This window comes from Thamnophis sirtalis, unplaced genomic scaffold (assembly GCF_051295495.1).
Source record: "Thamnophis sirtalis isolate CommonGarterSnake01/CBP01778 unplaced genomic scaffold, rThaSir2_p1.2 scaffold_1, whole genome shotgun sequence".
NCBI lineage: Eukaryota > Metazoa > Chordata > Lepidosauria > Squamata > Natricidae > Thamnophis > Thamnophis sirtalis.
The window spans coordinates 65,957,345-66,028,987 of NW_028261381.1; the positions used below are offsets into that span (position 1 = coordinate 65,957,345).

At 37.9% G+C, this 71,643-nt stretch overlaps 5 protein-coding genes and 1 long non-coding RNA gene across 11 annotated transcripts; 2 read left to right on the plus strand and 4 right to left on the minus strand.

Annotated features, from left to right (window-relative positions):
- Window positions 1–2,001: 2,001 nt before the first annotated feature.
- LOC148049482 (olfactory receptor 10Q1-like) lies at window positions 2,002–2,961 on the minus strand. Its single transcript, XM_087716876.1, has one exon. The coding sequence runs from the start codon at window positions 2,959–2,961 to the stop codon at window positions 2,002–2,004; it is 960 nt and encodes a 319-aa protein (XP_087573002.1).
- A 5,198-nt stretch (window positions 2,962–8,159) lies between these two features.
- LOC148049483 (olfactory receptor 10Q1-like) lies at window positions 8,160–9,062 on the minus strand. The gene has a single exon (XM_087717667.1). It carries the CDS (start codon window positions 9,060–9,062, stop codon window positions 8,160–8,162), a length of 903 nt encoding a protein of 300 aa, XP_087573793.1.
- Window positions 9,063–10,930: 1,868 nt separating this feature from the next.
- On the minus strand, window positions 10,931–27,587 carry LPXN (leupaxin). Its single transcript, XM_087716968.1, has 9 exons — window positions 27,508–27,587; window positions 24,021–24,187; window positions 23,583–23,638; window positions 22,140–22,242; window positions 20,800–20,967; window positions 20,235–20,408; window positions 19,982–20,063; window positions 12,835–12,983; window positions 10,931–12,148 (listed from the first exon to the last, which is right to left on the minus strand). The coding sequence occupies exons 1-9, from the start codon at window positions 27,518–27,520 to the stop codon at window positions 11,882–11,884; spliced, it is 1,179 nt and encodes a 392-aa protein (XP_087573094.1). The 5' UTR covers window positions 27,521–27,587; the 3' UTR covers window positions 10,931–11,881.
- Window positions 27,588–33,948: 6,361 nt separating this feature from the next.
- ZFP91 (ZFP91 zinc finger protein, atypical E3 ubiquitin ligase) lies at window positions 33,949–55,001 on the plus strand. Of its 2 annotated transcripts, XM_087714393.1 has the most exons (12): window positions 33,949–35,026; window positions 36,089–36,114; window positions 40,209–40,424; window positions 40,807–40,843; window positions 42,614–42,700; window positions 43,040–43,174; window positions 43,595–43,645; window positions 44,714–44,792; window positions 48,295–48,396; window positions 48,579–48,693; window positions 50,066–50,165; window positions 50,305–55,001. In XM_087714393.1, the coding sequence occupies exons 1-12, from the start codon at window positions 34,653–34,655 to the stop codon at window positions 50,813–50,815; spliced, it is 1,833 nt and encodes a 610-aa protein (XP_087570519.1). In that variant the 5' UTR covers window positions 33,949–34,652; the 3' UTR covers window positions 50,816–55,001. The 2 variants fall into 2 exon arrangements, with proteins under 2 accessions (XP_087570519.1, XP_087570524.1); XM_087714398.1 differs by lacking the exon at window positions 48,295–48,396 and having other exon boundaries at window positions 33,955–35,026.
- A 3,528-nt stretch (window positions 55,002–58,529) lies between these two features.
- On the plus strand, window positions 58,530–68,959 carry CNTF (ciliary neurotrophic factor). 5 transcript variants are annotated; one of them, XM_087714414.1, is made up of 4 exons: window positions 58,530–59,062; window positions 63,299–66,194; window positions 67,369–67,550; window positions 68,012–68,959. In XM_087714414.1, exons 1-2 carry the CDS (start codon window positions 58,949–58,951, stop codon window positions 63,797–63,799), a joined length of 615 nt encoding a protein of 204 aa, XP_087570540.1. In that variant the 5' UTR covers window positions 58,530–58,948; the 3' UTR covers window positions 63,800–66,194; window positions 67,369–67,550; window positions 68,012–68,959. The 5 variants fall into 5 exon arrangements, with proteins under 5 accessions (XP_087570540.1, XP_087570546.1, XP_013921354.1 ...); XM_087714420.1 differs by having other exon boundaries at window positions 68,117–68,959; XM_014065879.2 differs by having other exon boundaries at window positions 63,299–65,387; window positions 66,071–66,194; window positions 67,369–68,959.
- On the minus strand, window positions 67,256–69,046 carry LOC148049484 (uncharacterized). The gene is made up of 2 exons (XR_015696522.1): window positions 68,919–69,046; window positions 67,256–67,360 (listed from the first exon to the last, which is right to left on the minus strand). It is a non-coding gene; the product is annotated as an uncharacterized LOC148049484 (long non-coding RNA).
- Window positions 69,047–71,643: the final 2,597 nt, after the last annotated feature.

A 71,643-nucleotide genomic window follows, 5' to 3' on the forward strand; every position in this document is an offset into this window, starting at 1 on the left:
CTACACTATTTTTATTAGTATATGTAGTGACTGATACTGTTTTTATCTTTATTTTTGCATTTCTTCTGTGATTACACCAATCATTGCATCTCTTTTTTGATCTTTTTATTTCTAGTTTTCTTGTCTGGTTCAATGTTTGCTTTTAAGGCCAACCCTAGTAAGAACTTATGTAAGACCAATGCAATCTATTATTTAGGAAATTCTCGTGGCAAGTAAGATATGTGTTGGCAGAGGAGGCATGCTGAGAATCCTGTCAACCCAATTATTCCAGCTGGAGGGGTCCAGGAGGAGGGTCTTCTCTGCTGCTGATCCTGCCCTTCAGAACAGCTTGGCCCTCCAATGTCAGGTTGCCCCAACTTTCCTATCCTTTTGTAAGGGGCTAAAGACCTGGCTCTGCCAGTTGGCTTGGGGCCCCAGTGATGGAACAGCACAGTGACGGTGGTTGATCAAGTAACAACAGATCCCGCCTCTTCCCACACTGCCCCCACCCTCCCCACATTTCCTTTGGTATTAATGTTTGATTTTAATTTATTTATGCTTTAATTGTAGATGCATAAATATATTTTATGACTGTAAGCCATTGAAAGTTACCTTATACTGAGATGAATGGCCAGTACATTTTATAAATAAATAAATATGACAAGGCTGTCATCAGTTCATGGCCACCAGAGATCCAGCCCAGAAGTTCAACCCTCCTTGAATTCTTTTGATTCTTATCTACTGCCAAGTTGTCTCGATCCTTGTAGTGATCTAGCATGGATTTAACTTGTACTCATTTGAACAACCTTGGTTCCTGATTTCTTGCATCTGATATGGCAATGTGGAAAGAAGTGGCACAACTTTGCAATTCATGTCCTTAAGAGACTTAAATTTTATTTTTAAAGTTACCGGTTTGCCCAAACTGGTCCAAGCCAGTAGAATCCCACCCCGGCTTCATCTTTATATGCAGTAATCTGCTCTGCCAGATTTGGTGGAATGTAGTTTCCTCCTTGGTGTTCTATAATTAGAGTATTGTTTTTAGCCTGATTGTTTGCAATGGATGGAACTAATCAAGGAGAGAAATAATCTAGAACTAAAGAGAAATTTCCTGACAGAATAATTAACCAGTGGAACAAACTGTCTCTGAAAGTTGTGGGTGCTCTGCTCCAACACCATAGGTTTTAAAGAAGAGATTGGACAACCATTTGTCTGAACTATTATAGGTTTACTACTTGAGCAGGGGGTTGGACTAGAAGACCTCCAAGGTCCCTTCCAACTCTGTTATTATCTTTGGTGCTGATCCTTGCATATCTGAATGTGGATTGTTGTAGTCTTTTTTTTTTTAATTGCCTCTTTTGAATGGTATGAAATCTAATCAGGGATCCACCAAAGAGAAACATACATTCCCACCAAAACTGGTGGGAGAAAGTAGTACATAGAAACAATGAGTAAACTTCACATTTGTTCATAATGATGATGATACCTTCTTGGGTAAGGAAATGCCTGCAAGCAAACAATCAAGCTCACAGAGTACCAGAACTACAGAGATCAACTGCAAGATATGGATATTGATTTCTATTGGAGATTTTTTTTTAAAAAATTTTAAATTCTCACTTAACTAGGCACCAAAGGTGATTGCCTGATTTGCCTATATAAACATACCACTGTATGATACAGATATGGACATTCATTTCTGCCAGGTACCAAATTAAATTAAATGCTGGAATAAGGCTTTTGTTTTGGTCTTCTCTGAAAGTTCATCCCACAATGTGAAGTGCATTATTAAAAGATCACAGGTTGACTGAGGTCAATTATAGAATCCCACCACACTTTGTTAAGCAAATAAGGAGTTGATAAACTGTGACAAAATGCAACTCAGAACCCCAGGTAACATGGGCAACATTAAAAGATGCTGAGAGTTGTTCAGCAATTACCTGAAGGATTCAAAATTACTTCCTTCTGTGATAATGCTAATCCAAAAGTGGTTTTGAGGGTATAATAATGTTATAGATAAATTAAGATTCAAGTCTGAGATGCAACCATTTTCTTTATGACCTTCCTTAAAGCCTGCTTGATATCCTTGTTCCTCAGGGTGTAGATCAAGGGGTTCAGGAAGGGAGTGACAAAGGTATATATAAGAGCAAGTTTCTTATCCTCATCCTCCAAAGTGCTGGACTTGGGACGTAGATACACAAGGCTGCAGACACCATACTGTAGGAATACAACTGTCAGGTGAGAGGAACAGGTGGAGAAGGCTTTGTGCCTCCCAGATGAGGACTTAATTCGAAGAATGGCAGCCACAATGTAGACATAGGAGATGCATATTAGAACAAATGGAATCATTAAAACAATGAAGACAACACCATACAGTGCAGTTTGGTGGAGATGGGTGTCGGCACATGCCACCTGTAGAACAGGTGGTACATCACAAAAGAAATGATTGATCTTGGGTTTGTTACCACAGAAAGGCAAGCTGAAAACCAAGGCAGTTAGCTGCAGACACAGCACTATGGCAAGGATCAGGGAGCCAATCACTAGCCACATGCAAACCTGCCAGGTCATGATGAGGGTGTAGCGAAGTGGGTGGCAGATGGCTACGTAGCGATCATACGCCATGACAGCCAACATAAAACAGTCAGTGCTCCCTAGGGTTGTAAAAAAGAACATCTGGATGGCACAGTTCACCAGTGGGATTGTTCTGTGGAAATCAGAAATGCTAGCAAGCATTTGAGGCACTATTACAGTGATATAACAGATCTCCAAAAGAGAGAGGCTAGCCAGGAAGAAATACATGGGGGTGTGCAAGGAATTGACCATGCAGACAATTGAAAGGATGGAGATATTACCAGAAAGAATTATGAGGTAGAGCGAAAGAAAGAAAGTGAAAATAAGATGTTGTATCTCAGGAACAGTGGAGAATGCCTGGAAGATGAACTCATAGGCCATGGACTGATTATCCCAGATTGATCCTGCCAGATACATCTCATCTATCACTGTAGAAAAAAGGCAAGAAGAAAAGCCAATTAAACAGTAATGTGTATTTCTATACATTTCAAAGTAAAATCTTGTGGATTGTATGATACTGAGGTCAGTCATTCGTGAAATCTCAGTGTTTAATCCTAAACTCTTCATTCCCCTTCATCTCCTAAATTAAACTGTACCCAAGCAAATCCCAACACTTCCAGCATCTTTAGATGCATTACAATATCAATTATCCAAAACGGTCCAAATAGATATAAAAGCTGGTATTTACAGAACTTGTATTATCAATAGGATACAAGCATCTCACCTGTGTTTTTCCTCCTGAAAAGAAGTTCCTACTATTATCAGGAAGGTGAAATCTTTGAATGTAAAAGAATCACTTAAAAGCAGAAATGAGTCCTGGTCCTACAGATGAATGAGACCAGATATTCATTTAAGTTCAGTTGTGTGAGTTCCCAAGAGAGCATGGACATGGGTATATTTTCAGCTGCTTTGGTATAAGAAGGTTTAAGACCCAAGAAAACAAAGAGTCGCTGAGTTGAAGGGAAGGCTGAAAATACCCGAACTTTGTCTGAGATGAGTGAAACAGCTGGCATTTCGGTGCTGAATAACATTACATTTCACAGCACTTGATAGTTCCAATGATGAGCCGTAGTGGTGCAGTGGTTAGAGTGCAGTACTGCAGGCTACTTCTGCTGAGGACCAGCTGCCTGCAACTTGGCAATTTGAATCTCACCAGGCTCAAGGTTGACTCAACCTTCCATCCTTCCAAGGTGGGTAGAAAGAGGACCCAGATTGTTGGAGGCAATATGCTGACCCTGTAAACTGCTTACAGAGGGCTGTAAAGCCCTCTAAAATGGTATATAAGTCTAAGTGTTATTGCTATTGCTATTCAGGTCTGGTCAGACCTCTTAGTTCTACTGATAGTTTTAATATAATATTGCTTGTCTTGCCAAGGAAGCGCCTTTCTCACTTCCTGCTTTGGCCCCTTGTATTGTTGCCCACTTTGAGCCTGTGACAAGGAAGCAAGTTGAGGAGCAACTACTGGCTTTCCTTCCTAGGCAATTCAGCTGTCCAGGCTGCAGTACTGATTATTTTTACTATCACTGATGCCATAGTAGAAACCTGCAAGGGATTGGCTAATGTTTTTTTTTTAGATAAATATAACAGGGGCACATAAGAGGAGACCAGGGAAAATGTATTTACACTTAGAAAACTTTAGGTTTAAAATAAGAATGACTATGGATAAAGTGTACTATGGTTAGTCTTTCTCTATCATTAAACTGACAAGTTGCCCTAAGTCATAATATGCTTTACCAGTTATTTGTAGAATCAGCCTTAAGGGCTGCTTTCATATTTAGAAGTGCTCATATAGCACAAAAATAGTCTACTTTGAATGGAGCGCAGGTCCAGGTAATTTCATAGAAACAACCAGGTCATTTTCTCAGCAAGAGAAGAAAAGTGGTTTGCCACTGCCTTCTGGATGTTTATAACTTCCTTGATTCTATTTAGTGAAATCCCATACAAATACTGATCATGCTTAGCCCTGCTTACCTTCCCACAGTAGATAGGCTCATACATGCCAAAAAAAACCACCCAAAACATGATTATAGAAACAAATCTAGCTCGTGTGTTACATATTGTTTTAGGAGATTTTAAATTAAATTTCTCAACATCTGTACTGCCAATTTTTGTCCTTAGGCTCAAAATCATTTTAAGATGTGTGTGAAATCCAAAACATTTATCTACTTCTTTAAAAGATGATAGTTTTGATCTACGATTCTACTATTTTGTTTCAGGGAAAAATAAAAAAAAATCTGGTAGAAGAAAAAAGTGATTGGATGTGAAGCTTAAAAATATTTCCACCCCATCATTCTGAAAGATTAAAGAATACCCATAGTCATATTATCAGCTAAACTTTGTAGCTTTGTCTTTTTAAAGATAAATTATTTATATAAACATAATATTGCTTCCAAATAAATATAACTGCAGACTCAATGCTGGGGAAAGAACAAAAAGGAATTGAAAATGAGCGAAAAGTTATACTCTTGCATCTCTGAATGAAGCTGGAAAATCTCTGGCTGAGATCCTGGGGACTCCTAGACATTCAGAATCCACTCAACTCTCCCAGAAAGAAAGGATCTAGCAAAGCTAAATAACTTCCTCTTCTTACCTTGTAAGATGCCTTTGATCCTGGACTAGAAAACAAAGAGGAATTCTCTTCTTCTTGACAATGTTTTCTGGCTTAAAAGATGAAAGAGGAATGAAATTTCATCAAATTATATGAACAGGTGAGTGATTTCTGGCACAGCTTTCTAGGTGAGTTATCTGTGAATAACTCATCCTTTTCTAGGATGAGTCTAGCTTACTTACTAGATTGAGTATAGTTGTCAGGTTCCTCCCAATTCACTGAATCAGAAATGGAAGGCAAGCAAAGGTAGCCATCTATTCATAGCCACTATCTTTTCTCCAGCCAATCAGGGTAGTCTTTGTCTTGTTGCAAGATATTATCCCCAGTAGACATACTAAGTGTTTGTTATTTTAAAAAAAAACAGTTTTCCTGTGGAATCCCAGTGTAGCAAAATTTTAAAGAAGCAATAAAAACTTCAGAGGTCAAAAGCTTGTAAGAAATTCATTTCAATGTTCTGTGTAGAAAGTTTTCGACCATCTGTGATCCAGAGGTAGAAGAACAATAGGATGCAGTTAATGTAGCTGCTTTACATCATTTCTTTGTTGTCCATCCTGTCCCCAATATTTTAAGTGTAATAATTTTGATAGTGAAAAGCCTATTCTGTCTTTTCTCTGTCTCAAAGAGTCAATAGCCAGGGTCCATATAACTGGTTGAGATGCCTTGAGTACTTTAAAAGTTAGTAGTGCAACATGTTCAGAATTAGCTTTGCAAAGCATTATAATGAAGAAACTATCAATGTAAACAATATTTCTGAACTATCTTTTTGTGCTGAGAACCACCAGGTGATATTGCTAAAGAATGAGAAAACAAAAAAATATTTGAACCATTGAATTGCACTACCATTGACATCTAAGTAACCTTGACAGCAGTCATCTGTGAAAACACCACTGTCATGTCCAAAAGGATGCAAGGCATTGGTACGTGGCCACCAAAATATTCAGAATTCGTGGAAATGCTTTTGAATGGCTTGTACCAAATTCTGATTGATATGGGCATTATCATGCTGAATATCAGTACTGAATTAATTACTCTTACATTCAGTGGCTAGGCCAGCTCAATTCTATTACAAGTAGGGACCTATGAGTAGGTTATTCTACCTGGTTTTTTTTCTTTTTACATCTTTCCCCAGTTGAGGAAGGGAGAAATGGGGAGATGTAAATAATGGGTTTTAATGAAGAAATTATTCTAGGTGAGAGGAATTATATTGATTAAACAAAATTCAGAGAAGTATATGGCCAATAGATCAGAGCAAGAGAGGAAGCAATGGTATCTAAGCAGCAGGTTCTAAAATTGGGAGAATGTATACATATCCCAACCTCATCTTGTCCAGGGGAGGTTACTCCTGGTCTACCTGACCTACATGATTTGTGGCAACACAAGCTGGGAAACATAGACCACTCTTTGCAGTTTGGGGAATTGACTGCCTTGTGAGGCCAACCCTAGTAAGAACTTATGTAAAGGCAAGTGCAATCCATTATCTAGGAAATTCCTCATGATGATTGTAGAAAAAGATGGCGTATCTTTGCAATTCAATGCTGTTAGAAACTTAAATTTTATTGTTTAAATGTAAGTATTTGAATAACCATCAACATACTGTGAATTAATTGAAGAAATTAATCAAATACTTTTTTCTTCTGGGTAAAGCAGAAATTGAAATTAGTCTTACTACAATCAGGGTATGAATATGACAAAGTCAGAAGTACAGATTGCTTCATTTCAAACTCCAGGAAAATTCTACTGCAAGACATCCCAACATTCCTCTAAGGCGTACATTTACGTATTATTCTTGCCAAAAGCAAAAAAGCACACTCACACAATACAGACCTAGCCTATCTGTACAAAATAGTGTTCAGACGTTTAGGTGTAGTACAGATTTCAATCACTCAGCATCTGTGGTGGCAGCTTTTGTGTTTTGGGTAGAATTCATGTCAACATGTGTGAGACCTCTAAAATGTAACCATTCTTTAAAAGACGATAGCTTTATTATAGGTTTCTAACGTTCTTGTCTCAGAAAAAAATGAAAAATCTGGTAGAAGAAAAATGAATGGTTGAACAGAAATGCAATGCTGAAAAAAAATTAAAAAGAAAAGGATAGTATTCCATTTACTGAAAAGGGAATAATTCCTGAATTAAAACAGATTCCACCCTTATCACTCTGAAAGATTAGACAGCAATTACTATCATATCGTCAGTTAATCTTTGTAGCTTTCTCCTTTTAAAGGTAAATTTGTTCTCATAAATGTATAGTTACAGAAACTGGTTATATTAACCATTTCAATTCTCCCTTTCTCAGAGTCATAACTGAATTTTGCAGGACTCAGAATGTCTTCAGTAATCACAACTAATTACTTGTGACTCGCTACCCTTTCCAGCCAAAACAAAGGATGACGCATTAATCACGCAGTCTTGCACATCCCATTACAGTCTTATCTTAGCTTCTGTGGTCATTTTGTGTATTTTTGCACCTTTTTTCATCAGTACAGGTAAAGTGAAGATTTTTATTTAATTTTATTTAAGTAAGTATTAATTTTTAGATTAATTTCTAATGTAAAGTAATCTATCTTTTTACATATCGCCTTAAAAATGTGGATTGTCTTTGGAACACATGAAATAGCAATAGCAATAGCAGTAGACTTATATACCGCTTCATAGGGCTTTCAGCCCTCTCTAAGCGGTTTACAGAGAGTCAGCATATTGCCCCCAACAATCTGGGTCCTCATTTTACCCACCTCGGAAGGATGGAAGGCTGAGTCAACCCTGAGCCGGTGAGATTTGAACCGCTGAACTGCTGATCTAGCAGTAGCCTGCAGTGCTGCATTTAACCACTACCCACCTATTTATACACCTTCTGTATAAATACAGAAATGTATTTATATTATTCCTTATGGGGAAAAATAGTTTGGTACTTGTCATTTTTGGTACTCATCATGCAATTAATGACGAGTACTGAGGTACCACTATAATAATGTGACTGATGGATTGAGACTCAAATCTGAGATGCAACCATTTAGTTTATGACCTTCCTTAAAGCCTGCTTGATATCCTTGTTCCTCAGGGTGTAGATCAAGGGGTTCAGGAAGGGAGTGACAAAGGTATATATAAGAGCAAGTTTCTTATCCTCATCCTCCAAAGTGCTGGACTTGGGACGTAGATACACAAGGCTGCAGACACCATACTGTAGGAATACAACTGTCAGGTGGGAGGAACAGGTGGAGAAGGCTTTGTGCCTCCCAGATGAGGACTTAATTCGAAGAATGGCAGCCACAATGTAGACATAGGAGATGTATATAAGAACAAATGGAACTGTTAAAATAATAGTGACAACACTGTACAGCACAGTTTGATGGAGATGGGTTTTGGCACATGCCACCTGTAGAACAGGTGGTACATCACAAAAGAAATGATTGATCTTGGGTTTGTTACCACAGAAAGGCAAGCTGAAAACCAAGGCAGTTAGCTGCAGACACAGCACTATGGCAAGGATCAGGGAGCCAATCACTAGCCACATGCAAACCTGCCAGGTCATGACGAGGGTGTAGTGAAGTGGGTGGCAAATTGCTATGTAGCGATCATATTCCATGACAGCCAACATAAAACAGTCAGTGCTCCCTAGGGTTGTAAAAAAGAACATCTGGATGGCACAGTTCACCAGTGGGATTGTTCTGTGGAAATCAGAAATGCTAGCAAGCATTTGAGGCACTATTACAGTGATATAACAGATCTCCAAAAGAGAGAGGCTAGCCAGGAATAAATACATGGGGGTGTGCAAGGAATTGACAATGCAGACAATTGAAAGGATGGAGATATTAGCAGAAAAAATTATGAGGTAGAGCAAAAGAAAGAAAGTGAAAATAAGATGTTGTATCTCAGGAACAGTGGAGAATGCCTGGAAGATGAACTCATGGGCCATGGACTGATTATCCCAGATTGATCCTGCCAGATGCATCTCATCTATCACTGTAGAAAAAAGGCAAGAAGAAAAGCCAATTAAATAGTAATGTGTATTTCTATACATTTCAAAGTAAAATCCTGTGGACTGTATGATACTGAGGTCAGTCGTTCATGAAATCTCAGTGTTTAATCCTAAACTCTTCATTCCCCTTCATCTCCTAAATTAAACTGTACCCAAGCAAATCCCAACACTTCCAGCATCTTTAGATGCATTACAATATCAATTATCCAAAATGGTCCAAATAGATATAAAAGCTGGTATTTACAGAACATGTATTATCAATAGGATACAAGCATCTCACCTGTGTTTTTCCTCCTGAAAAGAAGTTCCTACTATTATCAGGAAGGTGAAAATGAGTCCTGGCCCCACAGATGAATGAGACCAGATATTCATTTAAGTTCAGTTGTGTGAGTTCCCAAGAGAGCATGGACATGGGTATATTTTCAGCTGCTTTGGTATAAGAAGGTTTAAGACCCAAGAAAACAAAGGGTCACAAAGTTTAAGGGAAGGCTGAAAATACCCGAACTTTGTTTGAGATGAGTGAAACAGCTGGCATTTCTGTGCTGAAATCACAGCACTTTACAATTCCAATGATTCAGTTCTGGCCAGACGTCTTGGTTCTACTGATAGTTTTAATATAATATTGCTTGTCTTGCCAAGTATTTGTTCTGTGGAATCCCAGTGTAGCAAAAGAAGCAATAAAAACCTCAGAAGCCAAAAGCTTGCAAGAAATTCATTTCAGTATGCTGTGTAGAAAGTTTTAGACCATCTGTGATCAAGGTGCAGAAGAACAATAAGATGCAGTTAATGTAGCTCCTTCACATCATTTCTTTGTTGTTGATCCTGTCCCCAATATTTTGAGAGCAATAATTTTGGAAGTCTAAAGTATATTCTAGCTGCCCTTTCTCTGTCTCAAAAAGTCAATTGCCAGGGTCTATATAACTAATAATGGTAACTAATTCAAAAGCCTACTCTAGTCTAGAAGATAATGCAACATGTTCAGAATTAGCTTTGCAACTTACAAGTAGGAATATGTAAGTGGCTTCAGCCAGACGTGGGTTCCTACCGGTTCGGACAGGTTTGGCCGAACCGGTAGTGGTTTGGCGGCCTGGGTCATTGGAACCGGCAGTGACCTAGGCCTGCCACCCACTGAACCAGTTTTCCAGGTGGCGGCATAGGTGTTGCCATCTTGTTTTTTGCTTCTGCGCACACGCAGACCAATTTTTATTGCACTGCGGATGCGCATGCAGCATACATGCACATGTAGCCTGCATCATGCAGGTGCACTGCATGTCAAGTGCGCGTAGGTGGCATGGCCTCAAGCAAACCAGCAGTATTAGCTGCCGGAACCCACCCCAAACTTCAGCCCAGGTCAAACGTGGGAGATTGAGGCTCCACTATGAGAATATGCCCATGGCAAACAGGAAATGGAACATCTTTATATCATATTAAGCAAGCTAGGTGAATTGACTTTGGTTTTATTTTATTCATAATTTATATGAAACAAATAGAAGTTGTGTGAATTTAATATTTCAACAACTTCCTGAAAATGCCATCATGCACTTTGTGACTGCTCTGATTTTATTAGAATATCTAGTGATTTATTCTGCTTTTATATTTAATTTTTACATTTGTTCTCTTATTAATACTAAATTATTGCATTTTTCTTTATCTTTCATTCCTATGTTTATTTTTTAGATAAATTTGTCCTGTTAAAGCCAACCTTAATAGTAACATAGTAGAAATCTTAACTTATTTTTATGCTAATCAACATCAACCAGATTTACATGTAAAATACTGTAGTTTAAAAAATCAAACACACATTTCATGACCAACGAGAAAATAAAATTTATTCTTCTTTATATATTGTTTAATTGTTTACAAGCAAGATAATGAAAACAAAGACATTTTTCATCATAGTGTGTATGAAACCTAAGAAGATAAAAATTCAAATAATCTGGCAAGGGATTTCAAAACATTTATATAAAAGATACCTTAATGGAACACTGCTGCCAGAGCCATTCAGAATGAGCAGGATTGGATGGCAAGATGTAAGTGGTGTAGCACAGGGAGAAGTACACCAATTCAATATCATTTACTTCACAGACTATATTTGCATCGAGGGTGCAATTTTGCACAAGTCTAACATTAAAAAGCCACTGATTTCAAGATGCATTGGCATATCTTTCCCTTGTCAACTAAGTAAAATTTTAAATGAGATTATCCTACTCAGAACAGTTTTATCCACCCTGACCAGGAAGTAAGCTCAAGTGGCTTTTGAAAAGAAAATTCTGCAATTTGCAGCATATTTACTTCAAGACATCATAGATCTCTGTTATTCATTACAAAAATTATTGAAATAATGAAAGATATTTCTGCAGATGAATATGTGTTAGTTAAAAAACTAACTTGTTCTTATCAGCTGAAAAAAACACCTCAAAAACATTTACATATATATGCGCTTAATACCGGTATTTGTAAAAAAAACAACCAGATCTCCACATAATGAATTCTAGTAAAGTATTTAAATTCAACACAAAAGCTACATACATAACAGTTGGTTAATTTGAAAACATTAAAGTATAATAGTGTGTTACAATATTGGCCAAATTACCATATTTGTTATTATATTTAATGTTGCTTAATTTTGTGGGTTTTTTTACTCAAGAGAAAATCTCAGGAAGCTCTATACACCAAGGAAGTGTCCTGGATTGCAGTCTTATTTTTTGTTTTGCAATAACGTTCTTGGGGAAAGTAATGTTTCTCATACTTTTAAGTTAAACGAAGAGTTTTTTAAAGCAAGAGTGACAGTAGGTTTTACCATTTTGCTCCTGAAAAATACCATTGTGCAACTGAGTAAGGCAAAAGGCACAAACAAAGTGCTCTGGGTGAAATTTGTGCCCCATGGCACTGACACACCGTCCAACAATAGGTTTTCCACAACCATGGCACACTGTTCCCTGATGATGATGGTAGTGAAGCTCACAGTATGGCTGACCGTTCAGTTCAAAGAAAGAACCATCAGTAAAACTGCAGAAACAATCCTGAAAATAGAGGAAAGGCACCTGTGTCATGATACAAAAATATTTCTGAGATTGGCATATGGTTAGATTTTTCCCAGTGCTGCATTGGGCAAAAGTACCCTGGTCTAGTCCATTACTATTTAAAATAAATAACTTTGGCTGATTTTTTCCTAATTCTTTATTTTCTTCTTGGGATTATGTTTGAAACATAAACCCATCCAGAATAGAAGCTTACAAAAATAGCTAATCCTGCCCAAGGTTTTCCAATGCAGGTATCCAGGTCAACATAAGGACACTCAAGAATGGGCCCAGCTTTTGCTAATATGAGAGTTCAAACCGTGTTGCAGTGTTGTCTTCCACTTTTAACAAAATTAACATGCTGCCATCAATATTTGGATAGTGTATTTATATGTGTGTGTGTGTATGCATGTAGTGTACACACACACAAAAATACACACATTCTTTATAGCACGGGTTTAATATCAGATTTTAATATTTTTAGTTTGAGATACTTCCCTATATCAGGATATAAATAACAAATTAATTAGCTAGCATTTAAGAAGTCTAATTATATGCAGGGTAATGACCAAAATCTATCTGGAGCCTCTTAAATATTGGCTGTACCGCTAACCAAATCCCACCACATAAAAGCTCCATAACTGCCAGCTACCCAAACATGTACTAACTGGGTGATTCTACATACTTACTCTGCACACAAAACATTCAGGATGCCATACGGCATTCAGAGCTGACAAATATTGATTCATCACATGACGATCACAGCCTCTGCATTTGGGAGAAAAAATGTTCTGGAAATCTTTCTGGCAGTATGGCTTTCCATCTTTCACCTGGAAACCTACAGGAGGAGGTTAGGGAACATAATAATTAAAAACAGTCAGTTCGTCCCACAAACACAAAGGCATGCTTTCTCTTTGCAGTAGGAAAGGAGAGGCTCTTTTATTAGGGTCCCTAATCTTCAGGCTAGTTCAACGTTGATCTGTTAAAGATCTTGGTTCTCAAAGTGAGAAATATTTTGACATGCATTTCTTTTTATGAGTTCTTACAAATTGCAGGAGTCAATGTTGTGCCATAAAGGCAGGAAGAAACAGGGTGGAGACAGGAAGAGAAGGATAGGGAGATGGGGACTTAAGGGACTGGTAGAAAGGAATCTGTAATTAATGTTTTTCTGTAATTAATGGTTTTCCATTAGCTTCCATACAAGAAATGCAGTAGAAGATATTACGTCACTGCCATTTAACTCTAACTAGATTAGCATAAATGTTTCATAGTCATTCATCAAATTGTTATAGGGCTTGGAATCAGAAAGGATCATTGTTTTCAGTGTGGTAGACTTGTAAAAAGGTGGTGAATTATTGGAAGATGCTATTTAAAGTTAAAATAATAACTAAACAAAAAGTTGAATGCATTCAAGAGTTGTGATTATTACATATTTTTGAGGGTGATAACTCTAAATAAGTATTCTTACTCCTGGCGGCAGAATTGAAAATTGCTCAAAACTGAAATTTCTAGATAGCCTGTCATTGAATAATTGGCATGCAAAAAGCATGGCCAATTGTTCTTATGGAAAAAGTGACTGATAAAATTTTAATCCTGTCTTCTCTAAGTGATGAATCACATTTTTATTGGTTCTGGAAAGATTATATACAGTAAGTTGTGCTTCTAATAATAACTCTTCTACTGATAAATTGAATGTTATGTAACCTATGATTGAATGTTGACAGTTTGGCATTGTTATTTTATATTCTTGTTTCTTTTTGCTTTACAGACTATTAAACATTAAAAATTAAAAATAGGTTGTGGCATTCTACAATATATAATAAAGGAAGCAATACATGTTTAATACATGCATGAATGACTTATACATTAAAATGTCTAGTTCTAAAAATAACACCTATAATGAAATAGCTATGGCTAGCAAAGATGAATTGAGACAAGTGGGTAAAGAATTTGGTCATAGGATGGATATAATATTGTGACTATGACCACATGTGCTCTATTTGTTTGCTGGAGGTTTTGAATCATGGTAGCTTGATTGCTTCCTGGGAAGAATATGTCCAAAATGGCCACATATGGGTTAGGATTGATAAGGACTGAGATTCTCAGCAAAAGGCAGGCAGGAATCTCCAGCTAGAATCTACCTTGGATGTTACCCTCTGTATACCAGAAATAGACAGACAGACAGACAGACAGACAGACAGACAGACGACTAAATATTTCTGTTGGTTTCTAAGGTTTAAAGACTTAATTATAATATTACATAACATAGAATAACAGAGTTGGAAGGGACCTTGGAAGTCTTCTAGTCCAAGTCTTCAATGACTTTATTAATTATTGTTGATTAATAATAACAAATGATTTCTTAATTATTATTAATTATGTATTATTTTATTGCATAGCTTAATAAAAGAAATATTATTATAATCCAGTTCTCTGGAGTAGCTTTTACAATGCAACATAAAAGGTGGAATAAAGTGGCAAAAAATGACAGCCCAGATCTCTATGGAGCAGTATACCTCAGGATGTTCTGAGATCTCATTTTTGCCAATCTATGTAGAATGTGTGTAATATACATAAACTCAGTGTGGAGGGATTTCTATACATTCTATGAATTGGTGACCAAGCTGGACAAAGAAAATGATGCCCATATGCTTTCCTGCACCCTTGTGAGTATGGTGGAGCTTTATATTTTCTAGAAAAAAAGCAGCCCCCCTTTTACAAGCCAATTCTGCTCTACATTAAAGTTTTACATTATACTAGAATGAAATACTTTGTTTGAACATAAAATGCAAGCATGCTGTGAATCTATTAATGCATATGTTAATGTGCAAAAACTATAATAATGAAAATGCATTCACAGGAAGTTATGTGATAAATATTTTCAACAGGGGGCTCTAAGATCAGAGATGGTGCTTTTCATGAGCTGACTATATCAGAGAGTTTAAGAGGAAAGTTACTGGGCCAATAAGTAAAGACTAAAAGATTTGCTGTTATGACCACAAGAGGATTCCACGAAGTGAATCCAAAGAACAGATCCGTTATCAGTGCAGATGAACCATTCTGGACAGAATTCTGGAACATTAAGTTCTGCCCCCTTATCTTTCACACAAAACAGATAAACATGAACATTTAGATTTTTAGATTTGCTCTGTTTCAAGAAAGCCTAAGATTCCCCACATAGCTTAAAGAAAGAAAAAATCACCCCAGGCACCACAGTAAAGTCAAATCGCTGTGATGTAGAAAAATGGAGGATTAAAAAAAACATTTTGAAGCAAAAATAAGGATGAGTTTCAAATGAGGTCATTAAAGATAGAGCTTGATATTGGGATCATGTGCAATTTGATTTCCTCTAAATTTTACTAGTGGTGAAGTGCAATGCCTGGCTGAACTTGTCTAACAAATATCAGTATGGTTAATATTTGAATGAGAAGCTACACAGATATCCCAGGCTTCAAAACTGCAAGAATACAGTCATCAAGAGTTCAACTCAATTTGCTAAATATTTACTTTTTAGATCAAATTGAGAAATTGAAGGATAAGAGGCAGCGACAACTATATTTTGGTAATGACACTGTCAAGAAAAATGCATGGCTGTTTCCATGTAGATCAACTCAAGGGTATATTTATCTAAACTTCCTTATATGGAATTTTATTAGATAATAAATCTATAAATCTGTAATTTATAATATCTATTGATTATATTATTATCTATTTTATTACATGATAAATCTATAAATTTATTAGATAATAAATATATCTAATAATTTATTAGATATATATTTATCTAAACTTCCTTATATAGAAGTGTAAGCTACAGGCTGCCGCTAACAAAATGCGTGGGATATTTTATAGCACAAGTTATTTGCAGATACTATAATGTGGGATTTTCTTTTTAGGTAGATATTAGTTTATAATGCTTCTTTTGGACTCCACATTGTCTAGAAAGGCATCTATACACTATTTCCAGTGAATTTGCTTAGTCTTCCTATACTGACCTCATCCTTGATAAATATTTTCTATTGTCTTCAGGAAAATTATAGAATATTTTTATAAGGTTAGAGTGAGCAAGTTTCCCTCAGTTACTAAGACTGTGCAGTGCAAATAACAACAACAACAGCAACAACAACAACCACCTTGATTTCAGATGACTTTATGAATATGTGTACTGAGTTTTCTTGGCAGCACTATGGAAATGGATTGTCATTATCTTTTTCCAGGATTGATTGATTGATTGGTCAGTTGATTACTTCTCTGTCTGGTCTATAGACCTCAGCTTTACAGCTGGTCTTTTACAGAAGTACTAACCAGATCTGAACATACTTAGATGAGTAGTTTACTCAATTGCATTAGAAGTTATGAAGGAGATATTCATGAAGGAAACAATGGGATATAAAATGTACTTGTTATGGCAAAAAAGGTCTCTCTATTAGACTTTATAATGACTTGAGCAAAGGAACAAAATATGGTATAAGAACACTATCCAAAAAGACAATCATTCTGACTATTTTGTAGGCCATATGGGATGCCAAGATTTTTGCCAAATTAGATATTGCCAAGGGTTTTTGGTAATTACTGTAAATCTCCAAGCACCAAAATTCAGTCATCTGGCAATCTTTACCACATACTATCAATGTTATCCCTTGCAGTGTTTCTAGTACTTCTGAGGTTTTCAGCACTAATGGTGGAAGAAGAAACAGTTCTAAAGCTAAATGACATACGGTAGTTTTAACACTGTGGGTGTGATCGGTTAAATTGAATGCTCATATGTGGACCTGGTTTCTTATGCCTGACAATTCCAATGTTGAAGACGGTACTTTTAATTTAGCAACTTTTCAAAAAATATAATGGAGCGTATATTTTAATTGACTACAGTATGGCATATCTATGTGGAATGAAAATTCAGCAGAATATCCAATTGTATTGGCTTTATTGGAAAGTTTTTTGCTCATTTCCTTTCAGATCCTTTTAAATGCTGGGACAGATAATACAGTTGAAAGGTTGTTTTGTTTCTGGGACTGTGAGCTACTAGATATGTTGTAGCTCTGTTGGGTTGTAGTCTGGATTTTTATGTTGAGGCCCATTAATATTTAGAAAAATAGCGTTATTTATGGAATGATTTTATTTCAAAAACGGGGTCCAAAAAAATCTATTGGACATTGTGAGCAGAAAGTGGAGAACAGATAAATTAAATCAATTATCGCAATGACTATTTTAAGGACTTTCCTTGACTTCAAATATAATTTTTTTGGACTAAAGTGTTTTTCTTTTTTATATTTTCTTTTCTTTTCTCCATTTTTCTGTACAGGTAATTCCTCAACTTACAACAATTCAGTTAGTGACTGTTTGAAGTTAAAGTGGCACTGGAAAAAGTGATTTATGACTTTCCCCACATTTACAACCATTGTCGCATCCTCATAGTCATGTGATCAAAATCCAGAGACTTGGCAACTGTTTGATATATTTATGATGGTTGCAGTGTCAAGCAAAGTCAATGGGGGAAGCTAAGTTCATTTAACAACTATGCTACAACTGTGGCAAGGAAGGTCATAAAATGGGGCAAAACTCACTTAACAACTATCTCGCTTAACAACAGAACTTTTGAGCTCAATTATTGTCCTAAGTCAAGGACTACCTTATTTCTCTTTATAAAACATGTTACGATAAAGTAAATAGACTTGATTAATAAAAAGAATCAGAATTAACAATCTAGTCGAAGTGAGCTGCTAGAGCCACGAAGAGAAGGATAATATTTTAGACAAATGAAGCCTGCTTATGCCACTAGCCAGCTTGCTACTGTTCATACTGAGTAAAAATATAATTCGGTTCACCGTAGGGTCAGCTAGTGCTTTGCTAAACTTCTGCAATTTTTACATGTTTCAAGAACAATCCATAATTGCACAAAGCGGTTATTGCATTGGAATCTGAGTCACCACACCAAAGAGGAAGAAACTGCTGTCAATGCAATAAAGTTCTGAAAGTTGCTTCTAAAAGCATGAAGCAATAACAGTGCTCAGTGCTCAGGGGAAATTCTCCCACATGGCCAAGTGCCCTTGGGTTTGCCTAAAAGACTTAATTTAGTTAGAATCCAGCTCATCTTTAAATTGACCTGTAAAACTTTTTGCATTTTAGTTCTAATTAGAAGCTTGGGGACCCGAGTTTCCTCGATATGGGCTCAGAGATCCACTAGGAACTAATTACTAGTCCTCAATTCCTGGCGTCCTATTAGTGCTCGCCTGTGATCAAATCCCACTGTGAATGTGCTGATGCTTTTCTGATTGTTGATTGTCAAGGAGAAAAAAAAACCAATTATTTGTAGCATGCTACCCTGGAAAAATGAAATTGAAACACTTTAATCAGTGCTCCCTTCTGATGCTCTGTGTATCAACTTACACTCGGGAGAGATAAAACACATTCAAAGAAAATTATGATACTGGCATTCATTAGAAGACAACTGCTATTACCAGAGTGACCATACATACATGCATACATGTCATGCTATTTCCTTAGAAAGTAGACAATATGGTGGAGTCCTTGGTATTCTCTGAGCTTGGTAGCTTTCTTGCAGACGTTTCATCATTCAATGAGGTAACGTCATCAGTGCTTTATCTAGTTTGATAATGAAATGTCTGCAAGAAAACAACCAAGCTCAGAGAGCACCTAGGACCTCACAGTTCAAGTCCAAGCTACAAATGTTCTCTTCTATCAGCAGACAACATGATATGACGTGAAGAAAAAGCACATGAAATAGTAAAAAAAATGCATGAGATAAATGAAAGGAAACAAGTTGCAGCCAATTTATGCTGACATCATTTATGACGCCTTCACACTTTCTAGTCTTGTGAACTTTCTGTCCTTCCATCAAGTCTATGCTCAACTTCAGCCATTACTTTTTGTTCTTCAAGGATTCTGTCTCCTCTTCAGAAATACTTATTAACTCCATTCAACCACACCTTTTTCTTACTTCTCCTTTTCTCAGTGCAGTCACTCTTTCCGAGGTGGTGCAGTGGTTAGGGTGCAGTACTGAAGGCCACTACAGCTGACTGTTATCTGCAGTTCAGCGGTTCTAATCTCACCGGCTCAAGGTTAACTCAGCCTTCCATCCTTCCGAGGTGGGTGAAATGAGGACCCAGACTGTGGGGGGTGATATGCTGACTCTGTAAACCGCTTAGAGAGGGCTGAAAGCCCTATGAAGCGGTATATAAGTCTAACTGCTATTGCTATTGCTATTTCTTCACATATTTGCTTTACAGTTCAACTCCCATTCTATCTCCCTGTATAACTGAACCACCTAAGGTACTGCTTTAGTCCTCTCATTTTTGAACCCAATTCACATTCATTTAGCACCCAATGGCTCATTCATTCATTCATTCTTCCTTCATCCTACCTTTTCTTGATTTCTTGTAGATGTAAATACCCCCTTTTCTCTGCATCCATCATTTATATATTTCTCCTGATATACCAAATACCGATTTCTATATAACAAATGCAGCCAGTAGCATACATTTATCCACAGCTGTTTCTGCAGTTTTCAACAAGATTCCTTACTCCATCCTACTGATGGAAAATGCCTTTTTAATGGCATTTTCCATCTTTAAAAATTATCCATCCATTTTCTCATTTGTAAATTCATATACAGCACCTCCTTGAATTTTTCTTTGCTTGTGTATAATATTGAATCACTTCCCACAGAGTTGGAATGAGACATTTGGGGCTAAGAATACTTCCACTTGGAAATGTTTCATATTCATCTACCTAGATTATATTTATACCAATAGATAAAGACATTAAACAAGCTTGTAAAAGCTAAGCCAGGAACTTTGAGAAATAATGACTCACCATCATCGCCAAAAACAGTCCCACAATGTGTACAAAAGAAATGCTCAGGGTGCCAAGTCTGATCCATAGCTGTTAGGATTTTCTGCAAAGAAAACAAGAAGCTTTACTGGAATAATCTTATATATGATGAATATATCTTTGGTACATGGAACAGGAAGGGTGGCATCATTTTGTCTTTAGCCTCAGATAGCTAATGTTTGGGACCAGTTATGAAGGCAGTTGATTACCAGAAGGCAGAAACAGTGATACATACCTCCTGGATGGGTGCAGTACAGTAAGCACAACGAGGAGAGAAGAGCTGATGGTAGTCTTCTTGGCAGTAAGCTTGGTTGTCCCGCTCAAAGAATGGCCTAGAACCTACTTCTTTTCCACAATGGGCGCATGTGAAGTGTTCAGGATGCCATATCTTTCCCAGAGCTGTAACCACCTAGAATTCATTAAAAGATTAGTTGAAGCCATTGGATAAAGATGAACTACTCTCTACAGTGAAGACTCTCTCAAACAGAAACTACATATTCTCAAAGATGCTCTGTTTCACATCAAGCTCCCCTCATTGGCTAAGTGAGCAACGGAAGCTCTTTAGGCTAAGACATAAAGATTCTCAGTGATAAAATTGCAAAAGAAGAATTTGGATTTGGATTTTGGATTTTATTTCATTTATTTATATTATAAGAAACTCTAATTTGCCTTCTTAATTATAGATGCCATGTAGTTTAAATGTGTGACAAATATGCAATTGATCGTAGCAACCTCAATGAGACTGAGAATGGTAGAAAGAGCAGATAGCTAGATCCACAGTTCCCATCCCCCACGCTTACCTTTCCAGCAATAGGTTTCTGGCAAGAGGCACAGTTACCCTTAGGCACAGTAGCAACGCCAAGGTCCTGCATATCATGAGTCAAACTCTTCAACATGCTGTCTAGGTTGTCAGTGGTGTTCCCTTCTGCTGATGTTGACTTGCCAGAAGTGGCCAAGTCATCTGCGACCTACCAGAGAATAAATAATTTGCAATCTCTATCATTTTGTGTAGCTTTCTCTGCTTCCAGGACAGGTATTTATTGATCTATTAATCTGCAAGATTTTCCCACTTTTGTAAAACATTTCCAATGACATATTACACTCACATACATCCCCCATATATTTTCTTTCCTGAAAAAAAATGTTTGGAACAAACAGAATCATGCTTTTCTATTTGAATGGCAAATTTAAGAACCCTTAATTATGTAATACTGTAAGGACATGGTTCTTAACCATGTTCTTTTTTATTTTATACATTCATCTGCACAAGGCTTTTATCTCCCCTAACTTCCTATGCTCAAACTACATCCCCAAACGATATTATGAAAACCTTGTCCCACAGCTTGTTTCCACTTCTGAAACATAGGCAGTCAGGGAGGCTGCAGAGTGGTCAAAGATGGAGGACCAAGAAAAAAAAAAGAGCCAAGAACCACATGCAATCATAAAATAAACTAGATATACACAAAAGCATATGATAATATAATATACACAACCACTGTGAGAAATAAGACATCCAGAACAATAGTATTCATGATAGCCTCCATTCTTAATTCCTAAGTATTTTTAAACCCCATACTCTCCCTTTATGTTTTTTTCCTGTCAATGTGGGTGCTTTGCAAATGGTGTGTGTCTGTGTCTGTGTGTGTGTGTATGTGTGTGTGTGTGAGAGAGAGAGAGAGACTTTAATGTAGACAAGCTCCATCTTTCCTTAATTTATTTATCAGTGTTTTTCAACCTTGGCAACTTCAGTATGTGTGGACTTCAACTCCTAGAATTGGAAGTTTATTATACTCTGTATAAACAATCCGTTTTCATTTCAAAAGGTATTTAAGTTACAATCCGAATAGAATAGAATAACAGAGTTGGAAGGGACCTTGAAGGTCTTCTAGTCCAACCCTTGCTTAGGCAGGAAACCCTACACCATTTCAGACAAACGGCTATCCAATATCTTCTTAAAAACATCTAGTGTTGGAGCTTTGACAACTTCTGGAGGCAAGTTGTTCCACTGATTAATTGTTTTAACTGTCAGGAAATTTCTCTTTAGTTCTAAGTTGCTTCTCTGCTTGATTAGTTTCCACCCATTGCTTCCTGTCCTACCCTCAAATGCTTTGGAGAATAGTTTGACTCCCTCTTTATTCACCTTGGACTGGATTGTTCCTAAGCAAGCCAAAATATCATCCAGTTCCTGAGCAACTGAGGTAGTAGATGAGGAGGACACCGTCGGCTGTGGAGGTAAAATTTTGCTACAAAAAATAAAAATATTATGATCAACTGAATGAAAGGAATGAAGAAGTAAATCTTTAAATTCTTGCATATACTATTGTTCTATCTATCATTATGTATAATACCTTCTCAAAAAAAGAACCCACTATTTCAGTTATTTACAATACCTTATTGGTCTCAAAAGTTCAACTTGGAATATGACTCAAATTTATGAATGGCAAAACCTGTGATTTATTTGCAGTTCTACTGTATTAGTATTAGGCAAGCAATAATTCTGCCTGTCCTCTTACTGACTTCCCATTTTCCATACAGTACTGATAGATTGCATGCATGTATAAAACAACCCAATTTGTGCTGTAGAAATGTAATGCAATATGTGGAGGCCACACATTTTCATGTCATTTAATTCATCTGTCCTTTGCTCATCATCCTTAAGTAATGAACTGGCAAATCAAAATATTCCTTTCATAAAGCAGTTGAAACTTTTACTATGAAGAAAAAAATTACTGAGTTGTAACACTCAATTTTTATGCTAATGTCTGAGCTAATTTATTAATTTTAAGTCACCCTAAAATTTTCTGGATAGATGGTACAAGTGTATGTTATACGGATAATAAAATATTTTTCCAATACAATTTTCACCCACTCTGCAAACCAAAAATTATATTATATATTAAATTACCCAGGGTTCTTGGAAATAAGGATGAATAATTTCCAGTGCTTTATATTTCTGACTCAGGATATATTTACATTCAGCCTTGTGAGTACCGTACAGATAAATATTCTTCCTGTTTAAATGTTATTTAAAATACCAACTTGAGTCCCTGTTTTGAAAATTAGTGACATTGTTACAACCATTTGTGATGTTAACAGAAATTAAAATGAAGTGACTTGATCCTAGTAGAAGACGATTGTGAGTAACTTGGAATTAATGGCTAGGGAGAATTGATAAACTTTTATGTATATACAGTAACAGTGTAACAGGCTACATACACCCTAGCACATATTTTTTGATTGGGCAAGCTCCATCTCATTCCATTAAGGTACCACAATGCTCTATCAAAATGCAAAATATGCCATGGTAACTCCAACCTATAGATAGTGACCCATCTATTGGATAATAAAACAGCCATACTTATGTTGGTAAATGTCCTTAGAAACCTTTATTTAGTTCATGGGAAACTGCTTAAAATGTCATATTACAGTTTGGAAATGAGCTTTTATAATGAAATTGATCTTTCTAATTTCTTTACTCAATCATAGACAAGCGAGAACAGTGATACAGCTTTAGAAGACATGAAATGCAAAACAGTAGTATAATTTGGGGTATGTTTATCATTTTTTCTGTAATAATAGATACCTGTAAATATTAACTGCATCTTCTTTATGAGTTTGAACATTGCATGCTGGTTCTACCTGGAAATATATATATAGCAGATACATGTAAGAATACTGCCTATTCTCAAAGTCACTGAAGAAAACGCTCAGTTTCTGGTTATTATGCTGATAACTTCAACTGTTCAGAAAATGTTCCACTGCCCTGTACTTTTAAAGCAGCCTCTAAACAACCATCTTCCATTCTGGAACCAGGTCTTCTACATGTTGTAATGGTCAACTATGTTTCAGGTACAAATTGGAGGGAAAGGCAAGCAAACAGACTATTCAGTAAAGAATCTGTTATATATCAGAACAGGGCTGAGCCAAGGGCTGGAATGAATTTTCTAGTAGGGTCAAATTAGTGAGCACTTCCTTTCACAACTTGTAGCTTCCTAAGACTTATATAGCTTAAGAAAAATACCTTTTGGGCTTCTTGAGGTGTTAATTTGTGGTGTTGAGTTAAATGGCTTTCTGTTGTTGCTACTGGTTTTGGTTTGTTGTCACGCTCCAGAAGAAAGCAAACAGTTGGGTCTGAGTCATTCACAGTCAGACTCTCCGTGGTTTGTTCCAGTTCTGCTAACAAAGCATCTAAACAAAACCATTATAGTTCAAATATATCTGTCTTTTTGTCTTAGTTTTCTACAAGCCTTTTGGTGTGTGCGTCCCATTTCACTGTGAGTTATTTATTGCATTTGTAAAATTACAATACTGCTATCGAATGTCTCCTTGATCTATGATGGCCTAGGCTGGGGCAAGCAGGAGTGGAGAAGAAGACCTCTTTCTATTCCAGACTGCTACCACTATAGAGAACACCAAACTATATCTTGTAACAGAGAGGCGAAAAAGAATTGCTCATCAATTTAGGGATTATTCTATCCTTCCCAGAATGAATGTATTCACAGAAAAAGGTGGGTCCAAAAGCTAAGTATGACCAAGAGATGGAAATCCCAAATTATTATAATCCTGTAGAAAAATATGAGAAAGGGAGGCAATAACCATCCGCACAGAGTTCCTTCTGGGGCAAGTCTTGTCAATATAGTCATTAAAACTATGTAAAAGATACAATCCATGAAAAAATTAAAATAATTCAGTGAGAGAATTATCTAGTGATAGCACTGCCTTAGCCAAAAATATAAAAAGTAAATGTGCTTGTTTACAACGTTTTCTCAGAAAAGAACACTATAGTCACAGAACATTTCCATTCTCAGTAACAGAATGCATGCTCTTTTTAAAAAAGATTTTTATCTCATCCTATCTTAAGGTCTGAGTGAGATTGTAGCTTCTCCTCCCACAGGCAACACACTTTCCTTCTCAATGGCTAATTTCTTTAAAAGTCTCTTCATCATTTCTGCTTTCTCAAGATATGTTTTGATCACTGTTTTCTTATCAAATCACGCATACCATTTCCCTCACACTTTAAAATATGGCTTTCTCATATCATATGAGGCTTTCCCCTTCACAATGACATAGAAACAGACATCATAAAATAATCTCTTGCCCTTCTATTGTCTTGGACACACCCTTCTAAGACAAGTCTCCAAGACCAAGCCAAAGTTGGCCTTATTTTTATTGACAGTTAATTCCATGTGCCAGCCTCACGACGACTGGCATTAAAAATTAGGATAACCATTAAACATCTCACTATCTGCTGCATATTCACGATATTTAAAATCTGACACCTCTTTCTAATCATAAGACTGCTATTTACATATATTCCTAACAACTTTAAAGTTAACGTCATCCTTTCCTGTGTGAACACACAATGAAAAGCTAGAAACAGGAAAAATATATAAACTACATACTTGCAAATTTAACCTATTTGTCTGTTTTAGATTGCAAGACTCTTTTAAACACCTTATATACTGGTGGCTTGAGTGTTGATATATTGATTGAGACACATATGTGGACATTATCAAACCACTTTCATGTTTCAATAAATCCCTGACTGACAAGTTCTTCTTTTCAGTTATTTCTGATTACTTCAAATGAGGACTTCCAGATATTTTTTAGACTGAAGAAATCTTCTGATAATATATCCTCACATCTGAAGACAGTAAAATTTTGATCTGGCTTGTAAATGCTGGCTAGGGAGCAACTACACCCTCTTGTGTAAGTGATGATTAATCCTATAAATCCATATATATTATAGGATCAAAATATTTTAAAATAATACTATCTGTATTATTATTGTACTACCCAACTCAACAGTTCTGGATGTCTCACAACAATTAAAGAAATTACATACAAAAAAAAATCAGTAAAAGATAAAGATAAAACATGGCAAGTATGATAAAGCGAGGGGTCTCACCAAAGACCTGGGTGAAGGGCCAAGTATTCATGACTTTGGTAAAGAACAGCAGAATGGGGGCCATCCAAAACCCGGGAGGAACCACTACAGAGGTGGTACACTTCCAGAGCTCAATAAATGTTTAATTGAAAGAACCCAGAGAGTGCCAACCCTGGGCATTACCCAGAGTTACAATTTGCAAAATTGGTGGTTATAGAAATCAATATCATAAGTAAATAACCAGTTCTAAGCTGGCTTCTTTGATTTTTGTTTATCCTCCTCAACCTCTCTATAGTTTTTACTACCGTGACCATTGTATTGATCTCAATTAGCATGGAGCACTTTATTTCTTGACTGGAGATCAAGTTTCAGAAAAGAGTGCAGAGCTTATAGGAACTGTTTTGCTTCTCTATCCCACATTATTAACAATGGTATAAATAATTGTACCAGATCTGGATTCCTTGATGCAACAAAGATCTGCTACTACTGTATTGCTCTCATCAAATTGAAGTGTAAAAAAATCCTCCTGACAAGAATTGCATTAATGAAGACTGCTTGTTTCATCTTCATATCATATGCTCCTTGCCCAGCAATAACATCATGCAGCTGATTGCTAACTTCAAAATGATTTTGATGGAATAAAAGTAGGATGAATGGCACTTTCTTCTTTACTAAACCTCTTTAATATAATAATTGCATTTTAAAATACTGTTAAGTCATTGTTAGTGGTATTTATATTCACTTTCCATCTTTTTAATATATATAGTACAGAGGACTACCAGCATGTAAGGCGTAAGGGCAAGTAAATGTAACATACAAAATGATAGAAATTATGATGGAATCATTTTATTGTTTCATGTTGAAAACATGTGTAGTAAAATGTTATAGTCTTCAAGAGAAATAGCTAGAGGGGCTCCAATCTCTGTGATCTCTAGTGGCAATAGCTGATGAGCCAGAGGAAGTGAGGGCTAGCCCAGCAGGATGAAATTTAAAACACAATTTTCATTTTCCTAGTTCTACTTTAATTATGAAATGTTTGTTATTTTAACAATTTACATAATGTGTTTTTCCCTGCTGAAATAATCTTCTATTTATTGTGTCACATATCATCACATTTCAAAATCCTGATTAAAAAAATAAAGATAAACCTATTTATTTTATTTAGTTTGTCACTCCTGTACAAGATAACAGAGATAAAAATAAACATGAAGAAGAACAAAGGAAATAGGTACAAATAAATTGGGACAGTAGGACAGGGATGTTAGGCACTCTGGTGCGCTTATGCATGCCCCTACAACTTCATCAGTTTCTACTCCTAATTTAGGTTCTTGGTTCTTCCAACATTCTGTTTCAGTGTGAATTCAATTTTTCCTATACCAGCAAACCAGATAGGTTTCTGTGGTTTACAGAAATCCAACCATTATGGTTTGAGGAGGGAACTATATTAATGTATACCCATCAAGCAGCAGCTAAAGGCACAAAACCTCTGCCTTTTGTTCAAGATCTCCTTGCCCTCTTCAGTTTTCTCTGTTTCTGCATAAGATGAAACTCTTTGCAGTACATTATAAACCCATCACTGCAGTCCTTATTCTTTTGCTATACTACAAAAAGAATCACTTACCTAAATCATCCATGACCTATTTTCACTGGGTCTTCTTGCCTGAGTCTCTGGTAGAGAAGCAGGTTTATTGAGTAAGAAAGGGGAAATGAGCAAGATGGTGAGTGTGTAGAGCAGTACTTTGCACAGACTTTTTCAGTTCCTCACTCTAACAGCACTTCCTCTCTTTAGAAGTTAATCTTTCTTTCCCCTACTGTGGGTTGCCTCTTAAGCAGATTTTTCAAAAATTGTGCTCAAATTGTACAACAGAAAGAGATGTGTATTTGATGTGACCATTGTGCATTTTTTTTCTACAGATAGAAATTATTTATCTTCACAGACATTAAAACTAAAACACAGATAACAGAAACAAAGCATATGTAGGCATATGTCCAGCATCTTCTAAAGCTATTGCTACAGCACAAAATTTGCTCACTTTTTGGGAAGCTTCATAATACTGATCATTTAACAGGAAATGTACAATTGCCTGTTGGAACAAGTCCAAATAATTCATGATTAATTTGGTCCTCCACGAATGATAAATAGCTCATTTCAGGAGCGTGCGTGTGCGCGCATGGGCACACACCCACACACACACAACCTGTCTTAATTTCAATGTCTGAAAATATGCAGAAGGACCATAATAGCAAGCTGCATTAAATTATCTCATCAATATCAGCTGAAGGCATCCAGACACACTAATGTAAGCATTGTTCCAGGGGTGGGTTTCAACCAGTTCGCGGCGGTCCCTGCGAACCGGTTGGTCGGCGAACCCGGAAGTAAGTAACTTCCAGGAACGGCGAAGGGCCCACCCGCCCGCCCGCACTCCTTACCCGGTTTTGACGAGTTCTGCGCTTCCACGCATGCGCAGGACGCATACAGCGCCTGCGCGATCCTCCAGGAGCAGCTGGAGCATCGCACAGACGATGCTAGTACGCATGCGTACACCGCGCGCGTGCACGAGGAACCGGTTGGAACGGGGCGAGAAACCCACCCCTGCATGTTAGATCCTGAGGATACACTAAAAATACTTGGGGATCTTAAAAAGCAGGTGTGTGAGCTCATTATAATACTGATGTGAAATGTTAACTCTATCCCCTTGCATATCAAGATTTATTTATTTTTCTGCTTGACCTCAGTCTATGCTCTACCCAAACCAAGCATAGAAAAAGACTGGGGGATAAGTCCACAGTAAACCAGATCAGTAAACTAGGTCAAATATAATTTGATTCCTCCATAGGAAACTATGATTATCTATCAATATATGCTGGGCTACGGACTCACCCCCATATATTGGTTTGAGTCAGTATTTTAACTATAAGAACATCAAACAGGCCTCAACAGAGACATAGTCATTTGTTCTAATGGGAAATGCATATTTGCAACTGAGCAAGGGGTTTGGAGTACAGATCTCAGGAATTTAGATTAGCCTCATTCTGGGGCAGCAATAGTTTTATCCTATACGCATACTATTTTTCACATATAGTAAAGGACTTGTGTTTTAGCATTCAGTAGTTTAATTGCTATAATTATAGAAATATTCCTTGTGCAGCTCCATATCTGGTTATTGCACTGGAAATTTTTTGTGCCTACAGCATAAGGTTTCCAGATGGAAATTTCCAGGAGGCAGAGGGGTGAAAATAAATACCTAGATATTTGAAAGGTTTCATGGCTACTCTCGTAAAATCCTGCTGGTTGGCATGTCAAACAGGCAGCTTATGCTTTAATTCTATCTTTGAAGTGATTTACAATCCTTAACTCATGAAGTTAAACAAGTATTATTTTCCTCTAAATTTTGTGTGACTCATTCCATTCTTGTATTTTGTTTCGATCCACTTGCACTGCCTATCAAGCTAAACATTGCTGTTTTAAATCTGTAATTAATATATATCAGGGGTGGGGGGTGTCCACACGTACTGTACATGTTTCACATACAATGACATCTGGAACAATTTTGAAGGCTGGGTGCTTGAACTGACCACTCAGTGTCCAAACTCAGAAATGTCCAAACATTTGGATGCCTTAGATAAGCTCCATATATACAACTAAAAGCTTTTCTCTCTCTCTCACTGTCCGGTGCATAAGGGACATTTGAGGATGGATATTGACTAAAAATGTCATTAAATTTAGGCTCCTAATATTAAATAATGCAACTACAGGAGATTTAGAGGGAGGGGTTACTTTCTCTCCTTTGTTAGTTGCTAATCATTGTTTCTTGTCTTGCCTTTTGGTGCTTTGGAAACTAGCTTGACCCCCTCATCTTTGCAGGAGCCCCTCAAATATTGGAACAGTGCTATCATACACCCCCTAGTCATTATTTTCATTAGCCTAGACTAGGGGTGTCAAACTCAAGGCCCAGGGACCAGATATGTCCTGTGAAATGCTTAGATCTGGCCCACAGGCCACCCTGGAAACAGTGAAGGACTGGCCCACAGTACCTCTGTGGCCTGCCCAAGGTCCGTTTTTGCTGGCAGAGGGTTTCAGGAGGCTGTAGCAGCCCAAAACGGAGCTTGAGAGCTTGTTTTCTCTGGTGGAGTGCTTGGACCACCACAGGCACTGCCGACATGAGGGATGTCAAGCTGGCCAAACCCACAATGGCCACACCTATTCCAGACCCCCAAGGTCAAACACAACCCTGATGCGGCCCTCAATGAAATCAAATTTGACACCCCTGGCCTAGACATACACAATTACCGTAACCATTTTTCATACATTTTAGCCTCCAGTCCCCTAATCACTTTTATTGTTCTTCTTTAATGCAGTATCCCAAATGTGGTATTACTAAGGCTTTGTAAAGCAGTACAATAACTTCATCTGATCTTGATTCTATCCCTCTATTAATGCAGCCCAGGACTGCATTGGCTTTTTTGGCTGTTGCAAAATTCTGTTAGCTCATATTTAAGTGATTGTCCAAACTCCCTCGTAACAAATGTAGGAAAATTGTTAATGTATGCTAGTACTTTTTAATTGACACAAGGAAGATCTAGACTACTCTAGATATTTTTCAGAATATTCTCACCTCAATATAGAAATATCTAAAGCCTGATGCAGACTGTTCAGAATGTCCATAATGAACCCAAGAATGGTGAAAATTGATAGCATCCTACATTTATCTTTTTTTTTCAACTAGCAATGATATTTCATAAAAACACAATAAAAGTTAGATGTACTAATGGTAAGGAGTTCATTGAGGCTATCTCAATGTCCAAAGGAGCCAAACAGATATATCCTGGGTCCCTGCAATATCTATATTAATGAGTCACCTTTTGTCTCTAGCTCATAATCTAATCCCCAATATATGTTGATGTTAGTGCTACCCTTTCTGCAAAGCCAAGTGAATACCTATTGTAGAGAAATTAATAAATTTAATATGTATATAAAGTTGTCCAGAAATTAAGCAAGGATATATTTAAATTATAGTGACCAGACGTCCCACTTTTGGCGGGACAGTCCTGCTTTTGAACAATTTGTCCCACGTCCCACGGTGTTTTTAAAAAGTCCCGATTTTTCGGTCGGCCGTGCACGTGGCAAGAAAACACTGCGTGGCAGTTTGCAACTGCCGCGCAGTGATTTCTACTGTAACAGGCTCCGGAAGCTGGGGAGGTCCTTTGCAGGCAGCTAGAACTGGCCGCCTGCAAAGGATCTTCCCGGATTTGTTTTGATGGGCGTGGGGCGACTAACGGTAGTTCAGCAAAATCCCGGAGAGGTCCTTTGTGGGCGGCCAGTCCTAGCCGCTTGCGCCTGGTGCTGCGGCTGAAGTGAACCCTCAAAGCCCCCACCGCCACTAGAATAACTGCTGCCACCTCCTCCTCCTCCTCCATGAGGCCATGGGAGGAAGGCAGCGGAGGGGGCGGGAGCAGGAAAAAAAAGGCCCCATGGCTTCTCAAAAGCCTGGCGGAGGAGGAGGGGGCAGGGGTAATGCGGTGCCCAGCTCAAGTGCTTCGAGCAGAGGGGGAGGCACCACTGCCATGGGCCGGGGGCACCAGCAGGAGCTTTGGCAGCTTCACCTCAGCCGCAGCTTCAGGTGGCAAATGTGGTGGTTCTGTTGGAGGAGGAGGCGGCATATAGACTAAATTTTTAATCAAGACCCCCCACCTCCCCTGTCAATGGTGTCCCGCTTTACCAATGTTAAAATCTGGTCACCTTAATTTAAATATAAAAAAGAAAAATGCTGAAAAGATCAATTAGACAAAAATTGAAGAAATACACCACACATTGAGCAATCTTTGAGATAATATAGCTTATTTAAAACTGTAGAGAAAAGAAAATGAAGGAAGTTGGAAACAATCTATGATGGGGAATAAAGTATATTAATTTGTAGTTTTTTTTAAAAAAGATAATGCAAAATAAATAATATGTTCTAATTGAAAAATGTATTAGCAATAATTTAATGTATAAAAGATGGGAATTAAAATTTAAAAATATGTTAATACAAGAATTATTAAAGAGCTGGAAATGCTTAATCAAAATTGCTTAGAAACTAGTACTTTTGAATTCCTTCCTTTTCTGAAGTCTATCTATCCTGCATCTATTCTTGGACATATTAAAATTTAGTCTCATTTAGTCTAGTTATTTACTACTAAATTCTAAAAAAGACAAAAGCCTTGTTAATGCAACATTTTATTATTTTCATTCAGTGAACTTGTTATCAGCATACCTCAGCCTTCAGTAATATAAAACAATCTGTATTATTTAAATGAGCCACTGGGTGTCAGAACAGCACTGCAAGTGTAATAAGCAGAGTTTATGAATATGTCATGCCTGACTTAAGCATCCATATAAATCCATCTCTAACTATATTACATTCTGAATAATTTATCAATCTGGTACTTCTACAACACCATAATTTCTACTCCCTAATCCTTTCTAATCAGTTCAAACACTAATTTTTAATGCTACAATTTTAGATTATTGAAAACAGCATGAATTCTTTCTTCCAACTGTCCAACAGGAGGGCAAAACCAGCATTCAGTAAGTATCCATATTTAGGCTCATATTGTGCATATTTGTCCATAAATGAACCATTACTATGAGAGGGGAGTTAAAAAACAACATAACACAATTTGTTTCAAATAGCAGCAAAATTTCTGGGGGGGGGGGTAGAAGAGAGGCTGGGCTGAGACATGCTGAAACATGTGCTAACAAATGGGTTCATGACCCACTGGTAAGATATATAAGCTTTAACACTGCAAATAGCAACATCATCTTTCCTGCAATTGTAAATACTCTGCAGCTGAGTCAGAAATAAATCAGCTCAGCTGGTGAAATAAGGCAATGGCTTGAGATCACACAGGTGCAGAGTTACTTCTGGAGTGGAGTATGTGAAGATCTTTTTACTCATTAAATGAGGATTTTTTTAAAAAAATGTATCTGTTATTAAACAGTAAAGGAATTTGCTGCTGCTTTTCATTCATTTTTACTGCATGTAGCTTTAAAGCATTGTAAAGAATTTTCTTTGCCTTTAAATGCAGATTGTATTGAACCGAAATAGATGCTTGCTTCATCAGATTTTGCATTCAAATAAGAAAACAAAATGCAGAAAGGAGAGGTTATAGCTTGATATTATTGGGTATGCTTTATGCACAAAGTATCATAAATTCAGTGTTCACTTAGGGCCAAAAGAATCTTGGGGAGAACTGCTATCTGTGAATAGGCAAGCTTTTCCTAACACAGTGGCATCCAAATGTAGACATCTGTTTTATATTCTGGCATTATGGCCACTAGCCCCAGGGTATGAGGACAGCAATATTCCTACAATTTTTCACATTAGTCAATATAATTTTTAAAAATAGAAAATAAATGTGAGCAAGTCTGTACTATTTTTTTTTACATATACTACAGTGTGTCTTCACTATTTCCCTTGTAATCCAAATAGAACTGAGAAAGTAATTTAGTTTTTTAACGTTTTTATTAGCAAATGAGAGACAACAACAGAAATCAGGTTAATATCCTGTGTTGCATTATTTTATATGTCCCGGGAAAACAGTAAAGCCGCAACTGTAATTTGTCCAATTTCTTCATAATCTCACCAAACGGAAATTACAGTACCACCAGATATGTTAATATGTACTAAATCACTTTTTTTTACTTTTTAAAAAAGGACAGTGGTTAAATTTCATTTCAAAGCAATATAGTGAAAAACAGTATCAGACACTTTATTTTAATACTATGTTCCGTAATACTTGCTTCTCATATATTAAATTCCCCAAATGCATTTTGGAACCAATCAGTCTCCTCAAAGAAAACAACAGAAACTGCACGTTGAGGCTTCCAGTCGCCTATCGATTTTTTAAAAAAAAAACTATAACTCCCATAATGCTTTCTTAGACGTGCGCTGACACGTGCAAGACGAGAACGGAAATGCGTGCGTAACTCCATAAGACCCGCCTCTCGCCATCGGACGCCATTTTGTTGCCGACTTTCACCCGCCGTACGACGGTGCTTTTTTTCTTAAAGGAGAAGCGACAATGTTTTTTTTTTTAAATCCCCTGCAAGTATGAAACACAGAAAACTGCGGTCGATGTGAAAAGGAGGAAACAAGTTTCTGGAAGGTACCTCCTCTCTATCCCTTTTACTCTTGAAAATAGAACCTCGGGGATAGAAGACCGCGGGGCGTGTTGTGAGGAAGAGGAGGAGGAAGAGGAGAAGAAGGGGGGGGTGCGACGGCAATAAGACGAGCGATACTTCTAGTTTTATTGCGGTCACTGCAGAGCAATAAATGTTCTGGAGTTCAGGATAAAGCGCGTGGGACATATTTACAAACGCTTTCTCGGTGGGCCAACGGAGGGCATTTAATTTGGCACCCGGGAGGTAACTGTTAAAACGGCTCAGTTATGCGAAGCGCGCGCCACGGCCAGAATTCCGACAGCGCACCCGCGCGTCCCCGGTGAACCTCGCCCGCTGATTGGCCCGGAGAGAACCAGCCCGGCTTGCCCGCTGTTATTGGCTCGACTGGGAGAGAGGTGGGTGAGGTGTGTGTCTTTGCATTTCTCTTCTGATTGGATGACACGGAGAGCTCTTGCATCCTGCTTGAACTCCGAACCTGCTCTTGATTGGCTGAAATCACGCGAGGGGCGGGAGCTCCATATAGAGGCGGAGTGAACGGCGGGTGCTGCTGTCAGAACCGGGGGGGTGAGCCGCTGTTGGGGCCTCCTCCGCTAGCTGCTCTAATGCCGGGGGCGCCCGAGCAGGCGGAGACCCAGGAGGAAGAACCAGAGCAGCAGCAGCAAGAGAGAGAAGAGGAACGGACTCCGCCTCTTAGCGGTCGCCGGCGTCCCCTGCCCCCTCCCATAGTCTCCGCCGAGCAGGGGGCGGAGTCTAGCGGCAGTCGGGTGCTCCGTGGATGTCGGGAGCGCGGACGAGCGGCAGCTGCCGCCGCGGCCGCCTCCCGCCGAAGAAAGGCCGAATATCCGCGCCGGCGCCGAAGCAGTCCCGGCGCTCGGCAGAACCAAGAGCCGGAGGAGTTGCCGCCTGAAACTGGAGCGCCGCCCTCAGCCGCTGCACCTTCTGGGACTACCGGTCGGAAGGGAACGCCACGCAGCTCGTAAGTATCGAAGCCGTCTAGTGCTTTTGGAAGGTTTTTGCTTTTAGTGGGCCCCGGTCGCAGTCTTTGACTTTCGACTTCAGAAACTTGCAAAAGTAGGATTTAATACTGACTTTTCTCCGGTTATACAGTAGAGATAGCCGTTGCCTTCCACGTTTGTTGTAGGTTGGGTTGTTTAGAAGGGTGTTGATTGGCGGGTACCTTTAACTGAATTATTGCACCCTAAGTAAATTTCTTGTTTTCTTAATTTTTTTCCATAGACGTGTATTACTCGGTACATATAACATCGGTGTTTTACCTTTTATCTACTGTAGTAAGTTGTAGAAAAGTGTTGGTGCCTGTTTGTGTAGCTCTAACCAATTTGCAATATACCTATATACATCTTTATTTGAAATAAGTTCCATATATCTAGTAAAAGTCAGAGTGAATAATCCTACATTTAGATTTTAGATTAGAGATAATGTAACTTTTGGGTGGGGAATACTTTTTTTATTAATTTATAATATAAAATACAAAAGAAAATAGGAAAGATAGGGGAAGGAAAAAGTTTAGGAAAAAGAAAGAAAAGGCATTGACTTTTGACTCCCTTTGCTGCAGTAGAATAAGATAACAAAATTCAGCTTTTTACTTTTACATAATAGTATAAACTAGCCATTTCTATACAACAATCCTATTTAATAGGTAAAAGCCAAAAAAATTTTTTCCTCCTCAAGTACAAAGTCCAGAAGCGGTTTCCAAGTAGAAACAAAAGTAATTGTGTTTTTTTTCTTTAATCAAAGCAGTCAGTTTAGCCATCTCTGTTAATTCTAACTTCTGCAGCCATTCATCCATTGTGGGTAGAGGGAATATTAGAAAAAAGATTTATGTACCTATTATCATATTTTAATTTTGTTGTATTATAAGACAGGTAAGCATCACTGCAGGCCTGGCTACTAGGTGTATAAGGTAAAAAGTATGAGTGAGATGACTAGAAAAATACACATTTAGGAACTTCTATAAGCATCTACATCTTAGTATTGGGCATTGTGTTAATTCACATTGTATGTTTAATTTCTATTTCAGGTGCTTGGATAAAGCAACAGTGAAAGGTAAGATTTAAATTATGGATAATGATTGTTAAGATACATTGTCAATGGTCAGGAATTCTGAACTTGAGATAATTGGATGTGAGCACTTTTATATTAGATTGGGGTGTAGTGACAAACTTGTGATATTTGCCATGCTTCTGATTGAATCCCTCTCTGAGCTTGAGGTAGCGGAGATTTTCATCATCCGTTGCCATGGTCAAATCCTTCATCCCGTTACAATTCAGTTTCACTCTTGGCCTCTCGGGACAATAGATTCCATTTGAATGGTCTGTCTCAGGCAACTAATTGATTTCTAGCAGATCCTGGGAAGTTTCCTAACACTCTGGAAAGCTGTTCCATCCCCTGCTTGATACATAACTGGCAATAGGAGTCACTCCAAGCTTGGACAGTGTTGCTCTGAGCTTGGTCGCCACCATCCCTCTAGCAACTGATTTCAGTTGGCGGCTAAATATTCTGCTGCTCTTTAGGAAGTGAAATGACATCTGGAGGAAAAGCCAATGGAGGAAAACAAGAAGCTAATCAGATTGAGCCTGGGTATGTGCCCATGTTCAAGCCTACACTGTTTCAGTAAGGAAGGCAAAACATGCTTATTTGTCCTCCATTATTTCATCAATGGTCTCATTCAGAAGCGTTATTTAAAATAATTCTTTTCTGGGAAGAGACAAGATGAACATCTCACATCTGATTGCTGTGAATAATTTGTGTAGCACTTTGCTGATAAATTGAATCTAAATCTTTTAATAACGAGTATGGCACCATGTTATGAAGTTTGGGACTCTTTTTGGTCTGTGACACTCAAGAAAGTAGAATATTATCTAGCTTTTCATCTATGCCTACTTCTTGCCCCTTGCCCATCCTGACTGTTGTAAGGTGTGGAGTAACCTGAATCCAGAAAATTGTCAATGCTGTTTCTGAGGGGGAGATTTCTGTCCATGTTGAGGTAGACTAACTGAACCCCTTTCAGTCTAATTTCAAGCCTGGACATGGGACAAGCACGTTCTTGTCGTTGGAATTTAGATGAGATTAATGCATCTGTCTTCATTCTTTTGGATCTCCTGGTAATCTTTGTTGTTGTCAACCATGGTATTTTAGTGGAGTACCTACGGAGTTTTGTGATTACAATCGGAAGTAGTTTTGTAGTGGTTCTCCTTTATTTGTTATAAGTAATTTCAATTGGGGAGGGGATGAGAGGTTGGTCTTGTGCCTCTGTTTTATGGTATATCACAGATGTTGGTCCTTTCTCATACTTTGTAAGATCTACAAAAGTCTACAGGGTTAGGTCATCTCAGTAATTCAGGATATGGTGATGACATCAGCACCATTACTATAGGGCAGTGATTCTCAAACAGTTTGGTCTTGGGACACCTTTACATCTTTAGAGATGAGGATGCAATTTTTTTGGTTACGTAGTTTATATCTATCATTATTAACCTGATGAGAAATTAAAATATTTTTTAAAATATTTACTTACTAAACTTTGTGAACCCCTAAGGTACCCAAACCCTACACTGTTGTGAGGGAAATGCCATTGACACCTTGTCCAGTGCTAGGAGGCAGTAAAAGTCTGGATAGGAAAGAACAGATTAAAGCTGAATCATAGCAAAACAGAATGACTGTTTTTGCATTCTCTGCTCTGGATTCTCTGTTGATGCTAATATTGTCTCTAGCAGGACAGACATCAGCCTTGAAAGAGTAATTTGCAGTTTGGAGTGTCTCCTTGATTCATGACTTCTCAAATAGTAGATATACTGTAGACTGTGACTAGAGAAAACTATCTGGGTTTGTATGGGTTTGCACTCCTACCTGGTTATAAAGGACAGAAGTACAATGATTTCCTGATATTATTGCAAATACTTTAACGTAGTTGCTCTTTGAAAACTACAACTGGTCCTAGTCAACACAGAGAGAACATTTTGCAAGTCCTTCACTGATTACTAATGATCTTCCAGGTACAATTTAAGATGCTGATATTGATCTATAGACAGCCAACTTGGTCTAGTGATTAAGGCATGAGGCTAGGAATCAGGAGGGTTGTGAGTTTCAATCATGCCTTAGGCATTAGGTCAGCTGGGTGACTTTGGGCCAGTCCCCCTCTCTCAGCTCTAGAAAAGCAATGGCAAACTACTTCTGAAAAACCTTGTGAAGAAAACTGCCGGGACTTATGCAGGGAGTCATCAGTTATTCGGAAAAAAACCTGACTTCTTAGCTTGGCATTTGGGTATCTACAGGAGTGCTTTTCCAACTCCAGTGGCCCAACTTGTTGTCTTATCAGCAGCCTAATCTGGTTGTCATAAAGTTGTATTGACAGTATGGGCACTCCTCACTTTCCAGCTACTCATTTAGCAGCTATTTAAAGTTATGAAGGTGCTGAAAAAAGTAGATTTATGACCAGTACTCACACTTGTGACCACTGTATCATCTCCATGGTCAACTGATTACAGTTTGGTATTTAGCAATTACTGCACATTTGGGATGGTTGCAGCATCTAATAGGTGCCCTTTCTTACCTTCATAGCCAGCTTCCTCAAAGGCAAATCAGTGGGAAGTTGCAAGTTGCAGCCAAGGATATCCTCCTTAATGACTGGTGATTTGCTTAATGATCATAACTGGAACAGTAATTTGAAATTAAATGCCTCTATAGTAGTTGATTTCAGGAAGACTTTAGTTTTATAGTCCTCAGTTAATGACCCGTTATTTAGAAACTGTTCAAAGTTATGACACTGAATAAAAGTAACTTTCATTCAGCAACTAGCACTCATTGTCACTGTCACAGTATCATTGCAGTCATATGATCACAATTGAGTGCTGGAAACCAGTTTCCTCTTACAACAGTTGCAATGTCCTGCAGTCATATGATTGCATTTGTGACCTTCCCAGCCAGTTCCCAACAAGCAAAATCAGGAGGTCACAAGTCAAGGTTAAGTTAATCCTTATATCCTAACCATAGCAAAAATCAGGCCCAATCACTTAATTGCTATACTGCTTAACAATGAATTTTCCAGCCCCTATTGCAATCATAAGTTAAGGACTACTTATAAATACTAATTTGCTCTTGTTTATATTAGTAAAGAAGGGTAATTAGCAAATTGAAAGTCCTATTTTTCTGGAAAGCAAACATTCAGGAAACCAATATAGAAATTAAACATATTTTACCTTAAAAAAAAACTTGCCTTTTTATGACCCTGTAATCCCTTACTTCGGGATAGACTGCGACTGAATGCATCTATTTGATGCCCTTCCTGACCATGCGGAGTTTGCAACAAATACTTCTTCTTTGGGCCCTAAGAGAGCAACAGCTGCTGCTACCTAGAATTCAACTCTTAACTTTTGAGTGGGAGGCAAGCATCTTCACTACAAAAGGCCTCCACGCAGCTCTTTTTATCTCAAAGAAAGTGAATAAAAATATCAAAAACTTTTTGTGGAGATTTTTTTATTGTCTGCAGTAGCTAAACCAGTGATGGCGAACCCTTTTCGTACCCACATGTCGACCTGTGTGCTGGAAATGGCACGCAAAACCATCTCGCAAGGAACGTGCAGCCTGCCTGGTGTTCACACGCGCAGGAGCGCCAAAACCCAAAAGAGCAGCATTCCATCGCATATAGGCAGACCGGCATCCAAATTTCCAGTTTCTGTCATGGGTGTGGGCCTGATAAACAGCTGGCTGTCGCACATGCACGCAATGGAAACTCTGAAGTTCGGGTGCTGATGTGCACATGCACGCTGGAACGCTGCCCTTCTGGACTTTAGCACTCCGCGCATGAAGGCCAGTTGGCTGATGCGCATGTGTGCACAAGAACACAGAAGAGGAGACTGTGAAGCTGCACGTTCCTCACAGGATGGTTTTGCGTGCTGTTTCCGGCACACATACCATAGGTTCGCCACCACTGCCACCAAGCTGCAGTAGTATTCAGAGTCAATTTTTAATTCATTTTTTGTAATACTGTTGAGATGCATGCCTTCATTAGAGTGAGTACAATTGACAAAGTTGTATTAGAATACTATGTCCGGTCTTGGTTAGATTTAGGTTAAAAAAAAAAAGGTGCATAAAAGGTGTATTGTTGATCCAAGTGCATTTTATTTATATTTATATCCTAGATCCCAAAGAAGAGACAGAAGAGAAGGAAATTTCCACTACTGCAGCAGCTGGCGCCTCAGTCACTACAACTAAACCTAGTCGGGGTTGGCGTAGCAACAGGGCAACTACGACTGTTCAGCAACATGATGTAGAGAATTCCCGGAGTTCCAGATCAAAGACTGGGTCCCTGCAACTCATTTGCAAATCAGAACCAAATGCAGACCAGCTAGAATTTGGTACGGTGTTTTTTGTTACTGGGAAATAAAACAACAGTACTTTCAATGAGTCTCTGTAAAACTTAAAATAAATAAATATAAATAAAGTCACACATGTTCTGTTGTACCACAAAGAAGACTGTTAATAAAAATATAATTTTGGTTAATCACATGCAACAGAATATACTCCAGCACTTTAAAAGCAAAATTATTCACTGAGTAGTTTATGCTTTATTTTACTATTATATTTGTCTTGATCTTGAGCAAGAATTTCCTGTATTTCAGTTTAGACTTTAGAGGCTTAACATTCATCACTTTTACACAGTAGCATATCCATAGATGTTTATAAGTATTGATATATAGGTTGATCAGATTTCTACATCTAAATATGTTTCTTTTTTAGAAGTTACTGAAGAGCATTCATCTCCAACTAGAATCAGGTAAGGAATTATACAGTGGCTGAAAGATTAGGATAGAAAATATCCTGATTCATAAGCGGTAATTTTTAAACTATAAAATTATCCTTGAGTTGAACTTAATTCTTGGTGACTGATTGGAGGCAGCCATGTAGTTTTTTGAACAATATTGCAGAAGTGTCTTAGGATTGCTATCTTCTAAGACAAGCCTGTCAAACTTGCAGCCTGCAGGCCAGATGCATCATGCACTGGCCCTGTCCACACCTGGTTTAGTGAAGGGGGGAGAAAGTCCCCATATGTCAGGTAATGCAGCCATGACAATGCAAGTTTGATACCCCTGATCTAAGATGTTATTTAATTTTTTAGTATAGTTTATGGTATTTAGTTATCTACCCAAGTAGTAACCAGACCTGATTCCTGTTTTGCTTCCAAGTCCAGACACAGCAGGTGTTAGGAGGAATAGAAGTTCAGTGAAACTGTTTTAATATTTTGAGGGGAACTGGTGTTTGTCCCTAAATGATTATTAAATACAAAAGTATATAATTGCTGCAATTTAGGGAATGTTATCATTATGCAATTAATATACAATGACATCATTTGTGGCAAAATGTCTATATGGAGATTTTCATTCATCCAGGACATGAAAAATGTCCCAAAGGTGTTTTTTCAAAAGGCAAGTGCACTTTCTTGGCTTTTTTGTTTGAAACCGTTTTGTTCCTCATCCAAGAAGCATTGGGAAAAAAGCACCCTTGGGATCAAATGTGGCAATTTTTGTCATAAATTGATGAAATGCAAATTGTCACAGAAATCAATTTCATGGAATGCTTCATTCAAAATACTTTGCATTCAAGAACTTTTTGGAGGCTGTCAAGACTATAATTTGGTCAGTTGCATTTGAGGAATGCTAAATGAGGTTTCATTAAATTGAGTCTTCACTTATATAATAAACATCTGTTAAAGTAGTGAATAGATTCATTGTATGGGAAAGAGCTTGTTTTCAGCATATACAGCCCAGGAATTTAACTTGTTGAGGTGATTTAAAATAGTAGTTTTATTTTTCTCTTGGCTGTGTCATTTTAACAAGAGGTGTGCTGTAGCTTGTCTTGAATAACCAGGTAAACACTTCCTGATTTAGAAGAATGGATGTTTTTAGCTCCAAGATTTACCTCCATTTGTGTGTGGGAGGGAGGGAGGGAGTGTATCTGAGAAAGCATTCTCTGGAGTCCTTGGTGCTCTCTGAGTTTGGTAGTTTTCATGCAGACCGTGCATTATCCATCTCAGTAACATATCTATTGCTAGAAGAGAGTGGGGTTTGCAGCAGAGCGGACTCTATAGGAGTACAGTTCAGCCCTGAGCTATATATATTCTTTTGTATTTAAATCTTATTCCATTATACCTGAATCTTGTTTCTTTATATCTGTTGGAAAAATGTCCAGAAAGATTCAGGTTTGTGTCCTAGTGACATTTTCTAGTTAAAAAGTAAGGCCTAAATGTTTTACTTGTATTTAGTATAAGCAGAACATTTTATATTAATTGAATTGTTGCTGCTGTTCCTTAGTAGATGAATATGTTAACATGCCCTTTCTAGCATATGTTCTAGAAGAGATTTGTTTGCATTAATAGAGGACTGGAGATCCATACAATATTGCCTCTTATGCAGTGTATGTAATTGAAAAAAATTGTAAGGCAGACATTATAAGAATACACAAGTAAGAGCTCCTAACTGTTTTCTGTCTGCAAGTGTTCATGGAAAAATTGTATTCAGTATTTTCCCTTTTCTTTCTCATTGTCCAGTGATGAAGAAGAAATGCTCATCAGTGAAGAAGAGGTTCCCTTCAAAGATGATCCCAGAGATGAAACTTACAAGCCTCATTTAGACAGGTGCTCAATTTTATTTTGGTGCAGAAAGCAGTTGTATGGTCACTTCAAAATAGGATGGGCAGCAAATAAATAAACTATTGTCAGTCTAGCCTGTTGTAATAAATTATCTGACTGCTAGATCTCTTAGTATTCTGTTATGTTTTTGCTACTATGGGCAAATATACTGTTTTTAAATAATCAAGACCAGGACTATGCATATTTAAAATTGCAGATATGACACACCAAAAAGAAATCCATGTTGAGGAACTGTCTAAAAACTTCAGCATGACATTTAACTGGTATATTTATCTAGAAACTATTGACGTTCTTGGATATGTAATATATAATGGTTATCCGCAGAGATGCTCCAAAGCAAAGAAAAAAAACTGGGAAGGGAAAAGAAGAAAAAGAGAAACAGAAGGAGATTAAAGTGGAGGTGGAAGTGGAACTTAAAGAAGAAAGTGAGTTTCGAGAAGATGAAGATCCACCTAGGAAGTGAGTATCCAAGTTTTAGATGCTGTGAATTAGAGTGTAGCCAGTCCTGTAACTCTTAGTAATACCAAGATTTTGAAAGAAACTAAATATAGGAGATGATCCTTGTTGGGCAAAATACTCTTCAGTTCTGAGATTGGCTAGGGAGCCAAGCTGTTCTGAATTGTAAAGATATTGTACTGCTACAATGAATCTCCACTATGTAGGGAGTGGTATACCTGGTTGCTTGAGAATTAGATTCATTAGAAGAGTTTGTACATATTTACAGAAATAAAAATGAATCGTGTAGAAACTAATTTGCTATCCTTGTGTTTTCTTTAGTGCTGGATTTTGTACAGTTGTGCATTGTATAACTTAAAATTTCAGTTACATATCTGCAGTTATGCCTTCATTTTCACATTTCACTTTGTCTTGATGTTTCAGGAGAGGAAGGCGGAGAAAAGATGACAAAAGCCCACGACTTCCTAAAAGAAGGTAAGTTGTTTTTGTATGGCTTAAAAAGATAATCCATTTATCTAATTCCATGATGGAGAACCTAGGTCATGTTTGCCACAAGTGGCATGTGAAGCCATATTTGCTGTCATGCGAGCTCAGCATTTTTGCCCTCCCCCAGGCTTCAGGAAAGCCTAGATGTCTAGTTCAAATGGCCTAAATGTCTAGTTCATCAGCTATGCAAAAACTGCACTGCAATCCTACATCTATAGATCTTTCAATGTTATGAATATAGTATAATTTCAGGAATTATTAAATTCCAACCTCCTATATATTTGTTAGGCATGCTCATCTAAATTTAAAAAAATTCCATAAAGTTGATAGCAAGCCAGCAATTTAAAGGGATAATAACATTCCTAGAAGTTCTGATTTTTACAGGTTGTTGTGCCCAACAACTATATTAAGCTCTGTTTGACAATTTAATCTTCTATAGAAAGGGCTGAGAAATGTGTGAAACAAAACATAAGAAAAATACAATATTTCTTACAGTGGATTTTAAAGACTACACTTATTTTAAATTACTTGTATTTAACATATTATATACTAATGATGAAATTAAACCATTTAATATGGTTTTTAACACTACTGAGCTCTCACAGTACACAAAATTATCAGGCATGTACATTAGAAAAGATACTGTGTAATAGGTAGTCCTTGCATAATGACCAGTTGCTTAGTGACAGTTCAAAGTTATGATGAACCCTCTAAAAGCTACTTATGACTTGGTTCTGGAGTTGTGACAGCTGCAGACTACCCATTGTAGTGGGGGACTACAAAATGACTACATTTTAGGCATATGACAACTGGCTCACCTTTATGGCTGGTTGCAGGTGACTGTGATTTAAGAATATTTTGCTGGTTTCTATATAACAACTGCCACAAAAAAAGTAATAAATCAATAAAATCTGGATACCTCGATTTACAACTGTCATTCCTAATGATCGAAATTCCGGGCTTCTTTATGTCTCAGATTGAGAAAAACCTGTACATTTATAACATTTGTCATAGTTGTGCTATTTTCTCTTTGTTACTCACCTGTGTGCATTTTAGGAAGAAGCCTCCAATACAATATGTACGTTGTGAAATGGAAGGATGTGGCACAGTTCTTGCACACCCTCGCTACTTACAGGTAAGAGATACTCTTCTTTGCTCTCTGTGGACTAGCCTAAAAAACATTGCAACAATTCTCTGATGCTCCAAATTCTAAAAGCTCAAAATCCCAAAGGCTTGTTTCATACCATGGCATGACTTAACTTTTCAACCCTGTTCATGATTCTTTCTCCTGAAATACTGAATTGTAACTTATTTATTCTGGCTATGCTCAAGGTTGACTCAGCCTTCCATCTTTCCAAAATCAGTAAAATGAGGACCCAGATTATTGGGGGCAATATGCTGACTCTGTAAACTGCTTAAAGAGGGCTGTAAAAGCACTGTGAAGCAGTATATAAGTCTAAGTGTTATTGCTATTGCTGCTTTTTTCATAACCTTTTGCCTTTTTTCCCTCTCCACTGTTACATTTTATTAATTTTATTATCAAAACCCATTATGCTATGCAGGATTCCTTGCTCTTCTGTTTTGGCATTAGTCATAGCCTAACCTTTCATTATCCACCCTATTCATTGTGAACTATTCCTTTTTCTTCATCTGTTTTTCTTTAGCCTTTGAATACCCCAATGTCAGCGTTCCAAATATCATGCAGAATTAAATCAGAGTCCAAGGCATAGCTATCCTTAAAGTTCCAATTTAATAAGATAGACATGTTGACACATCTGTGGAAGATCCCGAATCTGAAAACTTCCTGGGATTTCACCCAGTTGAAAGTTCATGATCTTATCCCCACACTCATAAATCCATCACATGGTCCAATTTGCTTCAGCCATGCTGGCATTTCCACTCATCTAGTTCAGGTCAGATGCAGAGGTGCGGAGACAAAATATGACCTTGGGCTTCTAGAAAAGAATGACAACAACACATTCCACAATTCTACTCCTTTCTATTCCCCGCTCCCAACTACTACACTAATGAAACAGCATAGTGAAATAAGAGAGAGTGTGGCAGGCCAAAGATCTTAAAAAGGAATATAACTGCAGGCCTGACACCCATAGTTTTTCTTGGGCTTAAATATATATTTCTTTTGCAATTATTACTTAATGTCTCTTCCTCTGAATTCTAGACTATTGGAAAGTACTTTTTATTCTCATAGTTTCAGTATTCTCACATCTAAATCTTATTGCGGAATCTAGACTCAAAAAAATTTCAAAGGGACAAAAACGTGAAGCATATTTTAATGACCTTGTTAGGGTTTTTTTTTTAAATCATTCAAATTTTATTTTGCTATTTTCAGTGCAGTTGAATACTCTTTCCAAATCAGTTTCTTTCGTGTCCTACATTTCTGTTATTTTACTTTATTGAGTTCCCTTCATTTCTATTTAAGGATTTGAATTTTTAATTTTCTTTCTATATTCATTTTCTTAGTAGCTTTACTCATTTTTTGTATCCATTGAAAACTTTGCCACTACTCCAACTAATAAACAGAGCCTTGGATTTATTGACTCCTCTGTCTTCTTCTCCTCCCCCCTCCCCCAAACTCTTGTTGCTTCTCCCTGAACAGCATTCATTCATTCATTCATTTCATTTATTATATTTATATGCCACCCTTTCCCCCCGAAGGGGACTCAGGGCGGCTAACAAATCAAATCAGGGAAGGGGGGGGGGGTACAGACAAAAAATAAAAAATAAAAACGATACATAACAATACATAATTTAAAAACACACAACAGTCATACCATTCAAGACGGGGGCAACAGCTCTTTAGCCCCAGGCCTGTCGGAACAGCCAGGTTTTAACGGCTTTGCGAAAGGTCTGGAGGGTGGTGAGGGTTCGAATCTCCACGGGGAGTTCGTTCCAAAGGGTCGGAGCAGCCACAGAGAAGGCTCTCCTCCGGGTAGTCGCCAGTCGACACTATGGCATGGACGGATGGAATTCAGAGGAGGCCTAATCTGTGGGATCTAATCAGTCTAGTGGAGGTGATTGGCAGCAGACGGTCTCTCAAGTACCCAGGACCAATACCATGAAGGGCTTTATAAGTGACGACTAGCGCCTTGAAGCGTATCCGGAGACCAATAGCAGCCAGTGCAGCTCGCGGAGGATAGGTGTTACGTGGGTGAACCGAGGTGCACCCACAATCGCTCGCGCGGCTGCATTCTGGACAAGCTGAAGTCTCCGAATGCTCTTCAAGGGCTGCCCCATGTAGAGCACGTTGCATTAAACAAAAAATAAAAAAAACAGCTCTTCCATTCTTTTCTTTTAGTAAAATTTCTTTCTATGTCACAATAATCTTTTACCTTGACTATTGCAATCTTTTTGGTCTTTTATCACACCTTCATTCACTCATACACATCCCACACACAGCACTGAGTCAGTTTGGTTTAATGCTGAAGGCACTGGCTTAGAATTGAACAAATATTTATATTTTTAAAAGTGAGATAATAATCACAAATACAAGGACCTGCAAAAAAGTAGAATACCTATAGTGAAAGACACTAGTGCCAATAGTAATCGGTGCATTGGGTTTAATTCTCAAAATGTCCAAAGCACCATTTGAACACCATTGGCATTGACAAAAATCACCATCAAAAGTTAGCTTTACTTATAACAGCTTACATTCAGTGATGATACGTTTAAAATTCTTAAACAACATATGCCTGTCTCAAGTCCTTGGGAAAGGCTCAGCTGGATATAAACACCAAATCCAGTTTAAACATCTGGTTTACTGTGACCAAGCATAATGGAATTCTCATTATTTTGAATAACTTCAATTCTTACATCCCTATATTGCTACTGATCCTCTCACAGACCCTGCAATCAACTTTTTGTCCTAATCTTTAAAAACTATTGCAATTTTACCCTTTTTTTCTCTTTTGGCACCTACAATATTTACCTTAAGGGGAAATTGTCCCTTCCCCTCTCCAACAAGGCGGCAATGGTAAATGATTATTCAATTAAGAAAATGGTAATGAATATATTGGGACATAGTGCGTTTACAGTAATAAAGTATTGATGTTATATTTTATAATTTTGTATTGTGCCTAGTATTAGGTACATGGAAAATAAAGCCATTGCTTTTAATACCTCTGCAGCCTTGAGCTCTACACTTCATTGGCTATTAGGGAACAAATTACTGGTCTCAAATTTTCCCAGAAGCCTTTGAATCACTTATTTCATCCTATAACTTTTTACAATATTTCCAACTATTTAGGATGTTAGGCACTGGAATTTTGGGAAATCATGTGGACGCTACAAAATTGGTGAAATTGGGATGTACCCCTTCACAAAATGGCTATTATAGACACAATCAATTAGAAAACAATCATGTTATAGTCATGGGACTAAAGGGAAATAATTCCAAAATTGGGATATATAGTAGAGATGATATCTAAACCTTAAAACTTCAGTTCTCTATATTTCTTAGGCATTTTCCAAATTATCTGTGATGTATTCCTATTAAATGGAACCAGTTTGGTGTTGTGATTATGGCATCAGGCTAGAAACCTTAAGACTGAATTGTAGTTCTGCTTTAGACATGAAGACAAGTAGGTGATCTTGAACCAGTCATATTCTCTCACCCTTAGAAAACAGGCAATGGCAAACCACTTGTGAAGCCAAGAAAATTCCTGGTCAGGAAATTGCCAGGATTCAACATTAACTCAAAGAGGCCAAAAAAGAGGGAAAGTGTTCGTATTCTACAAAATCTGTACACATAACATTTCCAGCATATGTTCTTTAAGTTCTTCATGTCTTAATGTGTATATTTATATTGAAATATAAGGTGGCTATTAGAATATTAAATGTGTTTACCACTTTTTTTCTATTAAGATCGCAAGTAATAAAAATACGGTGTTTTCTTTGTTTTCAGCATCATATCAAATATCAACATCTGCTGAAAAAGAAATATGTATGTCCTCATCCCTCTTGCGGAAGACTTTTTCGGCTCCAGAAGCAACTGTTGCGGCATGCCAAACATCACACAGGTAATATGAGTTGCAAAGAAAATCCCCACATTGTCCCTTTAAGGAGGAACATAAATTTCTTCTTTAATAGTCTTTAAGATAGATATGAAATGCAAAGTTGATGCAAATTGCTTGATGACAGATACACAGGTGTTGTTTTGTGACTATATTTAAAATGAGAATGACTCAAACTGAAGGATTCAGTTAGGATATTACTGCTTCCAGTCTTTTAATATTTCCTTTCCTCATTTTTTAGCTCTGATATAGATAAGAATAAGTTACACTGATTCTGATATTATGCGATGAATTATTATTTGCAATTGATACAACTAAGAATACCATATATGAAATCAGGTAATTGGAGTAGACTGCTTGTCAGAAGTCACTTTTGACCCAAAAAAAAAAGAGATCAGTTTTGACAAGGTTGGGACCATACTGTCTACCTTCCTTGTTTTTTAATCTCCCTGTCAAAATCTGAAGTTCCTTAAATAATATATGAAGAGTTTGAAGGAATGTGAGCAAAAAGCAACATATTTCCATTAAGATATGTACAGCTGCTTTTACCAAAAAGGTGATCTCTTGGTGTAAGCTTCAACTCCCATAATTCCATTGGTATATGGAAAGCAATAGTCCCACTGTCATTAAACAATGAGCATTATGATGTTCTGTACCTTCATAGACTATGAATGAGTGAATATGTGCTTTTGTTGGCACAATGTGGTAGAATCACTGGCTAAAGGAGAGGGAGGAGTAAAGATGCATGTCAATGTGGAGTTGCTCCATGGGAGGAAGTATTATAAATCAGGTTAGTAATACCTTATCTTCTGGTTCTCAAGGGAAAATGGCCAGTCTGGCAAGACTCTTGTAATATAGATGACCTACAATACAGACCAATAACGGAGAATATTTGTAGCTCAGAGTTGAAATGAGGGAGCGTTCCTTGATGCTATCTGAGCTTCATTATTTTCTGGCAGACATTTCATTACCCAAACTCGATATAACAGCCAAGCTCAGAGAAGTATCAAGGATGGCTCACTACACTAAAAGAGCTGTGTTGACCTATTCACAGAGTTGTTCTGGTTCCTTGTGCCTGACACACAGAATGAATAGTATATATGATCTTTCAGATATAATAAAATATTTTAATTTATTTCCCCTTCCTTGGAAAATGAAAACAAACTAGAATATATAAATCTCAGAGTAAGAATGGGACTGTTTCCATAAGATTCTGTTTGTATTTGAGAAATACTTCCTCATCACTATTGGAAAATATTTATCCTTTTAAACCATTATCCTTAAATTGTGATTAGGAATATGGCAGATTCTTTATGAATAGCTATGGATCTGGATTAGATTCAGGTTTTGATGTAAAATACTATGTTCCACTTTACAGATCAAAGGGATTACATTTGTGAATACTGTGCCCGTGCTTTCAAAAGTTCCCACAATCTGGCAGTTCACCGAATGATCCACACAGGCGAGAAGCCATTACAGTGAGTAGTGTCATTGATCTTGCCTATTTTATTCATGAGGGATTAAACCAGCTGCATCAATATTTTTTTCCCTTTGTATTTCTCAAATAGTATTCTGATGAATTATGAATTGCTTCTGCTCCCTCTCATTTTTCTGTAGATGTGAGATCTGCGGATTCACCTGCCGGCAGAAGGCCTCACTAAACTGGCACATGAAAAAACATGATGCAGATACCTTTTACCAGTTTTCATGCAATATATGTGGAAAGAAGTTTGAGAAAAAAGACAGCGTTGTAGCACATAAAGCCAAGAGTCACCCAGAAGTGCTTATTGCTGAAGCACTGGCAGCCAACGCAGGGGCTCTCATTACCAGCACTGACATCTTGGGTCCTGATACAGAGTCTGTTGTCCAACCCACGGATGGCCAGGGCCTTCCCCTTCTTCCAGATCCCATTGGAAACACCACTCCTGCAGAATGCCTATTGCTGAACTCTGATGGGATGCCTAAGGCCTACTGCAGTGGGGGTGACCGGGTCAACCTGATGGCTGATGGAAAAATATTTGTTGGCAGTGCTAGTAGTGAGAATACAGAAGGGCTGGTAATCAATACAGAGATTCTTGGAGCTACCACTGAAGTTCTAATTGAGGATTCTGATTCTGCAGGACCATAGTGGGAGCAGAGCCACACACGTGCATTGGGACAACTTGAACTTGTATTTAAAACAGAATAAATGGGGAGAAGCAACTTATTCAACATAGAGAAACTAAACAAAAATAAATTACTAGTCAGATAACTAAAGGACCTGTCCCCCCCCCCCACCCCCCCTTCTGACCCAGCTCACCCCTTTCTTGCAGAGTGGATCACTACACTACACATTTTTCACTGTTTCCTTCTTGGAGAGGAATGTTGCCTTTACACAGAGATTGACAAAGCAAAAGAATTTTTGCAATGCAGGAAAGGGAAGCAACTAAGCCTATCCCTTTCCCAGCCCTCCCAAAGTAAGCAAACGTCCAGCTTCTTGACCATATTGCAAGATTGAAAATGCTTATACTCTGGACCAATATTTCATTCTTGAAACTCTATATTCTGTTCCTCCAGTTGTATCAACCTGTTCTATGCATTACTAAATTCTGACCCTTGCAAGCTCTTATTTTTCATTTTAGAGCTTGGGGATATAGCTTGGCACTTTAGAACCCCTCCTTAGGATGAGCTGTAAAACAGTATATTTTCCCCATATTTTGTATCTTCCCATCCATAAGAAAAGAGAAGGGATCTTGAAATGTTGGTGCTTGCTTTTTGAAAGAGGAGTGCCATCTTTCTATATAATTGCTCTGGTGCAAAACACCTGTGGGAGAATCAGAATGGGTGCTAGGCTTATAAAAGAAAACTTGCACTTTGTACATGTCTTTTTTTTTTTAGTTGTGATGAATTCCTTATTTATTTGCCTTCTTAAAAGGGGTCTATTTTTGTTGCTATCTAGAGAAAGTTTTTGTTTCAAAACTGAACATCCTGTGTAAGGGATATAAAACAGAACGGGCTTCTTCAACAATCTATGTTTAGGAATTCTTATTCAGTCTGAGTGAAGGAAATACTTGTGGAGCAGGATAGGTATTTAGCACCCTCTCTAGTGAACTGTGGGGCTCCTGTTTGCTTCAGCATTTATTGTTTAAGGATGTAATGGCTGTTCAAGAAAGTTGTGTCATATATTCTCTCACTAACCATCCTACTATTTGCTCACTTACTCTGTGGTGCTTTTCTTTTCTCTCTGACGTTGATGGTCTAATGCCATTAACAGGAAGCTTTGTCTTGAAGAAGTTATATTAACTGCTTTAAAAAGCTTTGGCTGCTAACATGCTCTGCCTCATGAGACTTTGATATAACTCTTCAAACTTCATATAGGGACATTATTTGATTTAGAGTGGCTGCAGCACCAGCTTTACTCAGCATAATATCCACTATTCTCAAATATATGCAATTATTTCTGTGGAATTTGACTATCACCAGACAGGTCTAGATCTGGAGGGGATAGAGTTAAAAAAACATGGAAATATCTTAAAGATATATTTATCACATGTTTTACATAAATTCTTCACTGTTACCTGAGAGCTTATGATGGTACAATATCCTGATAGTACTTCTCTATTAATGACCTGACATATTTATGTGATCAAGAAGTAAAATGAATTTGCAATTTAGACTTTATTTTGGAGCTGTATCCTGTATAGTTCTAATCCCTGCTGTATAGTGCTGGCTGGCATTAACTGCAATTATTCCCAGCGGATCTTTTTACAATGCTAATTATCTGGAAGGAAGACTTATAGTTTGTTTGTTACGTTGAAGCCAAGAATCAACAGGGTCTAAAGTGAAGCAGTTACTGCAGTTCATTACATATTTTCTGTGATTCCTGCCTGCCTGCCTGGCTGGACGCTTGACAGCCATTCAGATATATAATGTGTAGGTGGCATTGCATGCAGCTCAGGACTGCATGTTCCACAAGACTGCTACTGCTACAAATTGTATGATTAACATTGATGCGAGAAAAGTATTTGGAGCTGAAAATGTGTGCATACTACTGAGGAAACTGACGTCTATCTTGATTACAGTATGCAGTATTTTGCTAGGGTAATGAACAAATTACAATATGAGCCCTATTTGGCAAATTACTTGAAGTATTTATTCTGTTTGGCTATCTATCTCTTGCCTGTTTCTAGCCCCCGCCCCTTCATTGGGTGCAAGCGTGGTTTTATTACAATAATAATTATATTTAGCCAGGATAGCCATCTGCACTCTAGATAAAAACTTCTGATTTAGATTTGTGATGACTGTTTATCAACTAATAATAATTCCTTTAATTTTGTTCCCATCACAAGCATATGATTTTGATTCAATCACAGCTGCAGCAAATTATTTCTATTTTCTTCTGGTAACACCTTCCCCCCTCCCCTTCTTTTGTTCCTTCACGGGAAGAAGCATGGTGCTGGGAATTGAACTTGTATAATTTTCTCTCTACCAGATGGATAGTTTACAGTAACTAATGTAACATTGTTCCACTCAATATACAGTTGCGTAGTCTAGTAATATCTAGTAAGCTCACTCTGGTTCTCTAAGAGTTGGACCCCCTTCTTGTTAATATTAAAGGATAGTTCATATCACTTTTTGTCAAAAGTTGACAAAAGAACTTTTTTTTGTCACCTGAATAAGAATTCCCTTTTTCAGCCTTTATTTTACTACAACCAATATAACTGGTGAGAACACGAGGGTTTGGTGTTTTTCAAGGACTAGTCTTCTATTGTGTGAAAAGTACTCTTCCTACTTCAAATAGTTTCTGAAAAATGGCACAATGCTGAAATCGTTGCAGCTGGAGAGAATTGTCAGATCTCTGGTAATATGGTAGTGAAGACCAGGGAGAACTGCACTAGCATTGTGAATCCTACCAGAGAGGACAGGATTTGCAATTTTTAGCAGAACTACCTGAAGTAGTAGCCACTGAGTGGCAACAGACCTGTGTTGCATTGTGGCACACCCCTATTTTTTAGAGTTAAATAACAGATGGTTGAGTTAACAAGTCTTTGATTCCTTAAAAGCCTTGTTGGCGTACAAAATTTTCAGAAAGTGATAGTGGAGATTTAGATGAGGTGCCAAGATGGAGGGGCAGTGATCCATGTTCATAAAAGTTTGTGTATACAGAAGTAAATAAAACAATTAAAAGGGATGCTTTGTTTTTTCATGTCATGTCTTTAAATTCAGGAAGCCATAACCAAAATAAATACTTAAAGGGAAAAGCAGTCTGTGTCATGTTACATGCCAACTACCGTTGCATGGCAAATGTTCACAAATGAAATAGCTTCCCACACATAGCTGTAATGCAGGTCTTTCTGCAATGTCCTGCTGCTGAAGATTGCCTATGAAGGAAGCAACAATGGGAACATGTGGCTAAATGGAGCATTGGAATCAACTACCACTGTCACAAAGGAATGCATTTTTAAAAAATGTGTCTGACTCTTATTTGAATGGTTAACTAATTACATAATGCCTGTGAAATTACCTCTTAATATATTGTGAAGCTATCCAAAAAAAGTGTGCATTACTTTTGGAAGTATTCCCTATTACAGAATTAATAGAGTATTGTTTATGATTCAGTATGCTATTTTAAAGATCACAGCTTGAAGAGAAATAATCATGGCTGAATAATTCTTTTGGAGCTGTTAGGAAAAATGGGATGTTCCTTATCCGACAAACAGAATTTATACATGCCCTGTAAATTCAGTTCAGAAGAGAGGAAGTTGCCATTTTCTTCTGAGATTCCTGAATATTCTGGATAATAAATTTCTTCCCCTTTTTACCCAATGTGGGAGATTATGTGCATCAGCTCCAGAGATGACATTTCTGAGGAATGGAATGTATTTGATCATGCATTGGCTATGTCAGTGACATTGGTTCTGTAACAATTGAATTTGGACTATCTGTCCAAATATGTCATAAATCAATATAATTCTAAAATATCCTTCAAAGAGTCAGAACATAAAGTTCATCATAAAGACAACAATATTGTACTCAGCATTTCTGATATCTATTAGAAAAAGGAAACCAAATTGGAAACATCTTCCCAACTTAAATTTTTTTGAAAGTATTCTGTATAGAATTCTGTCACACTGAGTCACTTGTTGAGATGGATAATTATCAAATTGGTTAAATAAATTTCATTATAGTAGAATGTTGAAGGAAATTGAAGCAACCTACTTCATTTATGTTTCTGTTAAGATGTAATAGGGTACTAAATGTCTAAAAGATTGCTAGCATATAAAGACTTGTTTCAAAGTATGTCAAACATGGTAATGGTGTTAGTATGTTTTTTTTAGAAAAACAATTGTACCATATAGGAATGTGATAAATTAGAGAGGAGGGAGCTAAAAAGAAATGTTTGGTGAAAACCAGTGAGTTCAAGCCAGATTCTTGAAGTCTGCTATATTACGCAATAACATTGGTGGATAGGATTTTTTTTCATACTGATGGAGTTATACATTTAGTACTTGAAACAATTGACAAGAACATGATGCAGAAATCAACTTAGAATAGGGACACTTCAATGCCATCTTAAAACAGATTAGCATACTCTTATTAGGAAAGCAGAATAATATAGCTTGTTTTGCTAATTGGAAATGAATTATGAAGCAATTATGAGACTGAAAGCCAGCTGGGTGACAGTAATACTCTCAGTCCAACCCAAATCACAAGGTGATTGTTGGGGGGGAAATAGGAAGAGGAAGGAGTATTTTGTTTTTTAACTACCTTGAATTACTTCTAAAATAATAAAGCCAGGATAAAAATCAAATTTTCACTCACAAATCCAGTATAGTGTAATGGGAGCTCTGATAGTTCCTCTTGAAAAGTTCATGACTTCATAAGTGCTGGCTGGAGAGTTGTAGTTCCTTTGGGAATTAAGGTTTGAATTGTGCAGAATACATTATAAACAGTTTTTTGATGGATCATTACAAGGCTTAAAATTCAGTATCCGATTGATTGTTTGATTTGTTTTGGATTACTAAAACAAGAAAACTTACAGCTTTATAGAGGTTGGATCCTGATTATCTTCTATTTTGATTTTACTAAAATATCCAGTTTGAGCTATGAAAACAAGTGCCAGAGCTGACCAAACTGACAAACCCCACGACATGCCTAATACAATCATGCAAAACAATAGTTTGATGGTAATTTTTTGCTACAAAACTACTTTGAGGACATTTTGCAGTTAATATTGTTATATTTCATCTTTTATATGTCATATTTCATTTTCCTACAATGTTAATTTCATTTAAATTATTTAGTAGCTTACCCTTTATGTTTGAATGGCAGCTTTTATGACAATTATGAAAGCAGCAACAATAACATCAAACATACAGCATTAAAAAAAACTTTAAAATAGGGGAAGTTATCTGAATTATACAATTTGGGATTAGCGCTGTCCATAGTACTAACCAATGTAAAGGTTCTTGTAGCAAGTCAATCACAATTGTTGGGCAATTCTTATTACTGAATGGAACTTTCCTCAGATCAGCTTATTTTAAACTAAGAGTTTGAAATTTATTAATGGTATCTCAAAGTCTGCAGTCAAAGAAACCTATAGAGAATAAAATATATTCACAATGACTAATGCCTTCATGTTTCGTACTGCCACAATTTGCACACATTTTTGGCTGTTTAAATCTTAGGGTGCATTGTACCAAACTGTCTTGACTAGCCAAGCAAATGTTTCAGAAAATATAAGTAATTGATAAAAACTAGATGATGCTGACACTTGTGCTTCCATAAAAAAATGTAGGCTCATATATCTAGTGTTTTAGGCAAGGGATGCTGGGAGTTGCAGCATAGAAGACTAGAAAAGATTACACAAGATTTTTAGTATCTATGATGTTAAAAAAAAAGGAATATTGATTAAAGCATTATTTTCCATTACATTTTATAAATTGATTGTAAATGGTACTAAATATATGAATTGATTGCATATTTTATCCATTTCTGGATAAACTTTGTTGAAGCGTTAGGGTTCTGCAAAAATGGCTCTCTCTTCACACAAGTGTATAAACAACAAAGAACAACAGTATCTTAGGAGCAACTGAAGCAGTGGTGGGATTCAAATTTTTTACTACCGGTTCTGTGGGTGTGACTTTGTGGGCGTGGCAGGGGAAGGATACTGCAAAATCCCCATTCCCTCCCCACTCAAAATTTCTGCTACCAGTTCTCCAGAACCTGTCAGAACTGACAATACCACCTCTGAACTGAAGCCATTCAAAAGGCAGGGGTGCTTTAAAAAAGGCTGCACTGATAAACCTCTTTTAAATAATTTGTACATTCTTAGTTTCAATACAATATTTGGTCTTGCATTTGCTGAGTGCTCAAAAACTCATTTTTCATTAAATTGAAGAAAAAGTAAGAAGCTAAACATTTATGAAACATATTCAGGTTCTTGGAAAATACTTAAGAATAGTTGAGTTAAACCACCAAATATTTCCTGAATAAAAATATCTCTGCTTAATTCTTACAAAGGCAATAGAATTGTTAGCTTGGCACTGAGTTCCAGATAGTCACATCTGAAAACAGTCACCAAAACCTGATATCTTTTATTTTCACCAAACATGCTCCCAGCAGTGGTAGGGCAAGAAGTTGGTCTGTCTGGAAAACAAGTGAATGAAAACCTCCCCTAACGTTTTCTGGCGGCCCAATATCTGCAACTGGTGAGATATTGGTGCAAAGTGGGAATATTTTTATGGGTGGATGCAGCTGGGGTTTTCCATGCCTATCTTATGAGAGTTGGGGTTTTTCCTTGCTAAATGCCATTAGCCTGCATTGTAGTTATGTATCTCAAAATAGCAGGGAAAAGATGTCACCGATTTTTAGCATTCAAGGTCAGAAGGTACTTCAAGAAGTGCACAAGCAGGGCTCGGGAGGCACACATTGCTCACTTCACGTCTAGAAGATGCTAGATTGATAAATGTCATATTTCAAATCACCTGATCCTAAGAAATGTATGGCACTGTAAATTATCAACTGCATCGGATTGTTCTTGAAATGGCTCAATAGCCAGCAAAGGACTGGAGTTGCACAATATGCTTGCCAATAACAAAGAACAATGGCTGTGTTGCTTCCAGCAACATGTTAAGCTAAAATAAATGACAGTGTGGTTTATCATAGAACAAACCTCACAGAATATCTAGGCATAATCTATTCAATTTAGAATAGCCATTGTGATCTATAAACACAGGGCTTGTAGTGGGCTGTAATAAAGGAATCAGGTGTCCTGGTTCTTCTCTACTGTAGTTGAATGCTACATTTGTGCCAGTTAGTTTGTAAGGCAGCCTCATGTCCAAATGTGTGTGACCCAGTGGCCGAACTGATCTTGCATGAGGCTGACATTCCCAAGGCTCAATTTCCATTCTCAAAACCAGTAGCTCAATGGGCTAGGGTTTGGTGGTTGTTTTTATAGGTTGGGTTGGTCAATGGTGGGAAGCTGAGGGGACTTCGGTAGCGATAGTGTTTTACATTGATTTGGCAAAACAGAAATGTCTAAATCGAACGAAGCATTTTTCCTGCAAACTCCACACCTGAGCACCGTGGTTTTATGTTGGCTGGAAGGAGGGGAAAGTGCTAGCTCCTCTGTTTAATACCTGCCGAGCTGAATTAATTGTCTTGAGAGCCAAGAAGCGGGAAACCGGAGAAGACTGTAAGCCAATACAGTATTGCAACAACAGCATCAATTCGCAGGCTGCACCCAAACGGCCGAGATTCACATGACCGATCTTTTCCAAAACACCAAGGTTGCGGATGGGTCCGCTGACACGAAGCAGTTTCGTTTCACAACGGGAAAATAAATCCTGCTTAGAAGATCTGAACTCCTTTTGATGTCTCCTGCTCTTGGAAGGGTTAGATCTCCCCGGGTTGCAAGGATTAGCGGGGCCGCCGACGGGGCTCTATCCACCAATCAAACTCAAACCCGGAGCAAAGCGTTACAAAGTAGACAGCAGAGAAAGAGAGCCAATCGCCGGGGCCAAAAGGTGACCCAAACGGCCGCGTTGCTGCTCTCCGAGGGTTAAGCTCCCGCGCCTGGAATGTGCAGTTTCTCCTCAGGCCGCGGGGGACGGAGCGAGCGAGCGAGCGAGCGGGCGGGTGAGCGCGTCAGGCGCACCCGTCAGGAATTCTGTCGCTCGGGCTGGAATGTAGGAGCTGAGCGAGGCTTTTCCGGGGCTCCAGATCGCTTTCCTGACGCGAGCGGCGCCTGCTTTCTCTCCTGCTTTCTCCCCTGCGGGCGATGGCTACCTCGGAGCGGCAGCCCGGCACCTCTCCATACCGGGACTCGTGGCGTCAGACCGTTCTTCTCCTGAGGAAGATGCGCTCCGATGTCAGCAGCCTCCTGGAATGCTACGTGAGTTTCTCTACTGCGCGCGTTCCTCTGTGGGTGTTTGCGTGCGCGCTAGAGAGATGTGTGGTTTAGGGCCGGCATTCAGGTTTGGTGAGGATAGGATATAATTGGAGGGAAAAGAGCCTTGTGCTGTTGCTTCCATCGCTATTTTTTTTTTAAACCCCAAATGGAGTTTTGTTAATGCTATCAATTAATGAACACCATGTACTTGTTAGAAAATTGTATAATACCTAAACTACACATTCTGTGATTTATACACAAATGTGATGATACCTGAGTAAGATTATTCATCACCCCACTGACGCCTGAAGGAAATATGTTCAGCTCCCAAACCAAGCCTGAGGTGCTGTATTGGGGGTGGGGTGCTTAAATCTGAAGACTGCCATCAGCTCTTTACACCAACTCCCTTTAAAAAGCTATCTAATATTAGGGGATGAATTATTAGTATACTGAATCATATCACTGGAATGGACAAACGTTATGCATACTGGCTCTTCCTGCCCACGGGCAGAGTCATCCACCCCCATCTGGATGCTGAACTGCAGAAAACAAATAGCTCAAGTCACAGAGTAAAAGGTTGTATTGTTAAACAATAACTAACAAATTAAAGACATTTCAAATGTCCTAGAATTCATGCCCATAAAGCGCTCTCCCTCCCTCCCTCCCTCTCTCTCTCTCTCCCTCTCCCTCTCTCTCCCTCCCTCCCTCCCTCCCTCCCTCCCCCTCCCTCTCCTTCTCTCCCTCTCTCTCTCCCCCACCCCTCTCTCTCTGTGTGTGTGTGTGTGTGTGCATGTGTGTACCCATGTGGCATGTGTGAAAAAATCATAAAGTGCTTCTTCTAAAAGGAATGTTTTACAGTTTGTTGCCTTAAGGATGGAGGACCTACTTTTTATTAGAGATCAAGATATAAATGAATTAAGGGCTTGCTTTTATTTATTTTAAGGTGGGTCTGTTTTGTCAGGAAAGAAATTGGGGGGGGGTGAGATTATGTGATAGAATGCCACCTTGTGGGAGACTATATGTATAACTTGACATGGTTTTTTTAAAACCATGACCACATAATATTTATTTTAAGGAGTCTAACAGTCACACAGATTACTGTCTTGACCAAACTAATTTCACATGATAGTTTGTAGGATGATAACCATCATCCCAAAAAAGATGGGTGGCATGGTAATGAAAAGAGATCTCCATATACCTGCATTGTAACTCCTAGAGGATGGATGAGTTGGTTTTAGTTAGATTTGTTCTACTTCTTTTGCTACAGTGATCAGCTGATCAATTTCTTTGCATGATCATTTAGCAAGTTTGAATTCTTATCAATAAATGTCTATTGCACTCTTGAAGACACACAGGATGAGGATGAGTTCTTTCCTCACTTATATCAGGGTTAGAGTTAGGGTATCAGGTGCCCATCCTCAAGGGCTCATCTGAAAAATAAATGATAAGATATCATGAAATAATCCCATCTGCAGCAATAAATTAATTATTCCAAATGCTTCCTTGTTTCTTTAGGGAACAACAGTGACATTTCTGTTTGCCTGATTTCAATATTGGGATGACAGAAAATTAAAATTAATATTACCAAATATACTCCACTTGACCCATTCTTTAAGAAAAATCTATCATTGTATGTCACGGTATTGGATTCTTCAGATGCTAGGGAGGATGTGAGCAATTGGCTCTGGGAGATTATCAATGCTTTTTCAAGGGAAGGAATAACACTGCCTCACTTGAAGGAAGGAGCAGGGACCGACTTGTGCTTGACAAAGTTCAATCGGTCTTCAACTTGCAATTTTGGGGGAAATTTGTCAAGAATTTGGTGGGTAATCAGCTATAGAAGATTATTGAGGACATTGGTGATTTGGAACCTTTTCAATCAGGATTCAGGTCTAGTATAGGTTAGAAATAGCATTGGTTCCTCTAGTAGGTAGCTATTTCAGAACTTATATGTAGCTAGTACACCTTTCTTGGTCCTTTTAAAGCTTTCTGTGGCTTTCCATACCACTAACTTTATCCTTTTGGAACATCTAAGGTTTGAGAGTAGGAAGATCCATTTTACAATGGTTCTGCTCTTATTTAAGTTGGCATTTCCCTTGAGTGGCCATGTGGGGGAACCAGGGGTGGGTTTCAAATTTTTTTACTACCGGTTCAGTGGGCGTGGCTAGATGGGGAGCATGTGACTGAATGGGCATGGCCAACTTGACATCACTCACACACAACCGGTCACATGACCACCTCACCAAGCCATGCCCACCGAAATGGTTGCAAAAAGTTTTGAGGGGGGGGGGCCCTCCAGCTTCGCCAGAGCTAAGAGAGCACCTGCAAACTACCCGGTAAGAAAAAAAAAAGGGTTTTGTCCTCCCTGGCCTCCAGGAACACTCTGTAGGCTTCAGCAAGGCTGGGCCAGTTTTTGCCTTCCCTCAGCCCTGCTGAAGCCTGCAGAGTGTTTCTGGTGACTGAAGGAAGGCAAAAACACCTCCATTTTGGCAAAAAACGGCTGAAAAACAGGCCATTTTCCGCAAAAACAGGTGTTTTAGAACCAGTCACGTGTCCAGCTGAATTACTACCTATTTGGCCGAACAGGTCCAAACCAGTAGGAACCAACCTCTGGGGGAATACTCCAGTTCATGGAAATTTCAACAAGTGTTTTGCCCCTAGTGGTTCAAAATGGGATGGTGGAACATCTGTATTTAATATTGCTATTTTATTAGTTAGACTTCAACTTAGTTCCATCTGTGTTGTCCAGCATATTGGGCAACAATTGCTCTCCATCTCTTGTGATCAGATCTTATATAATTGCATTTGTCATTTCAGTAACAGGGGAAAAATGCATTTTAGACTAGACCTTATAAAGATTTAGGACTGCCAGTGATGGAGTTTGGGGTTTTATGGTTATGTATTTATATTTTCACTTTATGCTGTTTAGATTTTTCCAGGATTGGGGCAGATTACAAATATTACAAATAAATAATAAATGAAACAACGTTTTCCTTCAGAATATAGCCTCATCAGGAGGCAGCGCTTAGCTGACTCAGCTAATTTTGGAAGCTAAGCTGGTTCAGCTCTAATTAATCCTTGGATGGTTAACCATCACTGAATGATAAAGCTGCTGGCTCTACAGTAAAACATAATGGCTTGGCTTATGCAACTTTACAGACCAACTGCCCCAAACTTTATGGCTTAGAGCAGGGGTGTCAAACTCATGGCCCACCGGCAGGATGCGTCACATGCTAGTCCCACCTCCGCCCAGTTTAGCAAAGGGGAGAAAAGTCCCGATACATCACGTGATGATGCCATGATGATGTGAGTTTGACACCCCTGGCTTAGAGGATCATGAAGCCATTTTTAACTTGAACGCAGGAGGTAGTAGGTATGTCTTTCACTAGCAGAGTTAAAAATTTAGGACCCATTTTCTTTGGACTTTGGGAATTAATACTGAGAATGAGGCCTTCATTCCCATTTGTATTTTACATTTTTTCATCCATAAATCAGGCAACCTACAATTATTGTTGTAAATCACCCAGAGTCATTTAGGGGAGATGGGCTCTATATTAATTCAAAAATTTAAAATAATAAAATAAAATAAAATAAAATAAAATATTTTCTTAAAATAATAAAGTAGTAATAATAAGCAAGCAAGCAATTTTGCCGCCAAATCTTAGTGCTGCAATTTTAGGGTGTTTGGAGATAGTCTTCAAATTGTTGACATTTTTTCAACCATTATTTTTTAAAGTCTTTATACTTGTATTTAAAACTTACTTTGCTAAACTCAACCTATGTTGTAAAATCTGTTGATTCAAAGGTTCCTTATGGCTGAAAAGCAGTTAACAAGACATTTATAAAAGTGATTTTAAAAAGGAACTGTATCCTTTCAAAGATCCAACTGTGGCTTCAGCTAGATTTCCTTACCTCCTAGTGATAAAATCCCTCTAGAGACTACTGTCTTGCAAGTCTCTTCATGAGGATCAACTGTGCAGAGCACCTGTGGGTGATCTCAAGTCCTCTCCTTGTCCAGAGAGGAATTATCAAACATCCTGTCCACTTGCTGGCTCTTCATTCCACTGCAACTGTCAGTACACGGTTTCTTCCTTGGATGTCCTGTCTTTTGTTTTCTTTGTCTATTTATTTTTTTAGTTTGTATTTTTTATCATTATTGCAATTGTAATTTTTAATACAATTACTATTTAAAACCATTCTCTCCTCCTATCTCACGCTCACTACTCCCCATCGTTTCAGGCTGTGAAGCAAAATCTGGTAGAACCCTTCAACTTTGATCTGATCGATGTTGATTTGATCGATGGAGTACCTCTAGCTGATGTTGAAGAATGGAGTGAGATTGCAGATGCTGAGCGTCTGGGGAGCAACTTACAAGCTTATTGGGCATTTCAGATTCTGTTGGATCAAATCTTGGAAGAGCAGAGAACTGATTTAACCCCTGAGGATGTAGCTTTCCATGAATCTATCCAATCAGTTTTGCTGCAAGTTTCTGCTTTAGCTTACCAACTGGAGGAGCTGATGGTAACGCTGAAGCACAATGTGCCAGCTAAAGAGGTAAAAAATACAAAAAATCCCGATGAAAACAGCTTATTTGAAAGAAAAATAAGGGGCATGAAGGTGCTACAGGAGCTTGCCCAATGGACCGTGAGGTCAGTCCGAGACCTTCACAAAATCTCTATGTCTGTTCAGGCATCACCCACCACTGAGAGTGACAATGTGACTCAGGCTCAGGAAAAATAAGGATTCTGTTGGATTCTTAAGCTTCTTTAAAAACAGCATCTCTCCCTCGTTTGTGGTACTTAGATTGAAGCAGTATGGCCAGCATGAGCATGCAGAGAAGATTGGAATGAGTTCCCCTCCCATCCATATTAGTCTATACAGGATGCAGCCCATTCCTGAGGAGTGAAGAATTCCAAGAATACCAGTACTGCTTGGTGACTCTAGGCTTGTAGCCTTGTTGTGCTATAAGGTTTATTTGCAAATATATGCAGGCTGAGCACCCGATGAGTATTCATAATATTAACACTCAAATGGATTCCTGTTTCCTGGGAGTTCTGCCAGGAAACTCTCTTTGCCTCTGTCTAGTTCCAACCTAGACTAATTCTGTGCTCCGTACATACCATCCACTAATCTCCTCCCCGTGATTCTTCAAGGAGGAAAGACTCATCCTCAAAGTTATTGCCAGTGTGTTTCTGGTTGCCTTCTTCTTTGCTGAGAACTTAACCATGACTAGCAAAAGCCCCTATGTTAGCTTTTAAGGAACACTGCCTTGGGGCAGTGATTTTCCAAGTATGGCTCACAGAGGCTCATGTGATAGTGTGTTGCAACCTCCCAGTGCCACTTCAGCCCAGTGGTGTACTTAGCATGTCTGATGCCCAAGGCAGATCATTTTATCACCTCTCTCCTTTGTCACCAAGAACTACTTTGGTGTAGGGTCCTGCCATAGGCATGAAGCCGGCTGGGTCACTCACTCTCTCGTACCCGTAAAGCAGTGGCAAACCACTTCTGAAAATGTTGGCAACACAACTGCAAACGGAACTTGTCAAAATCTGACTTTAAGGCACAACCTTTTTCTTCATCACTACTGCACCTGCCAATTGTTATTTATCAGATTAGCATGTTGGAACAGTAACCCAGATCCACACCTGTAGCTGGCCTCCTTGTCATCTTTGGCAGCCCTCCCCTTGTGTCTTACCTGGGGGAGGGGGTGGATTGCTCTCCCACCCCTTCCATAGTATTGTTTCAGTCGAGCGTCTGTCTATTTTTCAGTAGTTGGGTGGCCTAAATCAATGTGTGGATGGGTGGGGAATGTCAAGGATGGAAAATGTCAAATCTGCCCTGGCAAGCCACTTTCCGGAGTCAACTCTCTACTTAGCTACTGCCTCAAGTGATAAAGAAATACCTGATTTTGGATTACATTTTTGGTACAAATTTGACATTTACAGCAAAAATCTAGGGGATGGGAAGACATACAGAAATACAAGTATATAACCATATTTTTATTTGCCAAAAAAGGCAAGATTCCATGTTCTTAAGGACAAAAGCATAAGGTGTCTGTTTAACTGGATGGTCATCACATTTTCTCTGAATTGTTTCTTCAGATGGCCATGATTTCAGAAAGTCTGAGAAACACAGCACTGGGGCAACCATACCGAGGCCCTACTTAAAGAAAGTGTTTCCTCCCTCAGAAGTTACAGGCAGAATTCAAACATGCACAGTGATGACCCACAGTGGTTAGAGTGCAGTACTGCAGGCTACTTCTGCTACCTGGCTGCCTGCAATTTGGCAATTCAAATCTCACCAGGCTCAAGCCTTCCATTCTCCCCAGGTTGGTAAAATGAGGAGCCGGATTGTTGGGGGCAATATGCTGACTTAGAGAGGGCTGTAAAGCACTGTGAAGTGGTATAGGTATGAGTTTAAGTGCTATCCTGCGAAACCTTAATGTGGTTCATTAGATTTTGGTTTAGCATATTGTGTAAATAAGCCATTGTAGTTTATAAGCTTTTCCCAATGACATTTGAACCCACCAATTGTGGACTAGTTAGTAAACCATGATTAAACAAACTGTGATTAAATAGGAAGTAATTGTATTCAGATTAACCTTCTTTTGTTTTCATTACATAATTTCTTTTTTTGAAACTTTGAGAGTAGGTAAATTTAGTTTAGTTTACTTTATTGTCATTGCACTTCGTAGAACGAAATTAAATGCCATCTTCAGTGTACACCATACATAAGAAAACTATAAAAATAAAACAAAAACACACATCCTTCACATTCCATACATTGAATTGAAACCCATGATATTGCATTGATATTACACTATACAGTAGAATTCAGTATAGTTACTGCTCTGGGGTAGAAGCTGTTTTTTAGCCTATTTGACCTTGTTTTTATTGTAAAGAACAAAAAGTAAAGTCCTTTTCTTAAGGCAGAACAGAACAGATTGATGCTATTATTGAAGCCAACACAATCAAAGTATATGGTTACATTTCTTTTTTTTTTTTCATTTAGCTATTCTAAATGTATAATACAATACTGCCAAGGTTGGCATTCAGGAATGTTCCTTTGGGCCTCTCCTTTCTATTTTCATCAGCATTAGGCTATGGTGCTCGGATGGGGCACAAAAGAAATACCGGTAGGTGTATTTTTAAGGCTGTTAAATCATTCCAAGTTATAGTATTTAGTATGAAGGAATTTAGCCAAAAAATCATTTCTGTAAGTTTATATGCAGATATATAGTTTCAGACAACTATATAAAAAAAACAAATAGGATTCTATTGTATTTACATGCTTAAATCTTAAAAAACTAAGTATGTAGGATTGAGGGTTGTTTTTCTCTTTGGGACAGAAATCTCTATTTGGTGACCTTTGACAAATATAGGGTATTTAGAGTATTTAGTGCATAAAATAAATTGGGAAGGAACTCCATCTCTTTGTCTCCATCTCTTCCCAAAAGGAAGATTATTGAAATGGATTTATGCATGTAGTAGAAGGTAGGACGGATTTGTGATAATCTCTCAGGATTTTGTACCAGAGTAATCCAAAGATTGCTTTCCAGAGTAAGAGTAAATAGATTTAAGTATCAACACTGATGCATTGCAAAAAACGATGGACGTTATTTTGTATGGAGAAACAAATTATTTTTAGGCTGTTCTATAATATAATATATTTGTGGCTATGTTTTTTTCCATATATAAAATAAATAAGCAAAAAGAAATCATTAAGCAAAAAGAAAGCAAATTATTAAGCATAAAAATCCAGTTCTATGAACATAATCAACCTTAATTTGGAGAAATTAAGTATTTTTGGTGACAAAACTAAAGACAGAAAAAGAGAGGAAGAATAGAAAGAATGTGAATAGGGAGCTGTAATAAAGGCTATGGCAGTTCTGCATTTGTATTGTTCTTCGAGGCAACCATCTATTTCATTGCCCAAGTCTTCTGATTTCCAGATTAAAATGAAAAAGCAGGGATTGGCCTGTACTGACCGTACAGGAATGTGCTGGTTATTTTAGGACACAATGAGCAGGCTTATGTCATGGCAAGTTTGCAGCACTAACACTCAATTGATGGCAAACAGAAAGGTGTCCTTCCTGGCAACAGGATGAGCATCGAGATGACTCAGCTGATCAGGGTTAATTTGCTGGCCAGCAAGAAGTGCACTGTCTGTGCACTCAATTATGGGTTTTTTGGGGGGTGGGGGGTGGGGGAGAATCTTCTTTCTCTGGAAAATGTACTTTTAAAAACCCCTGTATTTAATCTCATGACAGTGGAAAGCTTTTTATGCTGCCATCTTTAACCACTCTACAGATTGGGAAGTAAGGCATCTCCTCCATAATGTCTGCTTGGAATGCCCTATACCATAATGCTCCGCAACATTGGAAATGGGAGCTCCTTCTTTGACAAGACCTGTCAGGTTGCAGCAGAAGATTCCAGAATATAGAACTGTAGTAAGGCTCTGGAAAGACACAGAATGACTGCTGGAGAAAGGGGTAACTATTTTATCTAAGATGGTGATGGTGTCTGCCTCCCCTCCCCCCCAAAAAATTTGGAAGAACATTTAGTTTTCTGGGAAGTGTAATTCCCTTAAATTTTGTGAGTTGTTTGCTACTATGAATAATGATTATGAAGAAAAGCCAAATTGCACGAAAGGCCACTCTCTGAATAGTTGTCCCTTATTGCAAATACTAGTTTACATTTATATTATCCTCATTGTCATGAAGATGAACATCCAAAATCAGTACAATGGAATAGATTTTGTACAAAATTTGTCAAAAGTAAGACTCCTCACTACCACATGGCTGGATATGTAGGATAGGGGGGAAGGAGCAAACAATTCTATTTATTTTTCCATAAAAGCTCTGGTCATCTAAACTATGGACTCCTGGGGGAGGGGATCACAGCTTCCTACTTACAATTTATATTTAATTTTCTTTCATTGGATCGAATCCAGACTTGCTCTTCTGGTAATGAAAGGCTCTTTGGCTCAGATTCTGCTGAAGCTCCCACTAAAAAAAAGGAGAGAAAATTTAAAAAAAAAATACTTCCCCTTTTGCAGTCTTCAAAGCTGCCTCCCATATGATTTTGAAATGATTCCACAATCTTCCAGAAGAGATTTCCAGCCAACCTAGAGAGGAAGATGGATAAGGAACTGATGATAAGTACTCCTCCCTCTTCTGCCAGGTGGAATACCCAGTTTCAGAACTGTGAAATTTGGGCATATCTAGAACTTGTACATTGAAGAAACATGAGAAATAATAATTATTTTTTTTCATAACGGTGTCTGCCTTATCTCTATACTAACTTGAATGTTTATTTGTCCTCTTTTAAAACAATGTGAAGTGCTTCATTTGGCATGCTTGTTCAGCTACTGAAATATGCAAAATATGTGAAATGTAATCATTATGAGTGATTGTTTATTTTTGTACTGTGAGCTAAATTTCTGATGGAAGAAAATGTCTAATAAATGTCAAATGTGATGTTTTTGATTAATGGAAATAATACTGACAAATTTTACTTGTAACATAAAGGTACAACTAGCTTGATTGGTTACAATTAATACTGATATTTTATTAAAATATTAAAGAGGATGTTGTATAATCAAGTAACACATTATTTTAAATTAATTATATTCAGCTCTATCAATAATTGCCTGTAGAACAAATTCCTTCACTCTCTTCAGCAAATCTGTGGTGATTCCAGAGAAGAGGAGAGGATGGAGAAATTCCTTTCCCCAAAAGGAAATTAATGTTTGGATACTGCTGAATGCATTTCTTTTCATTTGGGTATTCTAAAAATTGTGGAAAGCAAATGCCACCTTAGAAGAGGCATTCTGCTTTTACATGCACTGGAAGGAATGCCTCTTCTCAGACTATGCTAGCTGTGGCACATTTGTGTGTCAGTTAATGACTACCAATGGATGTTTTGTTTTGTCTCGGAGTTATAGTTTTATAGACATGGAAATTTACTTTGTGATTAACTCATATTATCAAAAAGGTTTTATTTGGACAAATCAGAGAGCTATTTATTGAATTGTATTGAAAATTGTTCAGAGATTTAAAGAAAATAAAGCGTGTTATTTTAAAACAAAGCATTTTCAATTTTTTGTAGTAATTTTTCAAATGGTAAAATAAATTCAAAACATGGAATATTTCAATTATAAGCATTGGGAGAAGGAAACAGGAATGCAGATAATGCTGCTACCACCAGAGAGCAGTGATAACAAAAACTTTCAAGCTCACCTTTTTTACTTTTAGAATTTCATCCTTCCTGAACAGCTATAATGCTGGATAATATTTCCTGTACATTATAGTCCAAATAAAAAATTACTCAAGGAATCATTGGTGAGCTTTTGGACCAAATGACAGTGATCTGTTGCCATTTCATCAGCAGTTGCACCTGACATCTTCAGAGGTGACAGTAAGGAACTGATTGTTGCCTGGCAAGCAGATCTATGGTTGATCCACGCCATAGGAATCCAAAAAAGCTAGTTCCTGATTGGTTCAAAATAGACCAAATAGTTTCAAAATGGATCAGTCAGAGGAGGAATCAGGGATCAATTTATTAGATTCTAATATAAAAGCTGGGTCAACCCATTTCAGTTGCCTGTGAGAGATATACCACAAACAGCTCACTTTTGTCTCTGAAGATACTAGATTTTGAAAGTGTGAAAGTAAGTAAGAATGGGGTGAGGCTCCTGCCTAGGTGGAAATATCTGTACTTGCAAAACATTGCTTAGGAGAGGGGTTTCTATAGCTGCAATTATGTTTCCTAAGAATTTAGAACAATTACAAAAGAAGCTGAATCCTCTCCTACTATAGTCAAGTTATCCTGTTTCCGATCTTCTATTACTGAGCTACAAAAATTCAGATGACCACCAGATGGCAGCAAAGAGGTTAATAGTTTCATCTTCGGTTACCCAAAAACAGGGTTTCTTAATCTTGGCAATTTTAAGATGGGTGGACTTCAACATGCTGGCTGGGGAATTCTGACGATTGAAGTCCATACTTCTTAAAGTTGCCAAGGTTGAAAAACACTGTTCTAGAAAATATTCAATTGGGGAAGTGTGCAGCAAAAAAAAATAATGCAAATCAGGCAAAAGAACAGGGAGAACAAAAAGGTCAAAAATTTATGGTTAGAAGATTATTCAATATGGGAAATTCCAATGTTGATTTGTTTCTGACTGTGCTTGAATCTTCAGTGTTTTTGAGTTATTGCCATTCTGTAAATTATCCATCCTATCCAAAATCTTCATAATGTTGTTTCAGACAAAAGTCATTTTCAGTAAAGGGCATCCACAATTTTAACTGGAAATTTCTGCCACAGTATTACTGGCTATTTCCCTATTTGTTCATTCATTCATTCATTCATTCATTCATTCATTCATTATCTATCTATCTATCTATCTATCTATCTATCTATCTATCTATCTCAGATAGCATTAAATATGATTTCCTTTCAATTTATTTTAAAATTAAGAAATAATTCTATTTTGTAATTTAAAATTTTCACCGGAGAAAATGTTATAACACTCATAAGGTTCCCACAAGCAGTGTGTGTGTGTGTGTGAGAGAGAGAGAGAGGGAGGGAGGGAGGGAGGGAGGGAGGGAGGGAGGGAGGGAGGGAGAGAAGGACAGGGCTGGGGAAAATAAATATCAAAGCTCTGTTGTAATGTTGTTGTTCATGGCTCATGCTTTAAAAAACTTTTCTACATCATTCAATTTTCATTCTTATGGCTTCTGAAAAGGCTTCACTGAAAAGTCACCTCTTAATTAACTTACATCCCCTGCATGGGAATTGCTTGAAATGGTCTATAGCAGATCTGATTATTCACAAAACAAAAATGAATTACAGTAGCATTTCTTAGCAAAATTCCTCCATAAGTAATTTTGTGTGTGTGTGTGTGTACAAGTTAATAGTGATAGGCACTTGGCATGCAATTTCTTACACATTAATAGTAGTTTGTAGTAGAGAATAATGTCTGGAATAACATGTTGAAGACCGAGAAGAAAACAGTGAAACTGAGCTTTCTTGTGCTTTATCCACTGCCCACATTATGTGTATTCAGTTCCCATCCATCTCTCTTTAGCAACTGGAGCACAAGATAGTCTTGATTGATTAAAAAATGAGTTGAAATAAGCATTGAGTCAGAGCCAAGTACATGGTGAACTTTGCCGAGAAACCTGATAAAACAATGAATGACTATCTGGCTTGTGAAGTAGACAATTTGGGAAATAACATAGCATTGACCTAAATCTGATTAACTCTGTAAATGTTCCCATGGTAAGGAATCTGATTCAATTAAATAGGTCATTTCCCCATTCAACTTTGTGCTTCATTCTTGCTCAGTTGTGACTGTGCAGCAGGATCAGGGGAAAGTTTTGTGGCTGAAGGCCGCACTTAATTCTGGGGATGGGCTTGAGAGCCATAAATGATGGGTTCGTGATGCAGACTAGGAGCGGTTGCAAACTGTCAGATCTGGAATTTTCAATTTCTTGTCCCAGGTTGATGTGTGTACTAGAGACTGCAATATGCTTTTCATTAGGCTGCACAGTACACATTTTACCTATTTTACCCTTACAAAAG

Coding starts and splice junctions, on each gene's coding strand:
- CNTF (XM_087714406.1), top strand. CDS start 58,949: ATGGCTACCTCGGAGCGGCAGCCCGGCACCTCTCCATACCGGGACTCG. Junction 59,063..63,298: donor GCAGCCTCCTGGAATGCTAC/GTGAGTTTCTCT, acceptor CCATCGTTTCAG/GCTGTGAAGCAAAATCTGGT.
- LOC148049483 (XM_087717667.1), bottom strand. CDS start 9,062: ATGGCCCATGAGTTCATCTTCCAGGCATTCTCCACTGTTCCTGAGATA.
- LPXN (XM_087716968.1), bottom strand. Junction 23,639..24,020: donor CACCTCAAGAAGCCCAAAAG/GTATTTTTCTTA, acceptor ATATATTTCCAG/GTAGAACCAGCATGCAATGT. Junction 12,149..12,834: donor CTGAATGTTTTGTGTGCAGA/GTAAGTATGTAG, acceptor CTCTATTTTCAG/GATTGTTTCTGCAGTTTTAC.
- LOC148049482 (XM_087716876.1), bottom strand. CDS start 2,961: ATGTATCTGGCAGGATCAATCTGGGATAATCAGTCCATGGCCTATGAG.
- ZFP91 (XM_087714393.1), top strand. CDS start 34,653: ATGCCGGGGGCGCCCGAGCAGGCGGAGACCCAGGAGGAAGAACCAGAG. Junction 36,115..40,208: donor GGATAAAGCAACAGTGAAAG/GTAAGATTTAAA, acceptor TTTATATCCTAG/ATCCCAAAGAAGAGACAGAA. Junction 40,844..42,613: donor TCATCTCCAACTAGAATCAG/GTAAGGAATTAT, acceptor CTCATTGTCCAG/TGATGAAGAAGAAATGCTCA.